Source organism: Phoenix dactylifera, unplaced genomic scaffold (genome assembly GCF_009389715.1).
Source record: "Phoenix dactylifera cultivar Barhee BC4 unplaced genomic scaffold, palm_55x_up_171113_PBpolish2nd_filt_p 001421F, whole genome shotgun sequence".
Taxonomy (NCBI): Eukaryota; Viridiplantae; Streptophyta; class Magnoliopsida; order Arecales; family Arecaceae; genus Phoenix; species Phoenix dactylifera.
Window position 1 is genome coordinate 39,571 of NW_024068743.1, and position 62,886 is coordinate 102,456.

Here is a 62,886-nt window from a genome sequence, read left to right on the forward strand (position 1 = left end):
GACATGCCATCTTCTTGGAAAAACAGTTTATCCTTAATAGAGGCAGTGGGAGAAAAATTGAGCTCGAAGAGAAAGTCTCTGAAGAGCAACGAGCAATTGAGCCTAGTGAACCTATTCACATTGAGCCAATACATGAAGAACCTCGTCCACTTCGTAGATCCAGTAGGATCTCCCATCCTCCTGAAAGATACTTAGGTATGCTTACAGAGGAAATAGAGGAAGAGTTACTCATGGGAGAAAGAGATCATAGTAATGATCCCAAGACCTATAATGAAGCGATGTTAGACATCGACTCCGAAAAATGGATGGATGCGATGAAGTCAGAAATAGACTCCATGCATTCCAACCAAGTATGGACCTTAGTAGATCCGCCTGAAGGTATAGTACTTATTGGGTGTAAATAGATCTACAAAAGAAAAATGGGTTCGGATGGCAAGGTAGAGACTTATAAGGCAAGGTTGGTGGCGAAAGGTTATAGTCAGTGCGAAGGCATTGACTATCGAGATACCTTTTCACCGGTAGCCATGCTGAAATCCATTCGAACGTTGCTTGCCATTGCAGCTTATCATGATTATGAGATATGACAGATGAATGTGAAAACTGCTTTTCTTAATTGATATCTCGAGGAAGATATCTATATGGAACAGCCTCAGGGTTTCACTTTCAATGATGGTGATCACAAGGTCTGCAAGCTGCAAAGATCCATTTATAGACTAAAGCAAACATCTCAGAGTTGGAACACTCGTTTCGATGATGTGATCAAATCGTTTGATTTCATCAAGAACGAAGAGAAACCATGTGTGTATAAAAAGGTCAGTGGCAGGGCTACAGTATTCCTCGTATTGTACGTGGATGATATACTCCTAATTGGGAATAATATTCCCATGCTCACATCGGTCAAGTTATGGCTGTCTAAGAAGTTCTCTATGAAAGATCTAGGTGAAGCATCTTATATTTTGGGGATTAAGGTCTATAGAGATAGATCTAAGAGGATGCTTGACCTATCACAGAAAATGTACATAGAGGAAGTGCTGAAGAGGTTCAGCATGGAAAACTCTAAGAGGTGATTGTTATCCCTAAGGCATGGGATAAATCTCTCCAAAAAGATGTGCCCCAAAACATCTGAAAAGATTCAGCGCATGAGTAGGATCCCTTATGCATCGGCAATAAGGAGCCTCATGTATGCCATGCTATGTACTCGACCTGATATAGCACATGCTGTGAGTGTCACGAGCAGATATCAGTCAAATCCAGGCGAGGAGCACTGGATAGCTGTGAAAAATATCCTTAAGTACTTGAGAAGGACTAAGGATCTATTTTTGGTCTTTGGGGAGGCACAGAGTTAAAGGTAGAAGGATATACTGATTCAAACTTCATGACTGACTCTGATGATAGAAAGTCTACATTAGGATATGTATTCTTATGCAATGGAGGATCGATAAATTGGAAGAGTTCCAAGCAACCGATTATTGCAGATTCTACTATGGAAGCAGAGTACATTGCTGCATCAGATGCTGCGAAGGAAGCATTCTGGTACAAGAAGTTTGTCGAAGAGCTAGGAGTCATGTCATCAGATGCCATAACCCTTTTCTGTGACAACAACGGCGCCATAGTACTGGCTAAGGAGCCGAGGTCTCACTAGAAGTCCAAGCACATAGGGCGGCGATTTCATCTAATTCGCGACTACCTCGAAAAGAAATATTTAGAGATGCAGAGAGTAGACTCCACTGATAACGTGGCGGACCCATTCACTAAGCAGCTGAGTCAAAAGAAATTAGAAGTCCATCTTGAAAAAATGGGACTTAAATATATGTCTGATTGGCTTTAGTGCAAGTGAGAGATTGTTAGAAGTATGCCTTAGAAGCTAACGTGGCTGACGCATATTTGTAATCTGGGACATAAATTTATAATTTGACACTTATTAATAAATAAAATTAGGTAATTTATTTTTCATTCATGTTTGTATGTGTCCATGAATCGTCCAAGAAATTAATAGATGATGACACATAATTTCAAGAAGTTGAGAATTTGAGACATGTGTCATTAGGGATTAATTTCTAAATGCTCCTGATCGATGGATCCATCACGAGGGATGGTGATCGATCCGCTGAGATTAGTGCACAAATCACTTAGTCAGATGGACGAGTCTCGAGTCTACGGTGTAGAGACAATGGAGTGATTATGCAAGTACTTGTTAGAGAACAAGGTACTGAGCGTGACCGAAAATAGTAGTCACATGGATGTCTATCCACTCGTCAGTGACTCCTTATACTGCAGTTGTATGACTGGTCCTTTGACCTGCAATGCTTCAGCTATTCACTGTAAGGTTGCTGTAGTTTGACGAGCATGTGAACTTGGGCCCTAGTTATTCGGGTCCTTGTAGTGCGAATTGGCTGCAGTAGGTTCATTTTGGAATAGGGTTGCATCTAGATGGGATCTATCGACCTTGATAGATTAGGAGTGATCCTATATGATTTATGAGACTGAGTTCGATAAATTCTTGACCAGGTATTTTAGAAAAAGAGTTTTCCATATCTCAAACTGGAAGTCGTATAAATTTGACATATGACAGACGATGGGGTTTGACGAGATATCCATAACCTCCGTCACGTCGGGATCCATGATAGAGGGACTGTATCATACGCTAACTGCACTAAGAGGTTCAGATATTCTATTCTGCTGGGTTGCCACCATATATTGCTAGGTGTCACTAGTGGATTGTGAGACTCGAAGGCATTCACTTGGTGATCAGTGAACCCTAAGAGTAGAACTGAAATCGTTTCAGTCTGCTGAAATGAGTTTCAGTGATATTGAGATGGAGATCTCAATATTTTTCACTACCAGTTAGAATAGAACCTACGGGGTCACACACATAGAGGATTTAATTAGTCAGATTATCATAATTGTGATTTGGAATCATAATAAAAATCAATCATCAATATGATTGGCGATTGAATTAACCAACTAAGTGTTAGTGAGTTAATGGAAGAAGAATTAAGTGGAATTGATTGCAATTAGATTGCAATTGGGCTGATTTAATGAGCCAAATCAAATTGGGTTCGACCCAAATTGATTTGGGTTCATGATTGGGTCAATTTGATTAAACCAAGGTTTGTGCAGATTTTAAAGACCACATATCGTCGTAGGATGAATATGACTTAAGTCATGTTCACACTATGCGGACTTTAAAGTCCACATGGCATCGTAGGATACATGCTCCCAGATCAATTAATTTTTCTAATGAGATTAGGAATCCTAATGTGATTAGGAAATTAATCTATTGATTAAATAGACACATGTCATGCATCTATGAGCACAAGGATTGGACACTTGGCATTAATCCAATGGTGGGTTATAATCCCATACTCCTAATAAGATTAGGAGGAGTCCTAAACCCAATCTATAAAAGGGTAGCAAGGAAGAAGTTATGAATTAATTCTCTCCTCTTCCTCTCCACGCCTCTTCTTCTTTCTTCCTCCTTCTCCACGGCAGCAAGGGGTTTTCATCCTCCTCTTCTTCCACGATAGCAAGGCAAGGAAGATCCATGTGCAAGGTTCCTCCTTCCTCTTCCTCTATCGCGAGCAAGGTTGAAGAAGAAAGGGTTCTTCTTTAAGGAGGTATATTGCAGATTTTTATCTTCTAATCTATATGATAGTCATGAGAGGTCTTTGCAAGGAGCTAGTATTCCGGTAAGACCCTATCTCAGATGATTAGATCCTCGTGTAGATACTTGTAGAGGCTGGACAATTGTGTGGCTCAAACAGGAATTTAGATAGATCATCAGGCTGCGATGTTCTTCACCTGCAGAATTTTTGAAGATGAGATCTTCAAATTAATTTCTTCTAATTTAGTTTCAGTTTTATGAATCTTAATCAACCTTTCTCAAATCCTAATCTCTCCTCCCTAATGAATTCAAAGATCTTCTGGATTTGGATCCAGAAAATTTTTTGAATTCTACGATCTAAGGCACGTTCATGCGATGAACGACGTCCTATTCGAATTCCGCTGCGAACGTCGCATCGAACGGGGTGTAACTCAGCACATGTGTTATCAAGGATCCAAGGAGCTCCTCGAGTGGCAGCTTGTTCAAGTCTTTAGCTTTTTGGATCGCCGTTACTTTGGCTTTCCATGACCTTGGTAAAAATTGAAGAATTTTCCTAACAAGGTCACTGTTAGTATAACTTTTGCCAAGGCTTTTTAAGCCGTTGACAATATCAGTAAATCTAGTGAACATGCAAGTGATGGTTTCATTAGATTCCATTTTAAACAATTCATACTTATGAACTAACATGTTTATTTTAGATTTCTTGACTTGATTCGTACCCTCGTGGGTCACTTTAAGTCTATCCCATATCTCTTTTGCAGAATTGCAAGTAGAGATTCTATTGAATTCATTATGGTCTAGGCACAAAAAAGTGCATTCATTGCTTTGGCATTTAGTTGTGCCTTCCTTCTATCACTATCATCCCAATCTTTTTTAAGTTTGGGTATAGTAATGTTATCTACATAGATAGAAGGAATATATGGTCCATTAACTATGATGCTCCAAACATCATAGTCTTGGGCTTGGATAAATATCCTCATTCTAGCCTTCCAAGAGGTGTAGTTAGTTCCATTGAAGAATGGAGGCCTATTGGTGGATTGCCCCTCACTAAGAGAAGATCCAAAAGGGGTTGTCATTTTGATCTTTTACTCTTTTAATATAAGAGCTCCGGCTCTGATACCACTTGTTGCCCAAAGAGACAACCCAAGAGGGGGTGAATTGGGTTTGGATTAATTCTCGACCAATTAAAAACTTGATTAGTAAATAATTAAATCTAATGCAAGTAAGTTAATTAAGCTTCTTAATGAGGAGATTGGAAGAGACAAATAGCCAATGCAAACATAAGGAGATTTTATAGTGGTTCGGAGCCAACCCTTGCTCCTACGTCCACTCCCCAAGCTTCACTTGGGAGTTCACTATAATCCCTTGGATTACAGCCGGTTGTTTTACAAGTTCACAACCCAACTTGTTGTTTTCGCGAGATCACAACGAACTCGGTCGGTTTTCACAGGCTCACCGACTAGAACCACCCAATTGTTTTTCTGGGATCACAATCAAACCCTTACACCGTTGGTTTTAACTTCGGCTCACCAACAAACCTTACAATCTTTGATTCAATCCCCTGATTGAATCAAGTAAGAAAACAGTTTGGGAAAAGATACAAGAAAAGCTTCTTAACAAGCACATATGAACCAATATGAATAGAGTAAAGTTAGAAGCCCTCAAATAGATTTCAGAAGAGGAAGAAAGGGCTTCTTGAACTCTGAGTCTCCTCTTTGAGTGCACTGAAGATCTGATGTCAGAAGAAGAGCCTTGAATGCGAAGGAAAGACTTCTTGGAATGTATTGAATGCGTTCTTCCTTCTTTTGCATGTCTTTTCTCTCAATAGACTCTTGGTAGTTGGAAAACACTTAATGCACAGATGGAGTAACTCTCTTCTTTTCTACTACTGTTTACTCTGGCTATTTAAACAGTCTCTTTTGAAAAATAGCCGTTAGCCATTGATTTGTGGCCGTTCTGCACAGTCTGCACCTCCTGACAACGTATCCGTTGGGGTTGGAGTTGACTCGCTCGATCTGGAGTCGACTCGGCTGTTGCTAGAGTCGACTCATGCTTTACTGGAGACGACTCGCCTACTGTTCAGGATTTGAATTAAAGTGACGTTCCAACCTGGAGTCGACTCGGGCTAACCCTGGAGTCGACTCGTCAAGATCTGGAGATGACTCGGCATTTTGGAGACGGCTCGTTCTCAGGATTCTAGAGATTTATTTTTCTGCATTTCTCTCTCGAGTCGACTCGGATCCTCTTGGAGTCGACTCGGCTCTCAGAGCCCAAAAAATTGATCCTCTGTTTGTTGATCTGAGCTGCTTCGGAGTCGACTCGCACTTTGTTGGGGTCGACTCGACTGACTTGGGGTCAACTCTCGAATTCTCGAAGTCGACTCGTTCACAGAGTCACTGAGTTTGGTTTTCTGCCTTTCAGTCCACTTTCCTCTGAGAGTCGACTCTGGCATGTTTAGGAGTTAACTCGCCAAACGTTGGAGTCGACTCGCATCCTTCTGGAGTCGACTCGGTAACTGGATTTAGAAAACACTTCTCTGTCTTTCTGTCTGTTACTCCTTGGAGTCGACTCAGAACCGTCGGGAGTCGACTCGGCAAGCATCGAAGTCTACTCGAAATCTTCGGAGTCGACTCGGTGACAAGGTCTGAAATTCATCTTTCTGTTCTTCTGTCTGTTCTCAGTCGGAGTTGACTCGTAGTGTACCGAAGTCGACTCGAGCTTGTGCCAGAACCTCTGAAACACTTAGAGTCGACTCGCAATCTTTCGGAGTCGACTCGAGCTTCAGACGTTGAATCAATTGAGTTCAACACTTAGCCAAAATTCTTTGAACTAAGGCTCGATGCTTTTAAAGATAAATTCACATATTTTCGCCTGAAACACTAGATTGAATTCATTAGTACGATATTAAGTATACTCAATTGCTTTGTGCTTATCAAAATCAAATAGGGGTATAATCAATCACTCCACAAACATCTTATACAATGATCTAAATTTTTTTCATAAAACTACACTTAATTGAGAATTAAGTGACCTAGAATTGTGAATTGAATTTCAATGACATTGCACAATTCATGGGGCATTTGGGTTAGCTCAAGTCAAGTTCTCTAATTGGGTTAGACCTAAGGTTAGAATCAAATCATGGAATGATTGAGTTAATTGATTGAATCTAACTAAGTAGTAATTAGATCAAATCAAGATAATTCAATTCAATTTACAATAGTTATAGATTGATCGGTTCCATGTCTTTGATCAGACCAAGATGGAACTTGATTTAGGCTCCGTAGTTGAGCCTGAGTCATTAGGATGGTCAAAATCAAAATTGATTAACCAGTCGGTGTCTAAGATAAGTCCGGCAGACTCGACCGGTGGTTTTTAATTGGGAGCTACTCGCACTGATGCGTCTTTGTCGAGTTAATGGCATATCCCTTCCACCGATCTCACTTACCTGGCTGATTTGGTCAATCATTTTTGATTGAATCATTTAATGATTCGAGCTAACCCATACCTGTAAGAAAAATCAGTTTGACTGATTTAGGTGCCTCCTTAACCGATTTGAATCTATTTTTTTATAATCTGATTTGGTGAAGTCAGTGGAAGAATTTAGGTTAACCGGATCTTCTTATCTATCCTAATTAAATCCTCTAAAATTATTAGGTCCTTAAAATGAAATAGTTATGGGGATAACTAGGTCATAGCATTCCATTAAGTTAGATGATAATGAGTCAAATATTTCGATAATCATTGGAGGCGCCACACGCCTGGTGCTTATCGGGCATTGGAATTGTCATTTGATATATAATGAGTCGAGTGTACCTTCAATAGGTGGTCAGGTGGACCGAGCCACACTCGGGCTTGGTCATCTATTAGTTGATTATACGGAATCCTGTCATTTAATGATTGGACCTAATCAGAATCTTCGGTGGAGGCGCCACACGCCTGCCAAAGAGACTAGGACAAAATTATCACTAGAAATTGTTTGGTGAAACAATTGGTTCAGAACCTACCACTAAGTGCATATGGGTTGGCCGAGCCACACTCGGGCCCATATGCGATCAATTGGGTTCTAGTGCTCACTAAAGATTTAAGTGTAATTCTTCAAATTTGAGGTAGAGGCTACAAATTTGTATAAAATAGTGGGAGGACCTTTAGACTGAAGTCCAAGTCTTTAGGATTTAGTCAATTCATACACTAATAAGCCAATTTTCTTTTATGCAGAAATGGCCACTAACCGATCGCTATTGGATAGTGATAAGCTGATTGGACCCAATTTTAATAACTGGCTTAGAAAGCTGAAAACTCAGCATAGTCAGACCAAAAAAATTATGGCTGATCAGAGTCAGGCAGAATGCTTCTATTGTAAGAAGCAGGGACATTGGAAAAGAAATTATCCTCAGTACCTTGCTCACTTGATCCGAACTGGCCAAGCAAGAGAAAAGGGCAATCAGTTGCTGATCAAGGAATTTATATGATAACACCTTGTAATTTCTCTATATGTGATAATTCGACCTGGGTATTAGATACTGGAAGTCCGTTTAATATATGCAATTCGTTGCAAGGACTTCAGGTCAATGAGAGATTTGAAAATAGCGAGAGATTCTTGAATATTGGAGATGGAAGATCTGTTCCAGTTCTAGCTTTAGAAAATCTCAAACTTGTTTTCAATGCTCATGTAGTTGTCTTGAGTGATTGTCACTATTGTCCTATGTTCTTACTGAATGTAATTTTCGTAGGCCTCTTGGCCATGAACGGTTATGAAATTTCAATAAAGAAATGTTCTTGTGATATCATTATGAATGGTGTTACCGTATTGAATGGACGATTGAGCAATGGCATCTACTTATTATCACAACCTGTTAATGTAATGTACACATCAAGGAAGCGCCCTAGAATAGATAATTTCATGGATGTCTACCTTTGGCATCATAGGCTAGGTCATATTAACAAGAACAGGATGAACAGGTTAAGTAAAGAGGGAATCCTCAATGTTGATGATTGTGAATCATTGACAACCTGCGAGTCATGTCTTCTTGGTAAGATGACCAAATCACCTATTACCGAAAAAGGTGAACGAGCCAGTGACTTATTGACCCTTGTACATTCTGATGTATGTGGGCCAATGAGTACAAATGCTAGAGGTGGGTATTCATATTTCATTACGTTTACAGACGACCTTTCTAGGTATGGTTATGTCTATTTAATGAGATATAAATCTGAATAATTTGAAATGTTCAAATTATATCGTAATGAAGTAGAAAAACAAACTGGCAAGAGTATTAAAACTCTGCGGTCAGACCGAGGAGGAGAATATCTCTCCAGTGAGTTTCTGACATATCTAGAAGAGAATGGAATTCTTTTCCAATGGACTCCTCCTGGTACACCGTAGTATAACGGAGTATCAGAAAGGAGAAATCGAACCCTATTAGACATGGTTCAATCCATGATGGGATTTGCAAGTTTGCCCATATCCTTTTGGGGATATGCGCTTGAGTCAGCCTGTTATATACTTAATAAGGTTTCAAGTAAATCTGTGAATAAAACACCACATGAGATGTAGACGGGACGGAAACCGGTACTTTCTCACCTTAGGATATGGGGATGTCCGGCTTATGTCAAACGTTTGAAAACAGACAAACTTGAAGCCAAGTCTGAAAAATGTTTCTTTGTCGGTTACCCTAAAAAAACTAAAGGATATTATTTCTACCTTGCTGAAGAGCAAAAGTTGTTCGTAAGCAATAGAGCTGTTTTCTTGGAGAAGGAATTTCTTGGAGAAGGAAGTAGTAGCTCTAATGTTGAACTTAGAAAAATTCAACATATAGAAGACCCAACACCATCCACTGAACCAGTTGAGTTTGAGTTGATTAGATCAAATCTAGAACCCATTTTGGATGTACCATTAAGACGATCAGGTAGAGTACCATGTCAGCCGAACAGATACTACGATTTCTTGGATAGGAACGGGGATCCTATCGAACTAGATGAAAACGATGAGGATCCGATCACTTACATGGATGCAATGCAAAGAAAATACTCTAATAAATGGCTAGGAGCCATGCAATCCTAAATGGAATCCATGAAGGTCAATGATGTATGGACATTAGTTGACCCAACTGAAGGGATTAAACCCATAGGATGCAAATGGATTTTCAAAAGGAAACGGTGTGCAAACGAAAAAGTGGAAACCTACAAAGCCCGTCTGGTTGCCAAGGATTATCGTCAACGTTATGGTATAGACTATGACGAGACGTTTTCTTCTGTGGCAATGCTTAAGTCCATTCAGATTGTGCTTGCGATAGCAGCACATTTAGACTATGAGATCTGGCAGATGGATGTTAAAACCGCTTTTCTAAATGGAGATTTAGAAGAGGAGGTGTGTATGATACCACCTGAAAGTTTTCCATCTGAAGAATGAGTCTAAAGTGTGCAAGCTACAAAGATCCATTTATGGATTAAAGCAAGCTTCTCGAAGTTGGAATATACGTTTTGATAAGGTGATCAAAACATATAGTTTCATTAAGAATGAAGAAGAACCCTGCATTTATAAGTGGGTCAATGGTTCAGTAATCATATTCCTAGTTTTGTATGTGGATCATATTCTATTAATTGGGAATGACATCCCTGCATTGCAAGGAATAAAGGTCTGGTTATCATCTCAATTTGCCATGAAAGATTTGGGTGAAGTATCTTACATCCTAGGGATGAAGATCTATAGAGATAGATCTAAAAGATTGCTTGGATTATCCCAATCTACGTACATTGATACTGTGCTGAAGAGATTCAACATGATTTATTCCAAGAAAGGCTATCTTCCGATGGGCCATGGAATTAACCACTCTAAGAAGGATTGTCCGACAACTTCTCAAGAAAGAGAGAGTATGGATAGAATTCCATATGCTTCGGCAGTGGGTTCTATAATGTATGCCATGACATGTACAAGACCAGACGTGGCGTACTCACTGGGAGTAGTAAGTAGATACCAGTCTGATCCAGGAAGCAACCACTGGAAGGTTGTAAAATCTATCCTTAAGTCTTTAAGAAATACTAAGGACCAGTGGCTTGTATATGGTGATTCTGACTTGAAACTTGAGGGATATACTGATTTCAGTTTCCAGTCGGATCGAGATGATAGCAAGAGCGTGTCGGGTTATATCTTTACTCTTAAGGGTGGTGCAATCTGCTGGAAAAGTTCCAAGCAGCACACAGTGGCAGATTCTACATGCGAAGCATAATACATTGCAGCATCTGATGCCACCAAGGAAGCCGTATGGTTGCGCAAGTTCGTCACCGAGCTTGGAGTGGCAAACTCTATTGATGGTCCAGTTCTCATTTTTTGTGACAACATTTGAGCCATAGCTCAAGCGAAGGAACCTAAAGCACATCAGCGGACCAAACATATTCTGCGATGCTATCACCTGGTTCGGAAGATTATTGAACGAGGTGACATTGATATTCGGAAGATTGATACAAAAAAAAATTTGGCTGACCCATTTACTAAAGTCCTCAGCATCAAAGAGTTCAACGACTTCAAGTCAAAGATGGGTATTAGATACTGTGCCGATAGGCTTTAGGCTAAATGGGAGTTGTTGGAAATTGTACCCTAAGAGTCAATCATCAGCATGTTGATGATTGATTTTGTAAATGAATTGACAAATTAATAAAGTATTATTTTGGCATTATTCATCATTTTTTTGTACATCTTTAAATGAACTCTTGTAGTATGATGAAGTCCTTAGGATTCTTTTATGATAAAGGAGGATTTATCTGTGAGTCCTTAAACCAGTTCACGACCAAATAATATGCTGTTAATAGGATAACAACATTATCGAGTTTAGGTCGTTGTGTGACATATACGTTGGTTGTTCTCTTAACCAAGGAGTGTGGAGACACTAATATGTCACACAGGTGAAGTGTAGGAGTACATTTCACTGAACGTGAGATGTTTTCTTGATGTGCCGGGATCGACTCAATCAATCTTGGGGTCGACTCAATCCACACTTTGCTGCAACTTAAGGTTAGATTCATCCATATAATCAATGAAATAAACTTTAAACAATTTTGAATATATGTCATGGTAGTGTTACATACTCCAAACAATGAAAATTACTATTGTCCACTTAAGAGTATGTTTCACTTGAAACTTTGCCGAATTAGAATTTAGAATTTACTATCCCTTTCCTATCGCAAATTTTATCTCATTAATAATCATTGAAATACATCTTAATCTCATTCTACTAATGTATTGAGAATGATGAACTTAGTAATATTACTTTGTAATATTTAATTAGACATACCCTTAATCATTGTATTAATCATCAAAATACCACTATCATCCTCAATCTCCCTCTTCTTGATGATTACAAAATATTGAGTATGTTCAAACTGATTCTTATCTTAAAATTAATTTTAGAAGGGCTCAAGTTGCTGAATTTCAGCTTTTCAAATATGAGAGTGAAGTCCCCCCCTATTTCATCCAAATGTTGCCAATTTGAACTTTTGATCTTCTCCCCCTTTCTTTTATACTTGGTTAAAGATGATACTTCAAGAATTTGAGATAACAAAAGAGTTTCAGATTATGTATCAAGGTATGAAAGGTATGTGCCAAAATCTAAAATTCGTTTAAATTTTAGACTTTAACATTTTCATTGTTACAAATTGCTCCCCCTTAAATGTATAGTCTTTCCTATTATAATTTTCAACCTTGTTTGTCAACTTATTCCTTTTTCCTTGCTTCTCCTCCTTTTTGTTATCATCAAATAGGTGCATAGTAATAGACAAGTAGACACAATAATTAATAAACAGTTCAGTTTTATTGATCAAAATGAAACATTATAGTACAGTAATGCCAAAACAAATACAATGTTCCTCAATCAAAGCACAAAGTACATGATCAACACAAAATACATATGAGAACTAGATAAATCCTAGGCACTAATACCAAAGGTGCTAACATCAGCCTAAGGGGTATCTAATGGCTGTGATCTATTCCTCATCCTCCTAGCATAAGTGGCGAGGAGAGGTCGAGCCTGATGGGACTGAGTCTGGCGTGGAGCTCGGTGAGCTGGATGACTCTGTGCCGAAATCTCTAACTCAGCTGCCTAGGGCACAGATGGTCCATGAACCTCTCTCTCTCTCCGTAGAGCTCCTACCTGCTCTCTAAGATCGCTAATCTCAGCAGTCATAATATCCAATCTGCTCGTCAGTCCATCAGTGATAGTCCTCGCCTGAGCTAACATAAGCTCAGTCATCCTACTCCAAAACTCATCTGTGTATCCCGCAGGAACAGATGACGAAGGTCCAGCCTCTGAAGGTGCTGTAGGATGATCCATAGGCTCCTCATCCTCAGGGATGGGGTCTCCAATATCTGGTGCATCACCCTCTGGTGCATCACCCTGAATCCTAGCTCCTGCACGCACCCACTGCCCGTTCACCTTCTCATAAGCCATGCGAATAAGGGATCGTGCAGTGTATGTGTCAGTAAATAGTAGATGCCTGGAGATTTCTCCCTCTACTGATATGTCATGCTGTCGGAAGATCGAGGTGAGTATCATACCATAAGGCAGGGACACTCTCGAATTGCATATGACCTTTCTCATCTGCCTAAGTATCATAGCTGGGAGGTTTAGGAGAATGCCCTGAATAATGTGCTCCATAACGACCAGGTCTCGCTCAGAAATGAGATTAAATCTCATACTTTTTGGAAACAAAATCCGACCTATGAAGTTGTGCAACAACCTCATTTCAGCTGAAAGAGAGCTTGATATTACATTTTCGGAATAGTCAAAATCATCATTCTCAAGAATCAACTGTAGAGCTCTCAACTTATTTTCAGGCTTTTCTGGAGTTGCTCCTTCGCGGGGGAGATGAAGCAACTCACTCAAACTTTCTTCGGAAATCCTAACTCTTACTCCTCGGACTTCAGATATAAACCCTCTCATTCCAGTTTTCAGGAAGGCATAGAACTCACGAACCAATCCTGGGTAGATCACCACATCTAGGGAGCAAAGATATTCCCATCCTTGCCTTCGGATCCAATCACCCAACCGGAACCCTTCTTGATCCAAAAACTCGAAGTGGATCCTTCTTCCCGTGGTAACCGGTCTTCCCACAATTTTTGCAAGTTGGACTGAAGGAGAGGGAGGAGGAGGAGGCTCTACACATGTCTCACCTTGTGGAGGCACTGTAGATGGTTCTGTAGCATTTCTATCAATACGGATGGTCCGTGAAACCCTCCCGGATCGCTTGGCTACGACTCTCTTGGGTCCCATTTCTTCAAGATCTTGATCTAACGGCTTGGGGAAGCTTCCTTCTACTGTTTGGAGATGATTGGAGGAGATTTGAGAGTGGGGAATAGGGTTTTTGGAAGAGGACAAAGTGAAAACAGTGTCCTAGATTGCTCACAGGTCCCCCTTTTAACAGTGGGGTCCCGTCGTTGGGTCGACCCTAGATTTTTTTGGGTCGACTCAACGTTGGGTCGACCCCATTCTGGGTTAGGTCGACCCTAGTTCAGAAATTTTTCTTTCTCTTCGTTTTCAAGAAATTTCCTTTCTTCCAATCCTTACGAGTTCTTACTGGGACAATGATACATTAGTAAGGAATCTATAGATGACTAGTTTGACTAATGTTTCATGGGTTTTTAGAAATGGAAGGAGAGTATCATGAGACGGCTTGCTCCTTTGTATATCTCCTTAATAAAAAATATCACATATGCCTAATTTCCTCCTAAGCATGCAAAATCTATCTTCACTCAAAGGTTTTATGAATATGTCAGCTAATTGTTTGTCAGTACATACATGCTCAATACATATGTTCCCATTTTGCACATGATCTCTAATAAAGTGATATCTTATTTCAATGTGTTTGGCTTTAGAGTGTTGAACCGGATTTTTAGTAAGGTTGATGGCACTAGTATTATCACACTTTATAGGAATGTTATCTAGTTTAATTCCATAGTCCTCTAGTTGTTGCTTAAGCCATAATACTTGAGCACAGCAACTGCCGGCGGCTATATATTCGGCTTCAGCCATTGACAGTGCTACTGAATTCTGCTTTTTGCTAAACCATGATACTAAATTATTTCCTAAAAATTGACATGTTCCACTAGTGCTCTTCCTATCTAATTTGCATCCAGCAAAATCTGCATCAGAGTAGGCAAGCAAATCTAGACAGGAGTCTTGAGTACCATAATCCTATGTTTGTAGTCCCTCTCAAATATCTAAGAATTCTTTTAACAGCACTTAAATGTGACTCCTTAGGATCTGATTAGTATCTAGCACATATTTCCACACTGAACACTATGTCTGGTCTACTAGCAGTAAGGTAGAGCAAGGATCCAATTAATCATCTATAAAGCTTCATATCAATACTTTTTCCTTTCTCATCTTTGTCTAGCTTACTAGTGGGATTTATTGGGGTGCCTACTCCCTTGTGATTTTCATTTCCAAACTTCTTTAATATTTTCTTTGTATACTTAGTTTGATGAATGAAGATACCTTCTTTAGTTTGTTTGATTTGTAATCCGAGAAAGAAATTTAATTTTCCCATTAAACTCATCTCGAATTCTCCTTGTATTAAATTAGCAAACTTTTTGCAAAGATTATCATCTGTGGCACCAAAAATTATGTCATCTACATATATTTGTACCACTAGCAGATTTTTGTCTTTTCTTTTAAGAAAAAGTGTTTTATCTACATTTTCTCTACTGAAATCATTATTCAGTAGAAATTTACTTAGTCAATCATACCAAGCCCTAGGTGCTTGTTTTAGTCCATATAATGCCTTATGTAGTCTAAACACATGATTTGGCAATTCATGATTTTCAAAACCAGAAGGTTGTTCTACATATACCTCTTCCTCTATAAAACCGTTTAAGAAGGCACTTTTTAAATCCATTTGATACAATTTGAAATCCATGAAACATGCAAAAGCTAGAAGTAATCTAATAGCCTCTAATCTAGCCACGGGAGCAAATGTTTCCTCAAAATCTATTCCTTCTTCTTGATTGTATCCTTAGCTACAAGTCTAGCTTTATTTCTTATAACTACCCCATTTTTATCTAATTTATTTCTAAAGACCCATTTTGTTTCAATTACAGAGTTATACTTTGGTCTCTCAGTTAATGTCCATACATTACTTCTTTTGAATTGATTTAATTCTTCTTGCATAGCATTTATCCAATTGGTGTCTTTTTCAGCTTCTTCATAAGTCTTAGGTTCTAACTGTGAAACAAAAGCAAGATAATCATTTAAATTTCTAAGAGAGGATCGAGTTCTTACCCCTTGAGATGGATCACCAATGATTAAGTCTTTAGGGTGTCCATATGCATACCTCTATTCCTTTGCTAAGTCTTAAGATTGTGGTGGCACGCAATCATTTTCCATCTCTTGATTTGGCATGTCATTAAGATTCAATTTTTCAAAGTCAATAATTCCTGCATCATCATCAAGAATACTTTCTCTCCTAGGTGATTCACTATCAGACTCATCAAAAATGATATTAATTAACTCTTCAATTATAAGAGTTCTTTTATTGAATACTCTGTATGCCCTGCTAGATGTAGAGTATCCTAAGAAGATACCTTCATCTGACTTGGCATCAAATTTACTTAGGTCCTCCTTGCCATTGTTTAGAATGAAACATCTACATCCAAATACTCTAAGATATTTAGCGGTTGGTTTCTTATTCTTCCAAAGTTCATAAGGAGTTTTCTTGGTTATAGGTCGTATTAAAACTCGATTTAGAATATGGCAAGCAGTGCTTATAGCTTCAGTCCAAAAGTACTTTGGAAGATTTGACTCGCACAACATTGTGCGTGCCATTTCTGCCAAGGTCCTATTTTTCCGTTCAACAACCCCATTTTGTTGAGGCATTCTAGGTGCTGAAAATTGATGTGAGATACCATTTTCATTACAAAATTCTTCAAAGTGTTGATTTTCAAATTAAGTTCCATGATCACTTCGAATTGCTATTAAGGTGAGCTTCTTTTCATTTATGATGTTTCTATAATATTTCAAGAATGCTGAAAATGCTTCATTTTTATGTGCAAAAAATGAAACCCATGTATATCTTGAAAAATCATCTACTATAACTAGTCCATACTTCTTCCCTCCTAGACTCGCGGTTCTAGTGGGTCCAAATAGATCCATATGTATGAGTTCAAAAGGCCTAGTGGTTGATACTACATTTTTTGATTTGAAGGATGATTTTGTTTGCTTTCCTAAAGAGCATGGTCCACAAATTTTGTCCTTCTCAAAGATCAATTTTGGCACATCTTTTATTAAATCCTTCTTGACTAGTTTTGATATTAAGTCCATACTAGCATGTCCTAGTCTACAATGCCAAAGCCAACTTGTTTCATTTTTTTTTTTCATTAGTAATTAAACATAATCCATTTTTCTTGCCTAATTCATGAAGGTATATCATGTAAATATTTTTTTGCCTTTGACCTATAAGTACAATGCTATTATCTTTAGGATTTGTGATTATGCAAACTGAGGCTTCAAATGTGACTTTAAACCCTTTATCACAAAATTGACTTATGCTAAGTAAGTTATGTTTCAAACTATTAACTAATAAGACATTTTCTATAAAGATAGATGAGGTAATGAAAATTTTACCCTTTCCAATGATATATCCTTTTCCATTGTCTCCATAGGTTACTACTCCACCCTTCTTAGATTCCAAGGTGACAAATTGTTCTACGTCACCTGTCATGTGTCTTGAACAACCACTATCTAGATACCATCGTTTATCCACCTTATTAGCTGCAAGACACCCCTGCAATCAAGATCAAGAATAAGCTTTAGGTACCCAAACTATGTTGGGTCCTTTAAGGTTAGTACTTGATATTCCTTTTGGAACCCAAACTTTCTTGAATTTAAGCTTATGATTATTATTCAATTTGTTGTTGCTAGACTTTCTATAGTTACATTCATATGCTTTATGTCCTAATTTATTGCAGCAATGACAAGTTATATTTTCATTTTTGGCTTTCACAAATATGTTCTTTAAGTATTTTTGTTTTCTATTTGTCTTATATCCTAATCCAGCTTTATCATATACAGCTTTTTGACTATCAAGAATCATATTTAATTTGGTTGAGCTAAGTGTAAACTTGTCTACTAAGGATTTGTATTTTTCAGCATCTTCTTTTAACTTGACATTTTCAGCAATTAGATTCTCGGTTTCACTTGTGAATCTCTTACTTAATGTTTCATAGTTATTAGATAGTTTCAGCTTATCTTTGATAAGAGATTGATTTTCATCTTTTAGAACTTTATTTTTATTGATTAGTTTTTTGTGTTCTTCCATAAGTTCTAAAAATGCATCATGTAATTCATCAACAGTAAAATCACATTTAAGTTCAAAATCTACCTCATCGTCATTGGCCATATGGCAGATTTGGGCCGTCTCTTATTGATCTTCTTCTTCCGAACTTGACACCTCACTTTCACTCCATTCAGCCATGAAGTTCTTCTTCTTAAGTTTTCTTGCCATCCACTTTAATTCCGGACAATCTATCTTGAAGTGCCCAGGCTTGTTACATTCATAACAGATTGGTGTTTTCTTTTCCTTTTCTTTATCCTTACCTTTTTCTTTGCTTGAGCTACCTTTGAAGAAGGGCTTCTTTTTATAGAATCTCTTCTTTTCTCTCATAAATTTTCTGATTTTTCTTTCAAGCATAGCCATTCCTTCTTCATCTAATTCCTCATCATCATCAGATTCTTCCGATTCAGTTTCCTATTTTGGAGTAGTAGACTTTAAGGCAATGGTGTTTCTTTTCTTGACCTCATCTTCTGAATTTTGCCTCATGGTCAACTCATGGGTCATGAGTGATCTTAGAAGTTCCTCCAATTGCAGTGCATTGAGGTCCTTTGCTTTCTGAATTACTGTTACCTTGGCCTCCCAAACTCTTGGTAGAGACCTGAGAATTTTTCGCACCAATTCAGAGTTAGTATAAAACTTTCCTAAACTCTTTAGCCCATTTATGATTTCCGTGAAACGAGTAAACATTTCAGTTATGGACTCAGTGGATTCTATTTTAAACAACTCATACTTATGTACTAATATGTTTATTTTTGACTCCTTAACTTGATTAGTTCCTTCATGTGTGACCTCAAGTTTATCCTAAATTTCTTTTGCGGAGATGCATGTAGATATTCTATTGAATTCACTTACATCTAGTGAACAGTAAAGTACATTAATCGCTTTAGCATTTAGCTGTGCTAGTCTTCTATCACTTTCATTCCAATCCATTTCTAGTTTGGGTATGATAGTGCACTCTATACTAATTGTGGGTGTGTGAGGTCCTCTAGTTATAATATACCACAATTCATAGTCTAGAGCTTGAATGAATATTCTCATCCTAGCTTTCCAGTATGTGTAATTAGTGCCATTAAATAGAGGAGGTCTATTTGTGGATTGCTCCTCACTCATAGAACATCCCACTTGGGTTGTCATGATCTTTGTCTCTTGATTGTGAGATCAACAAATACTATATGAGCACCTTGTTCTGATACCACTTGTTGCCCAAGGTGACAAGCCAAGAGGGGGGGGTGAATTGGTTTTTCTAAATTATTGCTATCTTACTTTAGTCAATTGATGAGTGAGTGAAATTAGAGCAATGCACAATACAAACACACAAGAAGTATAGTAGTTCGGTGCTCTCCTAAGCACCTACGTCCACTCCCCAAGCGACCTCTTGGGAATTCACTATAATCCCTCGGATTACAGTTGGATTGTTTTCCGGGCTCACAATCTAAAAATCTTTACACTTTGGTTTTTCGGGATCACCAAGAACCTATGTTGGTTTTACGGGCTCACCAACGAACCTTTGTTGGTTTTACGGGCTCACCAACGAACCTTCACAATTGGTTTTACGGGTTCACCAATAAACCTACACCGTTGGTTTTGCGGGCTCACCAACAAACCTTTACAAGGTGATTAACAAAAGAAAAAAGAAAGTTGAAGCTCCTAGATGAACAAAAATAACAATTATAAGCTACAAAGAAGAGTTGAGAGAATAGTTATCGCTTGATGAGACTTCTCTCTTCTTTGTCAAGAATGCTTCACTCTTCAAGGGTGGATGGAGCTCTTGATATCTCTTGAAATCTGCTCAACCACTTCCTTTCGACTCTTGAATGAAGCACTTGGATGAAGAAGATTAGGGCTCTTGTCTTTCTTGTGTAAACTTTGATATTTTTCAAAAGAATTTGTTTCTCTGATGAATAGTATTGCTTTAAATAGTTTTCCTCACCCATTGGACATCCCTCAATGGTCAAATTTCAAAAACTAGCCGTTACTCACTGTTGGGAGGTCAAAAAGTACTTCTGTAGAACTAGCCGTTATGCTTCTGCCCGTGTTTGGGTTGACTCAACTTTTATTGAGGTCGACCCAACTTTTACTTGGGTCGACTCATGCAACATTGGGGTCGACTCTCTCAGAAATCACAGAATCTTGTATTTCAGCCTTCCTTCACTTGGGTCGACTCAACACTTTTTTGGGTCGACTCAAGGTTCAGTTGGGTTGACTCAAATTTCACTTGGGTCGACCCTCTCAGAGATTCCAGAGAACTGATTTTTGAATGACATAGCCTTTGGGTCGACTCATGTTCTGTTGGGGTCGACTCAAGGTTGGGTCGACTCAAGTTCCATTTGGGTCGACCCTCTCAGGGATTCCAGAGACTTATTTTATTAAGGCTTGAAGATGGGGTCGACTCAACTTCCACTTGGGTCGACCCAAGTACTGTTCATCCGTGCCATTTTTGCAGAAGTGTGCCAGATGTTTCCTTGATGTGCTGGGGTCGGCTCAATCAATCTTGGAGTCGACTCAATCCATACTTTGCTGCAACTTAAGGTTAGATTTATCCATATAATCAATGAAATAAACTTTAAACAATTTTGAATATATGTCATGGTAGTGCTACATACTCCAAACAATGAAAATTACTATTGTCCACTTAAGAGTATGTTTCATTTGAAACTTTGCCGAATTAGAATTTAGAATTCACTATCCCTTTCCTATCGCAAATTTTATCTCATTAATAATCATTGAAATACATCTTAATCTCATTCTACTAATGTATTGAGAATGATGAACTAAGTAATATTACTTTGTAATATTTAATTAGACATATCCTTAATCATTGTATTAATCATCAAAATACCACTATCATCCTCAGGTCCCTCTTGATTATATGAATCCTAATCCAATTAGGATCTAAATTGGTCTTCATGAATTAAGTTTCTTATCTAATAAGGAGTTCTAATCGATTTAGCCCAATTGAATCAATCAAATTGCAATCTAATTGCGAATCCTTCTTCTTTAACTCACCAACTCTTAGTGGGTTAAACCAATTGTCAATCAAATTGACAATCAAGATCTATTGTGATTCTAAATCGCAATCCAACCATCAAAACGATCAAAACCTCTTATATATATGTGATCCCATAGATTTTATTCCGTCTGGTAGTGAGATATATTGTGATCTCCATCACAATATCATTGAAACTTTTTTCAATGGGTTGAAACAATTTCAACCCTTCTCTTCAGGGTTCACTGATCATCAAGTGAATGCCTTCGAGTCTCATAATCCACTAGTGACACCTAGTAGCATATAATGACAATCCAGCAGAATGAAATAGATGAACCCCTAAGTGCAGTTAGCGTATGATACAGTACCTCTATCATGGTTTCCGACATGACGGAGATTATGGATAACTCGTCAAACTCCATCGTCTGTCATATGTTAAATTTATTTGACTCAAGGTCGAGATTGGAAAACTCTTTTTCCAAAACTGCCCTAGCTAAAGTCTTTCAAACTTAGTCTCATAAATCACATAGGATCACTCCTAATCGATCAAGGTCGATAGATCCCATTTAGATGCAACTCTAATCCGATAGGGAACCTATTGTAGCCAATCTGCACCACAAGGACCTTTAGGGCCTATATTTATGTGCTCGTCAAACTACAGCAACCTCATCGTGAGTAGTTGAGGCATCGCACGTCTAAGTACTAGTCATACCACTTTTGCATTAAGTAAGTCACTGACAAGTGGATAGACATCCAAGTGTCTTCTTGCTTTGGTCACGCTCAGTACCCTTATTCTTAATAAGCACTTGCACAATCACTCCAGTGTCCCCACACTGTGGACTTAAGACTCGTCCATCAAGAAAAATGATCTGTGTACTAATCTCATCAGATCGATCACCATCCTTCATGATGATTCATCGATCAGGAGTAATTCAAGAATTAACTACCTAATGACGTATGTCTTAAATTCTCAATTCTTGAGAATATGTGATATCATCTTATTAATTTTTAGGATGATTCATGAATATATAACAACATGAATGAACAAAATGTCCAATTTCATTAATCAATAAAAAGGTCAAGTACAAGTTTCATGTCCCAGAACAATTGCAAGACGTCTGCCAAATTGACTTGTAGGGCATACTTATAATATGTCAGTCCTTGTTGACATATGTCGATAGGTTCCTTCGTCGGAGACAAGTTTGCTCACCTCAACTGGTTGGCTCCTCGGCTGGAGCCAAAGTTTTCCAAAGTCCGTTTATGCTGAGGTCACATATCGATTTTATCCGAGATCGAGATGTCCACTCAATATTTTTTTCTAAAAATATTTTTTTTTGAACACACTGCAATGTATCATAGACTCATTCCTTCTTTTTTGGAATCGAGTCTATAGTAGCAACACAGCCATCACGTGCCCTGATAGTAAGTTGATGGGTTGAAAAGTGACACGAAGTCATGATTATGGCTACTTGCGTCACAATACTAATATATATATATATATATATATATATATATATATATATATATATATATATATATATGTATATATATATATATATATATGTATATATATATATATATATATGTATATATATATATATATATATGTATATATATATATATATATATATGATATTATTGGTATTTATTTTTTTTCAGGAAAAAAAAACTAGGTGAATGGTTGCCTGGCAATTGGAGAAGAAGGCGACAGTTCATGAGTCTGGACAGGGACGTCTCATCCTTCGCGTTAATTACGAACTCTTTTTAGTTTAAAATCTATCAACTTTATTTACAAACGTACAGACATATGCATACATCGTGAAGTTTACAAGACAAGAATTGTTGTCGTTGGAGTTTGTAATATGATGGGAGAGGGGAAGGAGCAGCAGTTTGACGCTTGGACGAGCCATCATGGCTAAAGGAGTCCGGAGACATACAATGCCTTTGGCCGCACCTTTGGTCGGTTGAAGCGTCAAAATCCGCGCCACGTCTCCCCTTCTCGCATGTCGCCGCGACCACGCTTTCCAACATGGTAACACCACAACAGCAACATGATGCCATGTGAGAGTCTATTTCATCGAGAGAATACAAAATGGAAGATAAATATAAAAAAGAAGAGGAGGCTGGGGAGTTTTGGAATTGGACCGGAGTAAAAGGTTCAGACGACGAATGGTCAATGCACCTCGATCCATCACTCTCTCGGCAGTCTAGACTAGGCCGTAGACCAGGAGAAATTATATCCTCCACAAAATACAACAAGGGGCATCACGTCCTTTTGAGAGCAACTCAGCTCATGGATAAAGCCTATATAAAAAACCGACTATAATTAATAACATATATAATATACAAAATATAATTTTTTAATTAAAATAATATTGTATTATATTAAAAAAATAAAAATTAGGCATACACGTGAGGAACCAGGGAGACCAATGATAGGAGGGCAGGCCCTCCGAACCTATGCCCCAGTTTTAATAATAAGAGCTTGTCTCTGTGCTAGATACCGATCCTAATATTGGTACTACCGTGCTGGTGCTACTACCAGTAGCACTAAATTTATTTCAATATTAATTTTTACTTCTCAGCTAGAGAGGATGGATGTCACATTGTGTGAGACCCAAGCACACTGATAGCTCTCTGCTTGAGTGCACCATTGATCCTGTCTTGCCGGCTTTAGATCTTGTCGTGTTGCAGGAGTAATAGACCTGCTTCAATAGCTTTCTCATGTACCTTACTTTTTCTTTAATTTTGGAGTAAAATGGATACGTTACTTTTTATAAGAACACTATAACAACTTGTTCATTCTTTTGAAAGGACAATCCATGCAATTGAGATCAATTATGCAATTAACATGAACAGGTCTGTTCTGGCCTACAAGAGGCCCCATAATCAATGGACTACATATATATATATATATATATATATATATATATATATATATATATATACACACACACATACATATATATATATATATATATATATATATATATATATATACACATACAATATATATATACACATACATATATATATATATATACACATACATATATATATATATATACACATACATATTGTTGCTGGAAATTGGACCCGGGGGCAATCTTCGGTCGAGGAGAGGGAGCGACTGTTAGTCCTCACGGCGGGGCGGCGGTCTGTCGGCGGGCGGCGTCCTCCGTCCGGGGCGGTCGGAGAGAAGGAACAGCAGGTCCTCGCTGCGGGGCGGCGATCCGTTGGCTGGCGGCGTCCTCCGTCCGGGTGCCTGCACACGAACCGGTGGCCGGGTTCTCCGGCGCCGGCCCTCCGACGCTCAAGTCAGGGAGGGGGCAAATAGTGGGGAGAAGGAGATAAACAGTGATTTTTGGGTGTATGAATGTTCCAATCCCCTCTTGAGAGGCCAAGGCTCCCTTTTATATGCGGGGGTCGGTTTACCTGTGATGTAACAGGGCGAGGCCGTAGTACGGCTTGGCATGTTGTTCAGGTCGGCGCTCGGTCAGGCGAATCATTGCACTGATGTCGGCGGTATGGCCGAGATCAGAGACTTATCATAGTCGACTAGACCCTGCTGGGTCGATTTGCCGTGGAGAGCTGGGGATCCGTAGATGTCAGGAGCCATGCGCATTTATTGTGGAGTAAGTCGGAGATCCGCATTTATTATGGAGTAAGCCGGAGATCCGCATTAATGGTGGAGTAAGCCGGAGATCCGCATTTATTGTTGAGTGTGCCGGAAGATTACAGCGGCCATGCGCAATAAATGCCGGAGGGGTGTTAGAGTACGGTCCTCGGACATCGGGGTTTCTCTTAGGTCGGAGGTTTCGGGGTCGGTCGTCTTGTGGCCGAGCGTTCCGAGGTCGGATGCTGACTTCGGCTGTCCGGGGTCGGAAGTTGTACGGCTTCTTAGGGGCATTTATGTCATTTGGGGGGAAACTTTATTCCCCCCAACACTACCCCCCGACTTCCGAGTTCGAGCGGCTTGTGGGGCTCGGACGTGGGAAGTAAAGTCTGTCACTAAGGTTGGGGGGAAGGTCTCGCCCGCCCCCTTGTGCTTTCCGGAGCTTTCATGGTGAGATATGCGCCCTTTGGCGTCTCGAGGCTGCTTTATTCGGTGAGCTAATGATGGAGCTCGTATCATCATGCTTCTTGAATCGCCAGGATCATTTTACGGCGGATTAATGATGGGGGACCTCGAGCTCGTCGAGGCGGTGTCTCGATTCCGTAATCGACGTTTCTGGCTCATTAATGAGTGTGCCGTTACGGGGTTTGAAACGGACACGCGGCGCGACCCGAGGTCGGACGCTTTCGATTTCATGTTACTGGATCATAATTCCGAAGAAGTGGAGGCCTCATCGGGGCTCCACGTGTCCCAGATCTTATTAAACGAGGGGAGCGGGGGTTACGTCCGCTCGTTCCTCAAGACGATTTGATTCTGTGGACCCATGATGAGGCCCCGAGATCCGATGGGACAACGCTTCGATTTCGTATCCGATTTATCAAACCGGAGTGAATACGGTGCCTCGGCTTCCGAGGTCGACACGTGGCGCAACCCGGTCGGGGGGATGGGAACCGACCCCGTCGATCTGAGCCGTCAGGGGGGTCTATATAAACCCCACGAGTCTGCCCTAAAGGTCTTGTTTGGCTGCCTCTTATTTTCGTCGTCTTTCCCCCCTGCTTCCTCCCTCAGCTGAATCTTGCTGGTGGTGCCCGGAGCGATTTCCGGCAATGTCCAGTAGGTTTTCTTCCTGTTTTCACTAGGGTTTCCTCTTTTCTCCTCCTCGTCAACTTCCATTTTCTACTCTTAACTTTTGCTCCACTCTTCCGTGAGAATGGGTTCCGGTCCCGAAGAGGTTGGGTCGAGTCTGTCGGAAGAGGAGCTGGAGTTAATCCGCTCCCGTTTCTTCTTCCAGCCCGGGTTTCGCCTTGAAACCGCAGGGCCGGAAGACAGGGTGACGCAGCCGCCCCCAGGTCGGATCGCGGTTTACCGCGAGACACTTTGGGCGGGCCTGCGTTTTCCCGCCCATGAGTTCGTGAGCAACTTGCTGGCCGAGTACCAGCTCGTCCCGGCGCAGTTGGCTCCGAACTCATGAAGGACCATAATCGGGTTTTTATCCCTGTGCCTCGGGCACGGGATCCCGATTTCGGTAGGCCTTTTTCGCCGGTGTTTTCTGTTAAAGAAAAACCCGGCGGACGTAGGGTGGTTATATTTCGCCTTTCGGGGCGGTATGTCACTCTTCCGGGGCGCCCCTTCCTCGATTCACGAGTGGAAGAGGAAGTTTTTCTTTCTGGCGTCTGCGGCGCCTTGGGGGTTCGAGCCAAGGTGGGGACACCCTCGGCTGAAGGCCCTCAACAAACTCTCCGAGCCCACGGGGAGGGAGCTGAGGACCCTGGACTCTTTGCGAGCCCTCGGGAGGGGCAACGACCTGACCGAGCTCCTGCGGGAGGACGCCCTGGCGAGCGTGGGTCTGAGCTCGGCGCGCCCCGAGGGTAAGGGCGGTTGCATTATTCTATTTATTTATTTCTTGTTCTCCGTCTTTACGGTCACTGGTCTGACTCTTAACAAAATTCTTGATTTCAGATATTCCACGCATGCCGACCAGCAACACATCACTTTTCTCTCGCCTGAGGAGGCGAGAGGCCGAGGCCGGGGGTGCTGCGCCCCAGCCTCGGAAGAGGGCGAGGACGGACGGCGCTTCTTCGTCGGCCGGGACGAGTGGCCCCGAGGCGGGGGCCCCTGCAGCCGACCCGAGGCGGGAGCGGGTTGTTGGTGATGCGGGCCCGTCGGCCCCTCCTTGCCCTACCCCCCTTGCCCAGCGGGGGGAGCCGTCCGTGGTCCGGCCGCAGCAGCCAGGACCCGGGCTTACCCGAGGCACCGAGGCGAGCGGCTCCGGGACCTCGGGTTCGATCGTGCCGAGCTCTTCCCGGGCTTTCCGAGAAGAGTCGGTCGAGCCGGACTCTTCTATTCCCGAGGGGCGCTCGGCCTTTCAAGATGCCGAGGTCGCACGCTCCATGTTGCGGCGTGCGGTGCTTCCAGCGGACCGGGCCGTGTTCCGGGGTATTTCGCTGGAGGAGGTCGTCGGCAGTGCTTACTGCAACACCGCCCGGGTAAGCTTCCTTCTTAATTTCCCCGAGTTTTTAGCGTACATATGTGCTTTTCAACTCACAATACCCTCGTTTCTTTCTTTTCAGCATATTCTCGAGCTCGACACCATGGCGTTCATCGCCCATGGGTATCGGGAAGAAGTTCAACAGCTCGGCCAGCAACTGGAGCCGGCCAAGAAAAGAGTCGCCGAGCTGGAGGCGGCGTTGGCCGCGGCCGAGGCTCGGTGGACAGCCACCGAGGCTGAGCGCCTTGCCATGGTGGGGGCGCTCGAGGAGGAGAAGGCGGCTCATGCCCTGACCAGGGCAACCATGCGCGGCACGGAGGCGCGCTTAGGGGAGGTCCAGGCCAGGGTCGCGGCCCTCGAGTATGAGGAGGGGGTCTTCCGCCTCCGACTCGGGCAACTTGAGGCCCGGGAGAGGAGGGCCCTCGAACGAGCCGAGCATGCTGTGGAACTCTTCAAAGAGTCGCAAGAGTTCCGCGACATGTTGGAGGAGGAGACGGTCGACGGTTTCCTTCGAGGCTTCGAGAACTTCCGGGAGCAGGTGCGCCGGTACTGCCCTCAGTACGACTTCTCGACGGTCCGTCCGAGGGAGGACCGGGGCTGGGGGTCCGACGTGCAAGCCCTTCCTGCCATCCTGACGTCCGAGGCGGGAATATACGAGCAGGACCCCGCCGAGCCTTCGACGGGGGTAGCCGAGGCGGACGGTGTCATGGAGGCGGCTCCGGCGGCCGAGATCGACGCTGTCCCGGAGGCGGCGCCCGAAGCTCCTGCTCCCGGCCCCGAGCCTGTTCCGGAGGAAGATCATGAGGTCATCAATGTGCCGGATGACCCCCCGGATGTGGCTCCCGCCGCTTAGGACTTAGCATATTTTTCTTTTCTTTTTCATTGTATCCGGGGTCGGCCCTTGAGTGGCCGACTTCCAATTTTGTAATTGGCCTTCCGGCCCTTTGTTAATGAAGAAATGTTTTTGTCATTCTGTGTTCATCTTTCCCTCTGTTGTCGTGGATGAGGCTAGAACCTTAGCTAACCGCCTCGACGACCTCTAACTTCGTATTTTAATCTTTGGGCTGCTTAACGAAGCTGCCCTTTTCCCTGGCTATATCTTAGCCTTCTCGGATTCCAGTCGTCTCGACCAAAGGGAGCTCCGAGCTTAGGTTTCTAGAAAATTTCTCTAAGTCCTATAACTCGGATCTTAGAGTCGTGGGAGTTGCCACGTTTGGCCTTTAGGAAAATCTTAAGGCACCGAGGTCGGGCCTTAGCCCTTCAAGTGGGACCGGAATAGGTCTATTCGTGCCGCTATTCGGGGAGTTTAGTCGGGTTTCCGAACTCAACTCCGAACCTCTCATAGGGAGCGCGGGCTAATAAACAAGTTATTGCCGAAGGTTTTCATAGTTATCGTTCTCGGACCCTGCCGAGATTTCGGTGAACAAGGCTGGGATTCCCAAAGATTGCCTTGGTACCTGTGCTTGGCTGGTACATTCGTGGCCGGGACCACTTTCTCAGCTGGACGTCGGAGTTTACTTAGAAGAGCCGAGTTGGGCCCTACTTTATGAAGCCTTAGTACGGATTGCGGAGACTTGACGAACAGAGCAGGCATAATGAAGTTGGGAGGTCGGTCTTAAGCCGACCCAGCGAAGAAGCCCGGCTTTGGGGCAAAATAAGACTCCAACATTGGACGAGATCCCGCTCGGCAATATGTAGATAAAATTTGACAAGGAGGGCGTCTAGTTGGGTGTACCTCTTGCATTCTCGGGGTCATGCTTCGCATGGTGGAGTAGGTCGCTTCCCTTCCTCGTCGACCTCCGGAGTCATTTTTGACTTGTAAAAGGGGCTCGGGCTTCCCATGGACCCGGCGACTCCTGCCGGAGTTGAGAGGATCTGGGGAGGCTCTGTTGATTTGTAGCCCTTTTTGAGATCGAGGGGGCTTAAGACCCTATGGTCGGACCTCGGAGCGCCTCAACCTTGGTCGAGGGATCTCACGTCAGGTCGGCGGGTTCGTGGACGCTTTGCTGACCTGTGATACCTCCCGAGGTCGAGGGAGTCTGGTTCTCTACGGTCGACCCTCGGGCATCCCGACTTAGTCGAGGGATCGTTCGTCAGGTCGGCTGGTCTAGGCACGCTCTACCGACCGGCGACGCTTCCGAGATCGAGGGAGTCTGGTTTCTCTACGGTCGACCCTCGGGGCATCCCGACCTTAGTCGAGGGATCGTTCGCTTCGGGGATCGGGGATCGTCGACCGCTCCCCGGGGTCCACTTTGCGGCGCCCCGGGTGGAGCCACCCTTTCCACCCTCACGGCGCCTTTCCCGAGGTCGAGGGAGTCTGGTTCTCTTACGGTCGACCTCGGGGCATCCCGACCTTAGTCGAGGAATCGTTTCGTCGGGTCGGCTGGTCTGGGCACGCTCTACCGACCGGCGACGCTTCCCGAGGTCGAGGGAGTCTGGTTCTCTACGGTCGACCCTCGGGGCATCCCGACCTTAGTCGAGGGATCGCTCGCTTCGGGGATCGGGGATCGTCGACCGCTCCCGGGGGTCCACTTTGTGGCGCCCCGGGTGGAGCCACCCTTTCCACCCCTCACGGCGCCTTCCCGAGGTCGAGGGAGTCTGGTTCTCTACGGTCGACCCTCGGGGCATCCCGACCTTAGTCGAGGGATCGTTCGTCAGGTCGGCTGGTCTGGGCACGCTCTACCGACCGGCGACGCTTCCCGAGGTCGAGGGAGTCTGGTTCTCTACGGTCGACCCTCGAGGGCATCCCGACCTTAGTCGAGGGATCGCTCGCTTCGGGGATCGGGGATCGTCGACCGCTCCCGGGGGTCCACTTTGTGGCGCCCCGGGTGGAGCCACCCTTTCCACCCCTCACGGCGCCTTCCCGAGGTCGAGGGAGTCTGGTTCTCTACGGTCGACCCTCGGGGCATCCCGACCTTAGTCGAGGGATCGTTCGTCAGGTCGGCTGGTCTGGGCACGCTCTACCGACCGGCGACGCTTCCCGAGGTCGAGGGAGTCTGGTTCTCTACGGTCGACCCTCGGGGCATCCCGACCTTAGTCGAGGGATCGCTCGCTTCGGGGATCGGGGATCGTCGACCGCTCCCGGGGGTCCACTTTGTGGCGCCCCGGGTGGAGCCACCCTTTCCACCCCTCACGGCGCCTTCCCGAGGTCGAGGGAGTCTGGTTCTCTACGGTCGACCCTCGGGGCATCCCGACCTTAGTCGAGGGATCGTTCGTCAGGTCGGCTGGTCTGGGCACGCTCTACCGACCGGCGACGCTTCCCGAGGTCGAGGGAGTCTGGTTCTCTACGGTCGACCCTCGGGGCATCCCGACCTTAGTCGAGGGATCGCTCGCTTCGGGGATCGGGGATCGTCGACCGCTCCCGGGGGTCCACTTTGTGGCGCCCCGGGTGGAGCCACCCTTTCCACCCCTCACGGCGCCTTCCCGAGGTCGAGGGAGTCTGGTTCTCTACGGTCGACCCTCGGGGCATCCCGACCTTAGTCGAGGAGGCGCTACGGGGGGCCGCGAAGGTACTACCCCGTTGTTGGTGTTGAGCGCCACGGGGGACTGCGAAGGTACTACCCCGTCTTCCCGAAGTGTCGAGGGGTCTGGGCACGCACTGTCGACACTCGGGGCATCTCGACCTTAGTCGAGGAATCTTGCACCAGTCGACGTTTCACCGTCCTGCGATTCTTCCCGAGGTCGAGGGAGTTTGGGACTCTACGGTCGAGCCTCGAGGCATCCCGATTTTGGCCGGGGAATCTGAGGATCACAGACGACCCAATATTAGAAGAGGATTACAGTCATCAAAATGAGAGAAATATTTGCAGAAAAAGGAGCTGAGTCCATTATCCTGATTATCTTGAACCCCTTGGGGTTTCACTGGTAGTACATTCGTAAATTCTCGGAGTTCCAGCTTCGTGGGATCAGAGTCCCTTCCAGGGACTTCAATTTGTACGCCCCTGGCCGTTGTACCCGGGCGATTTGATACGGTCCTTCCCAGTTTGGGGCGAGCTTTCCTTGCTCGGTTGGTTGAGAAGCCTCGGCTTTCCTGAGGACGAGGTCCCCTACTTTGAAGAGCTTGGGCTTAACTCTGGAGTTGTAGTATTGGGCCGTTCGCTGTTGATATCTCGCCATGCGCACCCGGGCGACCTCTCTTGTCTCTTCGACGAGGTCCAAATTGCTCCTGAGCTGGGAGGAATTGGTATCGGGGTCGTAATGCTCCACCCTCGGAGAAGGCAAGCCGATCTCCAATGGGATGACGGCCTCAGTGCCGTATGCTAGGTTGAAGGGGGTCTCTCCCGTGGGCAGTCGGAACGTGGTCCGGTACGCCCAAAGGACATTGTACAAGTCCTCGACCCACTGTCCTTTGGACCGATCAAGCCTAGCTTTGAGTCCCTGCAAAATAGTTCGGTTAGTTACCTCAGTTTCCCCGTTTGTCTGGGGATGGGCAACCGAGGTGAAGCGATGATCAATGCCGAGCTCAGAGCAAAACTCCCTGAAATGAACATTGTCAAATTGTCGACCATTGTCAGATATAAGGATACGGGGTAGTCCGAATCGGCAGATTATAGACTTCCACACGAAGTCCCGCATCTTTTGCTCGGTGATCCGGGCAACAGGTTCGGCCTCGACCCATTTGGTGAAGTAGTCGATGGAGACGACCAGGAACTTTCTCTGTCCGGTGGCCAGGGGAAAGGGCCCCAGGATGTCGATCCCCCATTGGGCAAACGGCCAGGGGGCGATGATGGAGGTCAGCAGAGCTGAAGGTCGGCGCTGGATATTGGCGTTTCGTTGGCACCGATCGCACTTGCGGACGAAATCTGTTGCGTCCTTCTGGAGTGTGGGCCAGTAGTATCCCTGCCGCAGGATCTTATGGGCCAAGGCTCGACCCCCCAGGTGATTTCCGCAGATCCCTTCATGGACCTCTCGGAGGGCGTAGTCCGCCTCGGAGGGGCGGAGGCATCTGAGAAGGGGAGAAGTAAATGATCGTCGATAGAGTTTATTCTCGTACAAGACATACCGGGGAGCCTGGCGCTTGATTCGGCGAGCCTCCGTCTCGTCATGAGGTAGAGTTCCGTCCTGAAGATAGCAGACGAGCCCGTCGATCCAGCTTGGCTCGGAGTCGACGCACATAGTGGGCTCGGGTTCCTCCGTGCTGGGGACCCGAAGATACTCGAGCGCTTTTCCCTTGGGAAGCTCGCTCATGCGGGAGGTGGCCAGTTTGGATAGCTGGTCTGCCCTGAGGTTTTCCGCTCTGGGAATATACTGAATATTGAAAGAATTCAGGGCAGATGTGAGTTCCCGCACCTTTTGGAGATACTTTTGCATGGATGGCTCTTTAGCTTCAAAATCTCCTTGGACCTGGTTCACCACCAGCTGGGAGTCGCTGAAAGGCCGTCAGGTCTCCCACTTTTAGTTCTTTCGCCAGCTTGAGCCCGGCGATGAGAGCCTCATACTCGGCCTCATTGTTCGAGGCCGGGAACTCGAGGCGCAGAGCTTGCTCGGCCACCACTCCATCTGGACTGGTGAGGATAAGTCCGGCCCCGCTGCCCCCCGGGGTCGAAGACCCATCCGAGTGCAGGACCCATGGCTGCTTCGGGGTCTCCTCCACGGACTCAGATGGCGGCTCGGGGTCGTCCGGAAGGGTGCACTCCACGATGAAGTCGGCGAGTATCTGAGCTTTGATAGCCGGCCTGGGCCGATATTCTAGGTCGAATTCCCCGAGCTCGACCGCCCATTTGGCGATCCTCCCCGCACGATCCGACCTCTGCAATATCTGCTTCATAGGCTGGTCGGTTAATATAGCTATCGTGTGGGCTTGGAAGTAAGGCCTGAGTCTCCGAGCCGAGATGATGAGAGCGAAGATGGTCTTCTCAAGTTTAGAATATCGGGTCTCAGCATCCCTGAGAACCCGGCTGGTGTAATAGACCGGCTTTTGGAGCTTGTCTTCTTCCCGGACGAGGACCGAGCTTACTGCAGCTGGGGAGACGGCCAGATATAAGTAAAGAATTTCGCCCTTCTGGGGCTTGGTGAGCAGCGGGGGAGAGGCCAGAAGGCTCCGAAGCTCTTCAAAGGCTTGCTGGCATTCTTCTGTCCACCGGAAGTCTTTCGGCCGTTTGAGGCTCTTGAAGAAGGGGAGGCAACGCTCGGCTGATCGAGAAACAAACCTTCCCAGGGCGGCTACCCGCCCCGCGAGCCGCTGCACCTCCTTAACTGTCTTTGGAGGCGACATCTCTTGCAGTGCCCGGATTTTCTCCGGGTTGGCTTCAATTCCGCGTTGGGTCACTATGAAACCCAGGAACTTGCCCGAGGTGACTCCGAACGCGCACTTCGCCGGATTGAGTTTCATTTGGTATTTTCTGAGCTTGGCGAATGTCTCGTTGAGATCGGCTATGTGGTGTTCCGCCGCTTGGCTCTTTACCAGCATGTCGTCCACATAGACTTCCATGTTCCGGCCGATCTGGTCTTTAAAGATTTGGCTGACCAGTCTCTGATAGGTGGCCCCAGCGTTTTTCAGGCCAAAGGGCATCACCTTGTAGCAGTAGGTGCCCTTGTCGGTGATGAAGGCCGTCTTCTCCTCGTCTTCTGGCGCCATTCGGATTTGGTTGTATCCTGAAAAGGCGTCCATAAAAGTTAGCAGTTGGTGTCCTGAAGTGGAGTCGACGAGCTGGTCGATGCTCGGGAGAGGGAAGCTGTCTTTTGGGCAGGCCTTGTTCAGGTCGGTGTAGTCCACGCACATACGCCATTTTCCGTTGGCCTTCTTTACGAGGACTACATTGGCGAGCCAATCCGGGTAGGAGACCTCCCGGATGAAGCCGGCTCCGAGGAGTTTGTCCACCTCCTCGGCCGCAGCTCGTTGTCGCTCAGGGGCGGAGCCTCTTTTCTTCTGCTTTACAGGCCTGCTGGTTCGCCTCACCTGGAGTCGGTGGACCATGACCTCGGGGTCAATTCCTGGCACGTCCGCGGGCGACCAGGCGAAGACGTCAGCGTTGTCCCGCAGGAAGCTGACGAGGCGATTCCTCTCATGGGCGCCGAGGCCGGAGCCAACCTGCACGGTTAGCTCGGGAAAATTTTCTTGTAGTGGGATTTGAATAAGGAGCTCACCGGGCTCTACTTGCTTCTTCCAGAGGGTGTCCCTCGCATCGAGGGTTTCTATGGGCAGTGAAGGGCCCATCGGGCGGTCTGGTGCCTCGGCTGGTTGCTTTACTGTGTGGGCCGCCATGTAGCATTGCTTGGCGACCAGTTGGTCTCCGCGGACCTCGCCCACTCCTTGGCCGGTGGGGAACCGCATGAGCAAATGGCGAGTTGAAACCACGGCTCGAAGGGCGTTTAACCCTGGGCGCCCAAGGATGGCGTTGTAGACCGAGGGCAGACGGACCACCAGAAAGTCCGTCCTCACAGTGCTCTCCCGGGGGGCGAGGCCAACTGTGACAAGGAAGCTAGCCTCACCTTCAACCGGGACCGCATCTCCGGTAAACCCGACCAGCGGGGCATTGATTCTCCGGAGGTGTCCTTCTGTCAACCCCATTTTTTGGTAGGCATGGTAGTACAAAATGTTGGCTGAGCTTCCATTGTCAACTAGGACACGCTTTACATCAAACCTATTTACAATCATTGAGATGACCACAGCGTCATCGTGAGGGGTCTCGACCCCTTCTAAGTCCTCGTCCGAGAACGAGATGACTTCATCAGTGCGTGGGCGCTTCGGGGGTGCTCCCTGGGCGGCTGTTCCTGCCGAGGTCCGCCCAATCATGTTGATGGTGCCGGCGATAGGCCTGTTGCCGCCAGGATTTTCGGTTGGTGCGACATTCTCCGCCGGCCTCCTTTCCTCATGTCGGTTCCTCACGAACCGGTTGAGTACTCCCCGTCTGATGAGCGCTTCTATCTCGTCCCGGAGTTGGAAGCAGTCCTCCGTGTCGTGCCCGCGATCTCGGTGGAAGCGGCAGTACTTCCTGGAATTTCGGAGAAATCCCGTGTCTCGCATAGGAGGCGGGGGTCGGAAGAAGTCCCGACCCTCAATTTCCATCAGGATCTCGGCCCGAGGAGCATTGACGGGTGTATAGTTCTCGTACCTCGCCTGGTACGTCCGGGGCCGTGGTGGAGACCTCGGACGAGGAGGTGTCCTCTGCTGAGGTCGCCCCTGCTGACGGGGCGGGCTCCTCAGTCTGGGGAGATTCTTCTCTCGGCGGGGAGACCGGCTCCTTTGTCGACCGCGCTCCTCGCGGCGCTTCTTCCGCTTCTTCGAGGTGGGCTCGATTGCCCCCCGCCTGGAGGCGACTGCCTCCTCGGCCTTGGCATACTTCCGGGCTCGGGTCAGCATTTCGGAGAAGTCGGCCGGGAAGCTCTTCTCGATGGAGAAGAGGAATCGATAGGAGCGGACCCCAGTCTTCATAGCCGACATGGCTATCGACTGGTCTAGCTCGCGAACCTCCCATGTGGCGGCGGTAAAGCGGTCCAGGTACTCTTTGAGGGATTCTCCCTCCTTCTGCTTGATGTCCAGGAGGGAGTCTGATGTCCGTCGCTGGCGCCGGCTGGCAGCAAAGTTGGTGGCGAACTGCCTGCCGAGCTGCTCAAAAGAGGACACCGTGTTCGGCTTCAGACCAGAGAACCAAAGCCGAGCGGTCCCTCGGAGGGTTGCTGGGAAGGCCTTGCAGAGTATGGCCTCCGAGAACCCTTGTAGGGCCATGAGGGCCCGATAACTCTCCAAGTGGTCGAGGGGGTCGGTGATTCCGCTGTAGGGCTCCACCTGAGGCATTTTGAACCTCGCGGGAACTGGCTCGTCCTCGATCTGGCGGGAGAAGGGGGACTTGGTAGTGAACTCAAAGTCCCCTTCCTGTCTTGCCTTCTTGCTGTGGAGTGCCGCAATCTGGCGCTCCAGATGCTCGACTTTTCGGTCGAGCTCCCCCACCCGTGGGATTGTCGCTGTGGTTTGCGCCAGCTCACGGTGATCCGGGGCTGACTCCGCCTCAGAAAGTTGGGGTCTCCGGTCGAAACCTTCTCCCGGTAACTCTCTCCGGGGAGAAGCTCGTTCTCCATTGTTGGCTCTGGAGGAGCCATGCAAATTTTGGCTGGGGAGAACCGGGCCGTTGGGGAGACACTCCGGCGGGGCCTGGGCCTGCGGGGGAAGTGCCGGTAAAGCCTCCACGCGCCGTAGGCCCTGAACGGCGGCGGCCAGGGCCTGGACTTGCTGTGCCAGGGCATTGAACTGTTCCGGCTGGACCTGAGGAGCTGGGTCAGCCGGAGTTGGAGAATTCTGGACGGAGTGTCCAGGACTTTGCGGGGGACGCCGGGAGACGTTAGAGGTTCCCTTACTTCTCAACTTCATGACTGCTACTCGGGCCCTTCCTCTAGCGCCAACTGTTGCTGGAAATTGGACCCGGGTGCAATCTTCGGTCGAGGAGAGGGAACGACTGTTAGTCCTCACGGCGGCGCGGCGGTCTGTCGGCGGGCGGCGTCCTCCGTCCGGGGCGGTCGGAGAGAAGGAACAGCAGGTCCTCGCAGCGGGGCGGCGATCCATTGGCTGGCGACGTCCTCCGTCCGGGTGCCTGCACACGAACCGGTGGCCGGGTTCTCCGGCGCCGGCCCTCCGACGCTCAAGTCAGGGAGGGGGCAAATAGTGGGGAGAAGGAGATAAACAGTGATTTTTGGGTGTATGAATGTTCCGATCCCCTCTTGGGAGGCCAAGGCTCCCTTTTATATGCGGGGGTCGGTTTACCTGTGATGTAACAGGGCGAGGCCGTAGTACGGCTTGGCATGTTGTTCAGGTCGGCGCTCGGTCAGGCGAATCATTGCACTGATGTCGGCGGTATGGCCGAGATCAGAGACTTATCATAGTCGACTAGACCCTGCTGGGTCGATTTGCCGTGGAGAGCTGGGGATCCGTAGATGTCAGGAGCCATGCGCATTTATTGTGGAGTAAGTCGGAGATCCGCATTATTGGTGGAGTAAGCCGGAGATCCGCATTATTGGTGGAGTAAGCCGGAGATCCGCATTTATTATGGAGTAAGCCGGAGATCCGCATTTATTATGGAGTAAGCCGGAGATCCGCATTTATTATGGAGTAAGCCGGAGATCCGCATTTATTGTTGAGTGTGCCGGAAGATTACAGCGGCCATGCGCAATAAATGCCGGAGGGGTGTTAGAGTACGGTCCTCGGACATCGGGGTTTCTCTTAGGTCGGAGGTTTCGGGGTCGGTCGTCTTGTGGCCGAGCGTTCCGAGGTCGGACGCTGACATCGGCTATCCGGGGTCGGAGGTTGTACGGCTTCTTAGGGGCATTTATGTCATTTGGGGGGAAACTTTATTCCCCCCAACATAACTCTAACGTAAATAGATTCTGCCAAATTATAAAAAAATAAAAAATATAATAAAAATGGAAAATCAACAACAGACGTTCAAAAAATTTCTCCAAAATACCACACAACATAGAAGATGATTCAGTCTACTATCTTATTCATCTTTCGAAACACATGTAGCATCTAAAATTCATCCCACTCAATACCTAACCTACGAATATTACAAATAAAAGGATAACCATTTCTATACCTATCCGTACTTCATATCCAATCTATCACCATTAATACAGCGTACGCTCTTTCGGTTACCACTGGGAACATGGGGTGCGGCAGGTGATACACACCGACCAAAAAGAAGGTTGCCGGAGCCCGGACTAAGTAGGAGGCGCCTCAGCTTCACGGGGACGCAGTGTAACAGAGAGCCTGTCCGTCTCGGCACCGACGGCTTAAGCAGCGCGGTACCATTTGACCGGCCCCACTCACATGCCAAGCCAACGTCGTTTCCCTGCTCCATGGGACCCAGCCATCTACCAATCCTATCACCATAAATCCAAGCAACTGCGTCCTTGCAGCTGACATTTCTACATTGACCGGGTCCTGGACCATTCGGTGGATGAATATATATTTGTTCAGCTTGAGGCTGAGCGCGATCCAGATTGTTACCGATATTTCACCTGAGCTAGGTTTCGAGTTAAAAGAATAGGCCGACCAGGCTTGCTGTTTTAAAGGCAGGTTCAAATTAGAGTGTTTTTTTTTTTTTTACTTAGATGCAATCTGAATCATTATTTATTTCTCCAAAATTTAAACAAACCGATTTGATCCGACATAGTGGTAAAGCTCTATTCAGATCAAATCAAGTCCAAATTAGATCGAACCAGGTTGTGAATGTGAATGAGGTTTTGAGGACTGGTAAATTTCTTTTATAGCAATTCTTTGTCAAAATTTGTAAAGCTTGATTCTAGCTAACTTGGATTTGGGCCCTGCAACTTAGAGTAGGTTGTCATCAATTAGCCAGGTCTGAGTCATATGACCGACCCATTGGAAGGGATAAATTAGTGTATGGAGATCGATCGAGGTTGCATATGTTTTCATTGCACTTCAGTTCGACCTGACCTCAAGATATATTTTTTCATCTACTTCCTCTTTTTTTTTTTTTTGATACAATGGCGGCTCACGCCCGACGAGTATGAATGCAGTCAATAAGATCAGAAAACAAAGGATTACAAAAAAGCTCCGGCACAGACTTGTAATCCATCCAAATAAAACCTTCTGAGTGATGAGCAGCAAATATGGCAATTTAGTCCGTAGCACCGTTTATCTTCTGATAAGCATGTGTGACTAAGTAGAAGCCACACTTCTCCAGTAGGCGGTGGATATCATAGAGCAGCGGTTGCTCCCCAGATGCGCATCCTCACCCCGGATCCACTCCCTCTTTCATGTTGGATTTTTGTTATTTTAAAATAAGATTTGCTTGAAATGAATATAATACCAGTTGGATGCCGCAATAGGTGAAAGGCAGTTACAACTATAACTGCATAAATGCAGTTTCACTCCAAGAGGTGCCAGGTAGTTTTCACAACCTTCTCCATAAAAGACACCCTTCTCATTCAAAACAGGAATATATTATCATTATTTTCTATCTATTTGCTGTTACTTTGATCTATGGTTTAGTTCGAATTCCAGTTTTTTACAATCTGTAATTCGAAACAGAGCAGTCTTATATCCTGAAAACAATATTGCTGTGGTTATCCCTATTGCAAACCAGAGGGAGGCAATAATTGTTTGAAAGATAGATTTACAGTCGCCTACTGCTCTACGGTGAAGCCATTTCCCACTCTTTTTCTAACAATATTTCAAACAATTATTTGAGTTCGATGGCTTCCTCAAGTTCAGCAATCACATCTTTGAATGTTGTACCACAAGACTTATCCAAACTGGATGGTAACAACTACAACAGATGGAAGGAGAAGATGGAATTTATTTTGACCACATTGAAGGTTAAATATGTTCTAGAGAACCCATGTCTTACGTAAAACCCCATAGAAGAGCAACTTGCAGTCAAAAAGAAATGGGATGAGGATAATTTCTTCTGCCATGGTAATATCCTCAATTTCCTCACTGATTCCTTATTTGATATGTATGCACCAATGAAGTCTGCCAAAGAGATATGGGAGGCGTTGGAGACTAAGTACAAAACAGAGGATTCTGGCAACAAAAGCTACCTTGTAAGTAGTTATTTTGATTTCAAAATGTTTGACAATATGCCTATACTAAACCAAGTTCATGACTTACAACTTATTGTTCAACAAATGAAATCTGAGGGCATCCCGGTTGATGAAAAACTCCAAGTGGGTGCAATTATTGCCAAGTTACCACCAAGTTGGAAAGACTACCGCAAGTCTCTTAAGAGAAAGAGTGACAATTATACTCTTGAGACTCTTCAAAGGCAACTTCGAATTGAAGAAGAGTCGAGACTTCGGGACAAACTTGAGGAGAATGCAGAAATGACAAAGTCTGCTCATGTTGTTGAAATATACAACCAGAAGTGTAAGGAACCACGGTTGCAGAATTCTTCCAAAGGGAAGAATAAAAGGAGCAATTTTAGAAAAGGAAAATGTCATTACTGCAAGAAGCAAGGACACTTCAAACATGAGTGTAGACTTCTCAAGAAAAAGGAGCAAGCCAACAATGTTGAAGAAAAACTTGTTGCTGTAGTGTCTGAAGTAAACATGGTGATCAACCAAACTGGTTGGTGGGTGGATACAGGTGCAACTCGTCACATCTGTGGAGACAAAAATCTCTTCAAGAAGTATGAGAAAATGCGAGACGAGATTGCACTCTATATGGGAAATTCTTCCACTGCGAAAGTAGTTGGAAAAGGGACTGTAGAATTGAAGTTCACTTCAGGCAAAATTGTAACTCTGCAGGATGTGTATCATGCCCCAGAAATTAGAAAGAACTTAGTGTCTGTGGTCTTTTGTCAAAGTATGGTTTTAAACTTGTTTTTGAGTCTGATAAGTTTGTACTTAGTAAGAAGGGTGTGTTTGTTGGCAAAGGGTATGCTGACAATAGTATGTTCAAACTGAATTTGATTAATGAAAATATTTCTGCTTATATTGTTGAGTCTTTATCATTATGGCATGCTAGATTAGGTCATGTGAATTATGATTTTGTGCAACGTATGATTAAATTGGATTTGTTGCCTTCTAATTTGCAAAATGACAAAAGCAAGTGTGAAACTTGTGTTAAAACCAAATTAACCAGAAAATCTTTTCCAAATGTAAATCGAATTTCCTCAAATTTACTTGAATTAGTACATTCAGATGTATGTGATTTGAATAACAAATTGACAAGAGGTGGTAGAAGATATTTTATCACTTTCATTGATGACCTTTCGAAATATGCTTATGTTTATTTGCTTAGAACAAAAGATGAAGCATTAGATAAGTTTAAGTTGTACAAAGCAGAAGTTGAGAACCTCCTTGAATGCAAAATTAAAATGTTAAGAAGTGATAGAGGGGGGGGGGGGGGGGGGGGGGGAATACTTTAATAATGAATTTGATGCATTTTGTGAACATAATGGTATCTTGCATCAAAGGACAGCCCCATATACACCACAACAGAATAGTGTGGCTGAACGAAAGAATAGGACCTTAATAGATATGGTCAATGCCATATTAGACCATTCTGGTTTACCTAATGATCTTTGGGGTGAGGCAATTCTGTCAGCCACACATATCCTAAATAGAATACCTTCTAAGAAAAGTTTAAAATCACCTTACGAATTTTGGTTTAAACGAAAACCAAATTTGGATTATTTTAAATTGTGGGGGTGCCTAGCCTATGTTAGGTTGCCTGATCTTAAAAGATCAAAATTAGGACCAAGAACTACTAAATGTGCTTTTTTAGGATATGCCTTAAATAGCAAAGCATATCGTTTTCTAGATATGGACTCAAATACTATTATTGAATCTAGAGATGCTGAATTCTTTGAAAATATGTCCTTCAAAGTGTCTAAATCTTTAGATCCAGATTTATATATTAAAGAAATTTCTTTAGGAAATGATGCTTTGGAGAATGATGAGAACTTGAAAATCAGAAAGTCCAAGAGAATTAAAAAAGCAAAGAGTTTTGGTCCTGAGTTATTACATATATTGTAGAAAGTAGATCTGATTGTGTTTTGAATGAATATGGTGTTTGTTGTAATATGGAAAATGATCCTACTACATTTGATGAAGCAATAAAATCAAGAGATGCTAACTTTTGGAAGGAAGCTATTAATGATGAAATGGAGTCTATTCTGTCAAATAATACATGGAAGCTAGTAGACTTACCTTCAGGTTCTAAACCTATTGAATGTAAATAGATTTTTAAGAAAAAGTTAAGACCTGATAGATCCATTGACAAGTATAAGGCTAGATTGGTAGCCAAAGGGTTTAGACAGTCAAAGGGCATTGATTATTTTGATACCTATGCTCATGTGGCTAGGATATCTTCTATTAGAACTCTTATTTCATTAGCTTCCATATGTGACTTCAAAGTCCATCAAATGGACGTAAAAACAGTATTCCTAAATGGAATTTTGGAAGAAGAAGTATATATGGAACAACCAGAAGGTTTCATAATACCTGGTCAAGAAAAGAAAGTAAAGCAAGCTCCTAAGCAGTGGCATGAAAGGTTCGACAATATTGTATTATCCAATGGTTTTCAACTAAATGAATCAGATAAGTGCATCTATTCTAAGATGGTTGTTAATAATATTGTGATAATATGCTTGTATGTGGATGACATGCTAATTTTTAGCAAGAGTGATTCGTGCATTAAAATCACTAAAGATTTTTTGTCATCACATTTTGATATGAAAGATATGGGTATTGCAAATACTATTCTTGGTATTAAAATACACCAAATTGATGGGGCATATGCAATATCTCAATGTCATTACATTGATAAAGTTCTGAGCAAATTTTCTTATTTGTTTGATAAAGTTTCGAGAGTTCCTTATAATCCCAATTTGAAGCTTGAGATGAATAAAGATCGATGTGTATCTCAACTTGAATACTCAAGAGTAATTGGAAGTTTAATGTATGCAATGCATTGTACTAGGCCAGACATAGCATTTGCCGTTGGCAAATTGAGTAGATACACAAGCTATCCAAGCATTGAGCATTGGAAAGCAATTTCCATTGTATTGGGTTATTTGAAAGGAACTAGATCCTACGAACTGTACTATGGAGGAAGTCCTTCTGTAATAGAAGGATATAGTAATGCTAACTGGAATTGCGTAGATGATGGATCTAAATCTACAAGTGGATGGATATTCACTCTTGGTGGAGCTGCTATTTCTTGGGGATCCAAGAAACAGACTTGCATAACTCACTCTACTATGGAGTCCAAGTTAGTGGCTTTGGGAGCAGCTGGAAAAGAGGCTGAGTGGTTGAGAAACCTTTTAATAGACTTGCCAATATGGTCAAGTCCGATGCCTCCAATTTCAATACATTGTGATAGTCAAGCCACATTATCAAGGATATATAGCAAGTCTTATAATGGAAAGTTAAGACACATAAGTCTTAGACACAATACTATAAGACAATTATTAGAAGAAGAAATAATCATAGTGGACTACGTTAAATCGTGCACAAACTTAGCAGATCCTTTAACAAAAGGCCTAAACAAGGATCTGATTCGCAAAACTTGTTTTGAAATGGGTCTACGACCATTGGAATAAGACCACCAAAAGATGGCAACCCTACCTATGCTCTGGGTTCAAAGGGTAAGAACAGGTCTTGAGGGTGATAGTTGTAGCACTTCTTGAAGACCCGTGCAGAAATGAATGGTAAGTGCTAATCCTGTAATGAAATGGAAAGGTTGAGTTTAACTCTTAATGGGTTCGCATACAAGGTGTAATTATTTACAGAAACACCTAGAAGAACTCACCTATGTGAGTGTAAAGTCAGGCCGCTTTTGTCGGGGTTTGGTCAACCACCTATAGCACTCATGAAGTCGGGATAACGCGCATGGCCATCAACGCGCGGCTGAGAAGAACAATAGAGATTATGTGTTGGTATGTGCAGATTCTCCAGTTGTATCATAAAGTACGTTAGTTCAAGGACTTCATTTCTACTAACATACTGATGTAACTTTGAGAGTTTTGCTCTACGTGGAAGTTCAAACTCTAAAAGTACTTTCATTTATGTATCAACATCCTATATAACAACTAATTTATTTTAAAATAAGTGGGGGATTGTTGGATTTTTGTTATTTTAAAATAAGATTTGCTTGAAATGAATATAATACCAGTTGGGTGCCGCAATAGGTGAAAGACAGTTACAACTATAACTGCATAAATGCAGTTTCACTCCAAGAGGTGCCATGTAGTTTTCACAACCTTTCACACTCCATAAAAGACACCCTTCTCATTCAAAACAGGGATATATTATCATTATTTTCTATCTATTTGCTGTTACTTTGATCTCTGGTTCAGTTCGAATTCCAGTTTTTTGCAATCTGTAATTCGAAACAGAGAAGTCTTGTATCCTGAAAACAATATTGCTGTGGTTATCCCCATTGCAAACCAGAGGGAGGCAATAATTGTTTGAAAGATAGATTTACAGTCGCCTACTGCTCTACGGTGAAGCCATTTTCCACTCTTTTTCTAACATTTCAAAACTCACTTTTCCGCCCTTAAACTTTTCACGATCCTCTTAAAATCTGGCTTGACTTAAATATGGAAGGGTTCGCTAGACAAATTCTGGCAAGTGAATTTTTTTTTATTATTTTCAGATTGGTCAGATATTTCAGATGAACCATTCTATCCGAGCTTGGGTCCAATCATCATCAACTTTTCCACTAATTATTTGGTCCAACCTTCAAGCTGGGTCACAGACCGATCTCGGCTTCGCAATCCGGATTCTAGCGGCCGCTGGACCATCCCTAGAAACGTTTGAACTTAAACCGGCTCTCCACAACGAGTCATATATATTCTCGCGGCAGCCGTATTTCCTCCAACGGACCTATCTGACATCTACGACTAACAAACAAACAAACAAAACGAACCCAATCCACTTTTTTTTTCTTGGAAGAAAAACCCAATCCCCTTCATAATTTCCCTGCCTCAAACTCCGGAGACAAAAGTTACGAAGAAACGCTAGTACTTTCGTCAGACCCGCTTCCCACTACGAGCGTAGACAAGTATACTTTATACCAACTTATTCCAATCTTTCCCTTGCCAGGTCTGAACGGAACACAATTCAAAATCCCCTTTCTATACTCCCTCGCATAAAAAATACCATACCAAATGCCGGAGCCACCCACTTTCTAATAAAAACAGCATCCTTTTCCCTTATATTAAATCGCGAGTGAGCATAACATGGGCATTAGTAAAAAGCAATAAATAATGAAAAATTCCGGTACTCCGCTTCCGAGGGCTGATCAAAATCGTGCATTTGTGGCCGATGTGGCCATACTCGTTGAGTGCTGCAAGCTAGTTTAGTAGTGCTAAGAAATAATTTGGTTATTGTGATTGGATGATTACAAGAGGGTCATCTTTTGCTTCGAAATATTCTAAGCAATAATCAGATCATGTATATTTTTGGAGAGGCAAATAAAGTACCAAATTGAATGACTTTGTATATGGCCAGTCATTTTGTTTTTTGGGTGCCTATATCTCTTGGTTATCTCAAAGTAAATTTTGATGGTAGTGTGGCGATGTATAGGAGGTCAGGAGGAGTTGGATTTGTAATCGAGACCATTTTGGGAGTTTAATTGCAGCGGGTGGTCGGAGCACGACAGATCTCGCTGTTGCTGGAGTATAGCTATAGGCAGCTTGGGGTGGCATATCTTATGCGAGGCGAATGCTTGGGGACGGGCAGGTGCACCTTGAGGGAGATTCTTCTATTGTTATAACTTGGATCCGAGGTGCGGATAGATACGAAGATGATCACCCATTTATTCGGGAGACCCGCATGTTGCCTATGAATATGGATGAGTTTCAGGAAGTACACGTTTTCCGGAAGGCGAATAGGGCAGCAGACTGGGTCGTCTCATATATTGCACGACATTTCGAGGAGTTCCGCTGGACATCTATAGTATAGCTTCCGCTCCATTCTTCTGGTTTAGTAGGGTATACTCACGTTAAACTCATGTGAATTACCGTTTTCAAAAAAAAAATAAAAATATTTCGAACCCGAAACTTATTATTTTTTAATCATGTATCCACGCTAAAACTCAAAAAAAAATAAAAAATAAAAAATAAAAAATACCGTGCATCTCTCACTCTAGGGAGTAGAAACTCTGCTATTTTTCCGTGCGTGGTGGCCTTCCCCCTGATCTTTGGTTCCCTCGTCCCCTTTAGAAACCCACCCAAAGAAGCCCTTTGTCCCCCTCTCTTCCCCGCCCCTCTTCACCCTCCCAACGTTCGGAGGATGAGATGGGGAGTAGACTAATTAAAGTAGATCTCCTTCTCCTCCTTGTCATCGTCTTGTTTCTCTCCTCTATCCCCCCTCTATCATCCTCCGACGCGGCGGCCGGCTACATCCGCCGGCGGCGGCAGCTGCTCACGTACCGGGGCGAGAACGTGGCTGTGGACCCCACGTTCGCCTTCCCCAACCTACGCCTCCGCGACGCCTACATTGCCCTCCAGGCCTGGAAGCTCGCCATCATCTCCGACCCCCTCAACCTCACCGCCAACTGGGTGGGCCCCAACGTCTGCAACTACACCGGCGTCTACTGCGGCCCCCTCCCCTCCGACCCCCACCTCACCGTCGTCGCCGGCGTCGACCTCAACCACGGTGACGTCGCCGGCTACCTTCCCGACGAGCTCGGCCTCCTCTCCGACCTCGCCCTCTTCCACATCAACTCCAATCGCTTCTGCGGCGGCGTCCCCGGGACATTCCACCGCCTCCGCCTCCTCTTCGAGCTCGATCTCAGCAACAACCGCTTCGCCGGCAAATTCCCCGACGTCGTCCTCCGCCTCCCTTCTCTCAGATACCTCGACCTCCGCTACAACGAGTTCGAGGGCGGCGTCCCCAAGGCCCTCTTCGACAAGGATCTCGACGCCATTTTCGTCAACAACAACCGCTTCGTCTTCGACATCCCGGACAATCTCGGCAATTCGCCGGCTTCCGTCGTCGTCTTTGCCAATAACCGCTTCCATGGCTGCCTCCCGCCGAGCATCGGCAACATGTCAAGAACATTGAACGAGATCATTTTCCTGAACAATGGGCTCAGATCTTGCCTGCCGCCGGAGATCGGCCTGCTCGGAAACCTCACCGTTTTCGACGTCAGCTTCAACCAGCTCGTCGGGCCGCTGCCGAGCTCCATCGGTGGGATGGTCAGCTTGGAGCAGCTGGATGTTGCTCATAATCTGCTCTCCGGCCAGATACCGCCGGAGATATGCCGGCTTCCCCGGCTCCAGAACTTTACCTACTCGTATAACTTCTTCACTGGAGAGCCACCGGAGTGCCTAAGGGTGCCGTCGTTTGACGATCGCCGGAACTGCCTTCCCGGCCGACCGGCCCAGCGATCCGATACCCAGTGTAAGTCCTTCTTGTCCCACTACATCGACTGCTCCTCCTTCCACTGCGCCCCCGTCATTCCCTCACTCCCTCCGCCACCTCCTCCTCCTCCTCCTCCCCCGGTTGACTCGCCGCCGCCGCCGTCCCCATCCCCACCCCCGCCGTCTCCGGTTCAAGTATCGCCGCCGGCGCCCATCTACTGCGTCCGGCCCCCACCGCCGCCTCCGCCAAACTCGCCTTCACCTGCTCTGTACTCTCCACCTCCGCCACTTCCTACCCCGCCCTTCTCTCCTCCGCCACCTTCTCCATCTCCACCTCCACCACATTACTCGCCACCTCCGCCACCACCCCACTCGCCGCCGATTCCTATCTATTACCGTCCTTCGCCGCTGCCTCCGCCGTACTCACCGCCGCCGCCAACACCAAATTCCCCCCCGCCGCCTCCGCGCCTACCGCCGCTGCCGCCATGCATAGAACCTCCACAATTGCCACCGCCGCCGCCACCTTCTTCCTTACCATCGCCAATATATTACCATCCTTTGCCGCCCCCGCCTTCTCCTTCTCCACCACCAGCAGCAGTTCACTATGAGCCCCCACAGTCGCCTCCCCCACCACCATTCCAATACGAGCCACAACCGCCACCTTCACCATCCCCACCACCTCCAGTTCATTATGAAGCACCCCCTCCATCTTCGCCATCCCCTCCGCCACCTCCGAAGCCTTGTGAGTTCCTGCCGCCAACTTCTCCACCACCACCTTCCGTGTATGAAGGCCCATTGCCACCAATTCCTGGAATCTCATATGCATCACCTCCGCCTCCTCCTTTCTATTATTGACTCTTTTGAGTATTTTATTCTCGCCCTCCTCCTGCTCTCCACTGGAATAGTCAGGTATGAGTTCATTTATTTGGGATTCTTGCGGCGTCTTCTCCATCGAATTGTGTCCATTGGTTTTTCTATCTTCACTTCTCTTTCCATCGCCAAGCGCCAATGGAGAAAGAAGACAAGAAGGCAGAGTGCTTTATCTGGCTTTGTACTCAAAGCAGCTTGCATGGAGGTGATGAAGACATGGAGGGAAAGATATGGCAAGGATGGGGGGAATGATCTCTCCTTATATATTTGAATTATGGATATTTGAGCTGTGACTAAATGGCTATTGGAGGCAGCGAATCGGAAAGAGAGAGAGAGAGAGTAGGTGCAGGGAAATGAATGTGTAGATATGGGATTCAAGTAGACAAATTGAGGTACCATCTCCTCTATTATACTGTCTTGTTATTTTTATTTCATAATATGATTGTTATGGATTCTTAGAACCTGCTTTATTTTTATGTTAGCTGGGCTCTATCAATTTCCATTGCCCTCTCTGGAGATGACCATGTTCCAGAACTTATCTTTGGGACATGATATTCTTATGTTATTTGAGAGAGAGTGGTGTTCTTTAAACTGCTTGTGTCTCACTTTATTGTTAAAATTTAGCATTTGTTTCCATTTTTTAGTAATTTCTGTCCCTTTGTTACTTGAGGAATGTACCAAGAGCATGGTACTGCTCTTTTGCTGTCTCGTTTTCATATCCCCGTGATACACAACTGGACCAAGAGTCTAATTCATAGGTCGTTGGGAGATTATCTATGGTTTGGAACGAAGACAACCTTATTTTCTTCCCATCTCTTTCAAGGTAATTGTTGTTTAGATTTCCCTTCATTTGTTTAGTGTTTTTTTACCTCTCTGTTCCCTTTACGTGGTTCTTATATTCCGATTTCATACTAAACCTTAGTTATGAGCATCTATGTTATGTTTTTGCGATCACCCACTTATTGGATCATAATCTTCTTTTTAAGAGCTTCAGGTCATGGGACTTTCTTGTTACTAATCTAAGCTTCAAACGTTTTTATCTTCTCAATCCTCCACTGATAGCAATAGCGTTGGACGTTCTTGCCTTAGCCTTTCTTTCTAGCTTAATCATGTTTATGTTTCACAGTGGATGTGACTTGATGTCTTTGTTGCATTTGTGGCTTCGGATGCTTTCGAAGCCTAGCTCTTGTCGGTCAAGCAAGCTAAGTTACTTAAAACTTTAATTTGAAGTTCCGCTCATCACCCATTTGTTTTGGGTCTAGATAGGGGCCGACTCGGTTCTTTTGCAGGGCACGTAGCACGTAAAACTAGCATTCGTGTCTCTGCCACCTTTTTTTTCTCCTGGTCAAAAACTGTTTTGAGATTCGGAGCTTTTGTATAGCAGAAAACCTTACTCTGCAAGCCAGCCAGTCGAGGCTTGGTGACCACTTTCAGGGTGTAAGATGGCCACAAATTGAATGATCTTAAATGTGCAATTAATAGGTTTGCCTTTTGGTTACTTCTTTGTGGGAAACATTGGTCCACACTCATGGTCATCACATCTTGTTGCCAATTAGGTGCCCCTTGTTTATCTAAGTTGGGTTAAGTTCTACCTTTTATTTAATTGCTGCTTTCCTTGCCTTTTGAGTAAGTTAATAAAACAAATCAACCTGTCATTTGTCATCTATTCCTTGGCACAAAATTTTGGGACACCTCTTCCTTGCCTTCGCCATCAGCACTCTTTAAAGAATTTTGGCACTTTGGTCTCTACCGGTCTCATCGAAACACCGTCTTCTTAATTATCAAGTCTTTGTCAAGATTGTTGGCGCAGATGCATATAATGAATAGGACATAGCAGTTGGTCATTATCGTTATTTTGCATCTTGTGATTCTGAAGCAGGAAGACGACTCCAATTGCTTGTGGACTTCCACAAAGTCCTTTTCTGCATCTCAATTCTTTATGTCAAACCTTTCAACAAGTAGATGAAGCAACATTGTTGACCTTTTAAGAATTGAGATGGGCATCTCACTAGTTAGAATAGTTAAATATCAAATTTCAGCAGCAAATAAATTATCTTTATTATGCTGAGTGTGTCAACACAAAATGTTCTTGAATTCTCTGATTGCTATCTAGAAACTCCACCATTTATCCCATCCTCTCAGATACATGTTATTCTTGTTCTCACTTTCCAACAACAGAACATGGAAGGGCCTTTGGAAAAGCAAGGATATTTCGCATCTGTAAAAGAATGCCAGTCATTATTTCTTTCATTTTATGTTTTTTTAAAGTAATGTGCTGATGATTAATTCCATCAAATGCACATATTAACCTCCATGTCTATCAATAATATTAGGCGTTACAGCTAGCCGTATGCCTGCATATATTAACGCATGTTATGTTATTCGCTACAGTTTCCTGTATGCAGTTGTCGGAAATATATAGAATGGGGAGGGGGGAAAGGAGCAGTATAGCAAGCCGTGTCGGCACTGGGCCGGGCCGCCCATGGCCCGGCACGGCCCGGCACGAAGCGGGCCGTGCCAGGCACGGCCCGCTTCCTACAGTAACGGGCCGTGCCTAGCACGGCCCATAAAAGGAGGCCGGGCTGGGTTACCAATTCCTGGCCCGCGGGCCGAGCCCGGCACGGCCCATAAGGGCCTGGGCTGGTACGACTCGTGGGCCAAGCACGACACGGCCTGCGAGCCAGCCCGAAACGGCCCATAAGGGCCTGAACCGGGCCTGAGCCGGGCCAGGCACGGCCCGTCCCCCTTAAAATAAATGAGAATAAATTTTTTTAATAAATTAATAAATATTGAAAACTAAGGATTTATTAATATAAAGCCACCTTAATGGTGGGGGGTTTGGCATAGACCCCTACCAGTTTATTAATTTAAATCAAAATGGTACATAAAGGGAGGTTTGGACCTTGGTCTGACCTCCAAAATACAATAAGAAAGGAGAAAAAATAGAGATGACTCACTTTAACAATTAAAAAAATAAAAAATATACAATTATAAAAAATTAAGAAATCTTACTAATCATCAGTGATTCAGTATTCACTATTCAGTAGTGTTTGTATCATCATCATCAGAGGATGTTGTATTATGTCCACCTTTATCTTGAAGTCTCGTCTCAGCATCCAACCAATCTTTGAAGCAGAGAAGCATCTCAACCGTTTCGCCAGTCATCCTACTTTTTTCGTCAAGAACACGTCGACCTGCACTAAAAGCGGATTCCGATGCTACTGTGGACATCGGCACAGCTAAAATATCGCGTGCAATTGCAGACATAACAGGATATTGATTTTTAACACTCTTCCACCAAGATAATACATCTAGACTCTCTATTTGATTTTCATCATATGCAGACTGAAGATCATTTCGTAAATAAAATTCTAGTTCACTACTTAAAGATGAAGAAGATGACATGAACTTGAAGCATGTGTGTGTTTTCTCTGTGCAATGAATGAAAAAATAGATGACGAACGAGAACTACTAGAAGAAGAAATAGAGATTTGTATGGAGAATCTAGATCCACGAATTTTTTCATCATATATAGCATAAATATCATAAAGAAGTTGTTTTACCTCAATTTTAGCAGGTTCAGGATCTTGAATCATATTTTCACAGTATGCATCAAGTAAAATTAGCACGCCATTCAATTTAACTCTTGGATCAAATACAGCAGCTAAGTTATGCATAGGACATATCTTGTCCCAATACTAATTCCATTTAGATTCCATTTGTTCAATAATAGGCATTAAAACATCATCATATCTATGTTCTGCAAATTTTTGACTAATTATATATGCTTGTTGTCAAAATGAACATGAAGTTGGATAATAAATACCAGAAAGAACATTAGTAGCATTATAAAAACTAAGCAAAAAATCTTCCAAAATTTTTTCTTTATTCCAATCAATTTCAGTCAATGTAAAGCCTAATCCACAATCATTAATATATGCACTTAATAAGTTTTTATATGGGTATGCATCATGTATCACGCTATATGTTGAGTTCCAACGAGTAATTACATCAAGTTTAAATTTTTTAAAACGTTTACCATGATTTATACATAGTTCCTTAAATTCTTGAAGTCTTGATCTTGAAGCATGAATAAAAGAAACTGCATTTCTAATTTTTGAAATGACATCTTGAATCATGCCCATTGCCAGCTTGAACAAAAAGATTTAAGATATGACATGCACATCTAATATGCAATAAATTTTCATTTAATATGGGATGCAATGAGTCCTTTAATGATGTAACAGTAGAATTATTATTAGATGCATTATCAAAAGTAATAGACATAATTTTATCATTAATATTATATGAACATGCAGTTTGATAAATGGCATTTGAAATTTGTTGCCCAGAAGGTGGAAAATCAAAAGCACGAAAAGCAAGAATACGTTTATTTAATTGCCAATCATTATCAATATAATGAGCAGTAATGGCAATAAAACAATTACTACCTACAGATGCTGACCAAATATCAGAAGTTAATGAAACTTTTACATTTAAAGTAAAGAGTGTTTCAATTAAACTTTGTCTCATTGCTAAAAAGTTAGTCATAGCTACTCTTCTAAATGTACGCCTACTAGTTCTTTTGTAAGCAGGTTGTAGGTTTAATTGAACATATTCTTCAAAATTAAAAGATTCACATAAACTAAAAGGTAATTCATCCTTAACTATCCATTTTACAAGTGCTTTTCCTTGATTTTCATGATTATATGCAAAATTACCTACACGTGATCCCCCTTGTATATTAAGGGTACTTTGAGCATGAGAATCATGCATCCTATGACTCTCTTGATGTCTTTTTAAATGGCCTGTTCCCCCACTACTACTACAACTATAAAGTTTGGCACATTTTTTATATTTTGCTTTTCAGACTCCATCAACTATAATTCTATCAAATTCATTCCATACAGCACTAGTCCTCTTACGAAAAGAGGTTTGATCTTCACTCGGTTCACTAGTTCTAGAGGAACTAGGAACATGGGGTTGGGGATTAGTTTCTTCTCCCTCAGAAACAGGAGGAATGCTAAAATGACTTTCCTTCAAAAGATGACATATCTAAATTGGTGAATACAAAAAATAAAAACTAACCACAAGGAGAAATTGGGTAGAGGACCAGAGGTAGAGCCGAGATTTTCGAGCTTCCTCTTGTGCTTTCAACAAGGAGTGACCTTCTCTTCTCAACAAAAACCTCCTCTTGTGTAGCACTTGAACACTTGCTAAATCCAAACTAAAAATTAAATTGCTAGAAGAACACTTTAGAAGAGAGAAATAATAGGAGTAGAGAAAGAGAGAATAGTTGGTTTGGTGTGGTGAGAATGAGGGAGGAAAGGGGTATTTATAGTACTCCAAAATATTTTTTTTCCAAAATACCCCTCAAATTAGCCGTTTTTGGACTGTTGGGAGGGGTATTTGGGTAAAACCCAAAAAATAGCCGTTTGGAAACGGCTATTTTCTTTCCCCTGCCAGACGGTGCCAAACGGGCCGTGCCAGGCACGACCCATTTCGCGGCCCGTGATGGGTCGTGCCAGGCACGGCCCATCTCGTGCCAGGGCCCGGCACGGCCCGCCACCCCACGGGCCTAGGGCCGGGCTGGGCTTAGCTTTTAGGCTAAGCGGGCTGTGCCCGGCACGGCCCGTTTACGAAGCGGGCCGGGCCAGGCACGGCCCGTTTATTCTGTGGCCCGGTGGGCCTAGGCCGGGCCGGGCCCGGCACGGCCCGATGCCCATCTCTAAGCTGTGATAGGGAAAGGTGATGAGCCATGATAGGTACAAACGTATTGCAAAAGGGACATCAATGAAGGCCTGTATGGTGGAAATCTTAGGTTAGACATTATCAATGGATAGAGACCATTGATAAGGGAATTGCCTCCATAGTAAATGGAAAAACATATGAAAAAGAAAAGTGTGACCAAATCTTGAGAGCATAGAAGGCTATATTTGATATAACCATCAACCCCTAGCTTGCTGAAACTTCCTTAATATCACTTTCTTCTTGAATCAATAGGAAAACTAGCACAGCGTTCTGCATTTGGCGATCAACCCTTTGACAAAATCGCCAGCTCAGGAGGAGGGAATCAAAACAATATCATCACCACCCTCGCAAGCTCCATCTACTTTAATCCACTACAAATTAGCAGGAGAAAATTCATAACACAGAGGATCGTGAATAGGAGTGACAATCGAGTCAGGTCAGGTTGGATATAGAATAGACTAAAAATATATCAATCTGAACTTGACATATTTATTAAACAGATCAAATATCCAGTTTCGAACCCGATCATTTTATTAAATAGATAATGTAATCCAATCTACAAGAGTTGAAATAAGTTAAACGGTTGAACATTGCCATCCTTAATCTTCAATGGAAGATTTAAAATGTCCTCCGTATGTAGCATCTGAAAATAACAAACCTAACAGGTGAAGTACATGCATCAGAGATTCTCCGGTGTTCCTCGACACTGCAGAATTTTGTACGTCCAAGTTCAGCATTCTAGTTTAGGCTGAGAGGAGCCGTGGGATCTCATTAGCTACATCTTAAAGCTTCCAGACAATATATGGTATGCGGAAAAACCTACCTACTTTCTACAGTGGCATTTTTCGGCAAGACTCTGCCAATTTTTAAAAGCAATCTTCTCAACAGCTTAGATAGGAGAGCATCTCCTAAGCTCCAAGCTTCTCCATGGAAAGACACTGAATTCAGTTCCACAAAAAGGAAATTAATGTGTGATTCATCTGGGGAAAAACATGAAGTTTAAGTGGATCATGCAGGTGGGCAAATGTATGATGAAAAGCCTGCGTATCAATGTCGTGGAGATTTCTTAATCAGCTTGGCATGATCACTTTGTATTTGTAATGCAGTCAACATCACAAGGCAGGTTCAGGTCAATAAACTAGAGATGTGAGTGCAGAGTAAGCTTTGATGCGATGTATAATTGATTTCCATCAAATTGTCAGCCAAATCTCCTTAGTTAAGTACAGGAATTCTACAGGTTTAGATCGTACTAAAATATTATTTATGTTTTACTTCAAGGTTGCTTCTCCTCTCTGTCTCCTTCCATTTAGTCTGAATAGAAACAAAAGGCAGAAAGAAAAAAGAATAATAACCAAGTCTTGTTTCAATTTAAAAGAGCTAAGAATAGTGCTGAAAAGGAATGACGTCTTTGCGTTATGAGGTCAGATTCATTCACTATTTACATATTGTTTTGGATGGTAACAGAATTACGTAATGCTTCGTGCTTATTGGAACATAAATCATAGAGTCTTGGCCATTGATTGCTTAATTTATTTGCGTTTGCGCAACTTACACTTCATTCCCATCGTGTCTGACACAGCGACAGATAATAATAGAATAATTATATCAGGGAGGATTATGATTCTCATAAGTATCTATAATCAAAAAGGATAGCAATTAATCAGATAGGGTTTGAAATTTCCAAGTGAATAATGTCCATGACTAAATATATTCATGAGTAAATTATCTGTGAAAGATTAAGAATTAAGGAAATTGGTTAAAAAAGAAGATTTTTTTTTCGAACGACACTATTGCTTAATTAAGAATTCCTGAACTCTCTGGTACTCAGAATCAGATAGAATTACATCAAGCCTTTTCATCATGAACTCAAGATGAATAGCACGAATTTTGTTTTTTAAAAAAATGAGCCATTTGGCAAGAAATCAAGATTCGTCTGGCTAGTAGACTGAGAAGAAGCCTTGCGCATGGAGAAAACCCTATAGGGGGAGGGAAGGGGAAAAATGCAAGGAAAAGATTTAATTAAAGTTGCCTAAGAGGAGGGAGAGGAAAGGAGCTTGGAGGAGAAGAGCAGGTGGGGAGAGAGAGAGAAGGGCGAGAGATCTTGCGGAGATTGACCACGATCACAAGCTAGGGTTTTTTGTCCCAACGAAGAGCAAAAGCGTTGAGCTAGGGTGTCACGTTCCTCCAGCAAATAGAGAAGACCAAGATATGGGAGCTTCCACCGGGACCTAGAGGGATTGGAATTTGGCAAGGAAGCTTCTAAATACATCTCAGCTGTTCTTGTAAGCAAGTTGCTGAAAGTCCACCTAATGAGGCTCTCCAGAGAAAAGAGAGCACAAGGTTGGGCTACCGTTCCATACGTGGAGCTAACATACATCGCCTCGGTACGAGTTTTCATATGGGTACTATGCTATTATTATATCGGTATATTACGATATGAACTCGTTCAACAAATTAAGCATTGGTACGTCTTCTATACTGTGTACTAGTACCGAAGCAGTACAGTACAATACATTCCGTTTTGTATGATTCGGTATAGTATAGCATACCATGCCTGGAGCTGTTTTTGTTTAAAGAGAGTTGAAAATGGAATATAATTTTTTGGAAAAAGATCCTAATTTTGTTATAAAAATAAAAAGAGTTTTTTTCCATGGATATTCTTTTAAATATCGGATTTTGCGTGAATACCTTTTCAAAATTGATATTTGCATGTATACCCTTATAAAACTTTGTTATTGTACAAATACTCCTAATATAACAGTTGTTCTGTTACAAAAATTATATTTATATTAATTAAAAATAAAATAAAAATTTGAAATGACGTTATTATCCTTATCCTTCCCTCCCCTCCCCCGACGCCCGGCTTCCGGCTTCAACATCCCCCCCCTCCGGGCGCCCGCCCGCCCGCCCGCCCCCCACGTATTGGGATCCCGATCGCGGGCGTTCGCCTGTGGGCGATCATGATCGCGAGCGTTCCACACAGTTGTTCTTGAAGAAGAAGAAGAAGAAGAAGAAGAAGACAGGAGCTCCACACAGCTGTGCTCTGCTTCAGAATCTCTTGGGCCCAGAAGAGAGAGAGAGAGAGAGAGAGGACTGCTGGTTTGAGTTGAAAGAAGGTGGCTTGTCTGAGGACCAGAAATGATGCTAAGTAGGTGGCTTTAACAGCAAAGACACAATCAGGATAAAGGCTGCACAAAGCCACCTAAAATCCAGCAAAAGCTCAGAGAAATGAGTTTGCTTTGTGATAACAAGCAAGATGGCCTCTTCTTTTTTTCTGTGTGGGCGGTCGTACTATTGGTCGTTTTTAAGCGAATTTAATTATGGCGGGTTTTCAAGGCAGACAGGAAGGAGATATGGGTTCTTAGGAGCTTGTTAGCTAGCTCCCATGGCCCTATTATTCTCCAAAGGGATGGGAAATGCCAGCCAATGAGGAGGAAAAGCCCTAAGGGGAGTAGGGTTCAAGTGTGGAAGGATAGCAACAAGCATAGGTTTATAGAATCCAAAGGAACCTCAGCCCATGAGTGTCACACCCCGAATTCGGATCATGAGACGGCCGTGTTATTGCCAAGTTAAGCATACAATAACACGCAGCCACTTTAAAACCTCAAATTGTAAACAACTATATTCATGAAGATCATTAAATGTTTCATGTATTAGAATCCATACAAAGCTTCTACAAAAAAATAAACATTTAACATTCCATCTTTCTCATAACCCTAGAGCATGTCACGCTCCTTGTTCCTAGCATCTCCTATTCATCTATAAGAACATAATTAAAATGGTGCGAGCTATAAAGCTCAATAAGTAGCCAAGCATAATCTTATCGGATCAAGTATAATATTTTGTATGCTAATGCACTATTTGAAGAACAAACAGTTGTAATAAAAAAAGTATTTTCTATAATCAAACCAGTCATAAACTATGCATGTCCATTCATGCAACTTCATAAAAATGATTATACATCATAAAACTTTTGTCATTATTCCATGCTTTGAAATCCGTACTCTCAGATGGTAGTATAGCTATGGCCGCTCTTATTCCCATGGCAAGGCCTTTACCACTGTAGGGTCATTTTTCAGTTACAATTACCCACTGGCGGGGGTCGTAAAGCCAAGTTACTTTTACCCACTGGAGGGGTCATGTGCCTAGTTACTGTTACCCACTGGCGGAGGTCATACGTAGCGATCTGAGAGTTCTTAAAACATATCATGCTTTTCATAAATCTTATTTCATAGAAACATTGGAAAATGAATAATGGCATCATGATAAATAAAATTCATGATCATGCTGAAAACTTTGATTTTCGTGCAACTTCGGTATCATCATAAATTTATATACATAATATGATTTTCATGATAAATGTTATCTAATTAAAATCATGCAACTATTGCTAACACATGCTTGATCCTAATTTTGTAAAACATAAATAATCATATACAATTTCATAATCAAGTAATCACAAGTATTTGATAAACCATAAGATTATATCAGGGTTACTTACCTTAATTTGCCCACCGACCTTAGGTTTAGGTGCCAAGTCTTCAATTGCCTAGCAACATCATCAAATTACTTGTTAATTGCACGTTCAACTTTATTTATTTACAATCTTTCTTAATTACCGAGTTTACAATCCACCTATAGGACTCAATTTTATTCTTAGATCTCTAACCTATTAAATTTCTGATTTAGGTCTATTCAAATCATTAATTTGGGTCTGACCAATGTCTGATTTTGGTCTAAACAATTTTCTGGTTCAGGTCTGACCCAAGTTTCTGGTTCAGGTCTGAGCCAATTGCATACTGGTTCAGATCTGACTCAATTACTGGTTCAGATCTGGGTCAATTGCATATTGGTTCAGATCTGACCCAATTTCTGGTTCAGATCTAGATCAGTTGCATACTGATTCAGGTCTAACCCAATTACTGGGTTTAAGATTATTGGCTCAGACCAGAGCTTAGCCCGGTCTCGGGCTCCTAAAGCCAAATTTATTTGAAGCCCAACCAGAAATCAGGCCCAATTCGGCCCACAGAAATTTTTATTTTATTTTTCTTTCTTCTTTTCTTTTTTCCTTCTTTCCCTCTTTTTCTTTTCTTTTCTTTCTTCTTTTTCTTTTCTTTCTTCTCCTCCCTTCCCGAACCTTCTTTTCCTTTCTTTCTTCTTCCCTTCTCGAGCTTCTCTTCCTCTTCTCCTCTTCTCCCATGAAATTAGGAGGCGAGCTCAGAAGGGCGCTTGGGAGGAGGTTCTTCAGCATTTAGGGTTTTAGATCTAGGGTTTTAATGGGAGGGGAAGCCACCATCGAGTGGAGGGGAAGGTTCTTCAGCATGGGCCCTCAATGGCCTTCGGTCGACTGATCCAATGTCGGATGGATTCCGTCCATGGTGAAGTCTTCCCCTCTACTACATCATCTTCCTACCCTTCTTTCTCTGTTTACCCTCTCCTAGCTAGATTAGATCTAACCTAACAGCATGTAAATCATAAATGAGAGAAAGGGTTAGGGGTTTACCTAGCTCCGAGGAGCTGTGAGGCATTCCGGTGAGCTGCTGTGTCTGCTTCGGCAGTGCAGTGCGGTGACGAGTTGGAGATCCTTCCTCCTTCGGCGCCGCTGCTCCTGACCCATCTCCTTTGCAAGGAAGGAAGAGAGATTAAGGGAGGTAAGAGGGTGGTCGATGGAGTACCATACAGAGGACTCCATGGGCTTTTATAGCCCTCCATCCAGCTCGGAGGGGTGGGAATCACGGCTGTTAGGCGGTTAAAACTGTCTCAACAGCTGCCGATCTCCACCACCTTTCTTCCCAAAATCTCCAGATGGACCACGGACTTTGGTCCGTGCCAATCCATTTGGTCTGGAGTTTACATTCTTTCCTTCTTAAAGAAATTTCGTCCTCGAAATTTTACGTACCTGAGCTTGCAAAAAGTTGTGGATACCTCATATGCATTTCGTCTTCGATTTCCCAAGTTGCTTCCCATTCAGAATGGTTATTCCACTGAACCTTCACATAGGGAATAGTGCGTCGTCTCAAAATCTGCTCCTTGTGATCAATGATGTGTAGAGGAAACTCTTCAAAAGTCAATTCCTTTTCAACCTGTAATGGTTCATACTCTACTACATGACTGGGATCTGCAATATACTTTCGTAGTAGAGAAACATGGAAGATATTGTGTACACTCGATAGCTCTGGTGGTAAGGCTAATCTGTAAGCAACCTCTCCCATCTTGTTCAGAATTTCAAAGGGATCAATGTAGCGAGGACTCAGCTTACTGTGTCTTCCAAATCTCATAACTCCCTTTGAGGGAGACAACTTCAAGACAACAAAGTCACCCTCATAGAATTCCAATTCTCTTCTTCTTTTGTCTGCCCAACTCTTTTGTCTGTCCTGAGCTGCCTTGAGCCTTTCTCTGATCAGTAAAATCTTCTCTCAGGTAACCTGCACTAACTCAGGACCCAGCAACTTTTTCTCTCCAACCTCATCCCAATGTATAGGAGATCTGCACTATCTTCCATTAAGGGCTTCATAAGGTGCCATCTGAATGCTAGAATGATAACTGTTATTATAAGCAAATTCTACCAGATCTATATGATCATCCTAGCAACCTCCAAGATCAACAGTACATGACCTCAGCATATCCTCCAAAGTCTGAATCATCTGCTCTGACTGACTATCAGTCTGAGGATGATAAGCAGTACTGAGCCTCAATTTAGTTTCCATAGCATTCTGAAATCTCCTTCAGAATCTAGATACAAATTGTGGGTCTCGATCAGATACAATACTAACCGGTATGCCATGTAGGTGCACGACTTCATCAATATATCTCAATGCCGGCTTCTCAAGAGGAGTGCCAACCCTAAAGGGTAAGAAGTGGGCGGACTTTGTGAGACGATCAACAATCACCCACACTGCATCATTCTTCTTAACTGTCTTGGGAAGTTCAATAACAAATCCATAGTGATATATTCCCACTTCCATTCTGGTATCTCCAACGGTTCCAACAAACCTGCAGACCTTTGATGTTCAGCTTTTACCTGTTGACATACCAAGCACCGAGCCACAAAATTGGCTATTTCTCTTTCATGCCATTCCATGAAAAATGCTCCCTTAGATCTCTATATATTTTTGTGCTACCTGGATGGATGGAGAAGCAGGACTGGTGAGCTTCCTCCATAATTTTTCTCTTTAATTCGATATCATCTGGTACACATAAGCGGCTACCAAATCGAAGAGTACCATCTTGATGAATACTGAGCTCGGGTCGCAACCCTGTTTCTACATCTTCTCTTAGTTGACATAAGTGAGCATTTGTCTGTTGGGCAGCCTTAATTCTTTCAAATAATATTGGTTGCACCATCAAACAAGCCAGCATACCCCAATACTCATAGTAGTCACCTCGATATTCATCATGTTGAGATCTCTTACAATCTGCTTCTAAGTGGTGAGCAGAGCTGTGGTGCCTACTGTAGACTTTCTATTGAGAGCGTCAGCTACTACATTAGCCTTTCCTGGATGGTATTTAATACTTAAGTCATAATCTTTCAGCAGTTCAAACCAACTCCTTTGTCTCATGTTAAGCTCCTTCTGTGTAAATATATACTTTAAGCTTTTATGATCAGTGAAGACTTCACATGGTTCTTCATACAAATAATGCCTCCAAATCTTCAGAGCAGAGACTACCGCTGCCAATTCCAGATCATGTGTTGGATAGTTTTGCTCATAGGGCTTCAACTGTCTAGAGGCATATGCCACCACCTTATCATTTTGCATTAGAACACAACCTAGTCCTTTCTTGGAAGCATCACTAAAGATGGTGAAACCTCCAGAACTTGGTAGGGTGAGGATAGGAGTAGATACTAATATCTGCTTCAATTTCTGAAAACTCTGCTCACATTCTCAACTCCAATCATACTTTGCTCGTTTTTTGAGTCAAACGAGTCAAAGGGGTGGCTATCCGGAAAAATCCCTCCACAAATCTCCTGTAGTATCAAGCCAGACCCAAAAAGCTTCTGATCTCCGTCATATTAGTAGGACGAGGGCAGTTCACTACTATTTCAATCTTCTTCGAGTCCACTAAAATTTCGTTCCTGAAGATCACATGCCCAAAAAATGCAATGCTATCTAGCCAGAATTCACATTTGCTTAGCTTGGCATATAACTTCTTTTCTTGCAGAGTTTGCAACACTAACCTCAAATGATGTTCATGCTCTTCCTTGCTCTTAGAATAAATCAGAATGCCATCAATAAATATAATAACAAACTGATTCAGAAACTCCTTGAAGACCATGTTCATCAGGTCCATATGGGCAGCAGGAGCATTGGTTAATCCAAAAGGCATAACCAAAAATTCATAATGATCATACCTAGTCTGAAATGCTGTTTTGGGCACATCCTCTATTTGAATTTGCAATTGGTGATACCCGGACCACAAGTCTATCTTCGAGAACACTTGAGCCCCTTGCAACTGATCAAATAGATTATCAATCCGAGGCAATGGGTACTTGTTCTTCATAGTTACTTTATTCAACTCCCTATAGTCAATACACATCCTTATGCTCCATCCTTCTTCTTTACAAACAACACCAGAGCTCCCATTGGGAAACACTAGGCCGGATGAACTCTTCACTAGGAGTTCTTGTAGCTGAGCTTTCAGTTCTCTCAACTCTGCCGGTGCCATCCGATAAGGAGGCTTAGAGATCGGTCCAACTCTCGGTTCAAGATCAATCTTAAAATCAATCTTCCGATCTGGGGGCAGTCCAAGTAGGTCATCAGGGAAAACATCAGGGTATTCTCCCACAATAGGAATATCATCTAGTCTTGTCTCAGTTTGAGTATCTACGACATAGGCTAGATAGGCTTAACACCCTTTTCTTAATGCTTTGTGTGCACACAGCAGAAATAATATGTAAAGAAGACTTACATTGCATGGGTGCATCACCTTGAAAGAAAAATTCTAGCTCTCCTGGTATCCGGAAACACTACTCTCTTTCTAAAGCAATCTATATGAGCATGGTACTTGGACAGCCAATCCATTCCCAGGATGATGTCAAAATCTGCATGTCTAGCTGTATTAAGTCTGCCTCTAACTCTTTTTCTCCTAACTAAATTATGCAATTCTTGAAGATAATGTCAGCATTACTATTTTCTGTAGGGGGGTGGCAACATATAATGACTCCACTAATTTCTCAGGTATGCAATGTAAAGAGCTAGAGAATTTGGTAGATACAAAAGAATGTGTAGAGCCAGAATCAAATAATATAGATGCATCAACTGAGTTGATGGGAATAGTACCTGTCACCACACTATCACTTGCACTGACATCCTGCTGAGTCAATGCAAAGACCCGAGCAGTCCCCTTCTGCTTCTGATCCCTTGATCCAGTTAATCACGTTGCAATATTGCCCAATCTGACCATAGTTAAAGCAAGCTCCCATCTTCTTAAAGCAAGGTCTACCATGTGCCTTGTCATTTAGAAATTTGCAGACCCCAAATT

The 62,886-nt window shown here is 43.6% G+C and overlaps 1 protein-coding gene across 1 annotated transcript; it reads left to right on the forward strand.

Annotated features, from left to right (window-relative positions):
• Positions 1-45,617: 45,617 nt before the first annotated feature.
• On the forward strand, positions 45,618-48,157 carry LOC103696892 (leucine-rich repeat extensin-like protein 3). The gene has a single exon (XM_026801054.2). It carries the CDS (start codon positions 45,718-45,720, stop codon positions 47,638-47,640), a length of 1,923 nt encoding a protein of 640 aa, XP_026656855.2. The 5' UTR covers positions 45,618-45,717; the 3' UTR covers positions 47,641-48,157.
• The last annotated feature ends 14,729 nt before the right edge of the window (positions 48,158-62,886 follow it).

Excerpts from the sequence above, each read along its gene's own strand:
- LOC103696892 (XM_026801054.2), top strand. The coding sequence starts at position 45,718 with ATGGGGAGTAGACTAATTAAAGTAGATCTCCTTCTCCTCCTTGTCATC.